Source organism: Impatiens glandulifera, unplaced genomic scaffold (genome assembly GCF_907164915.1).
Source record: "Impatiens glandulifera unplaced genomic scaffold, dImpGla2.1, whole genome shotgun sequence".
NCBI classification, from domain to species: Eukaryota; Viridiplantae; Streptophyta; class Magnoliopsida; order Ericales; family Balsaminaceae; genus Impatiens; species Impatiens glandulifera.
Window position 1 is genome coordinate 573 of NW_025919459.1, and position 60,948 is coordinate 61,520.

Sequence of the window (60,948 nt, forward strand, 5' to 3'; positions counted from 1 at the left end):
CCCACAAGCTAATGTTGTTTCGATTCAAAACATGTTTTCATTAATAGTTGTATCAATTTGAATTTATAACAGATTGTTCGGATTATTCGTTTGGTTTCGAATTTTGTAATGATAATGATCAATTAATGTGATCGTTTAATGTATGTGGCATTTCTTTTATCATTGATATATTGGTTTGGCTGAACAGGTTTTAGTTGCGAGCAAAATAATCCGCACATTTTTAAAAATTTACGGGAAAAAACCGAAAGTAATATTGAAATCTCTCGGTTTTTCTTCAAATGGAAAAACCGAGAGATATTAGAAAACTCTCAGTTTTTACCCAAAGAGAAAACCGAGAGTTATATGACAAACCCTCGGTTTTTACCCAAAAACGAAAACCGAGAGTTATTAGAAAACTCTCGGTTTTTCCACAAAGAGGAAAACCGGAAAATTTATAATAACTCTCGGTTTTCTTCAAATGGAGAAAACCGAGAGTTTTCATATAACCCTCGGTTTTCTCCATTAGAAGAAAACCGAGAGTTTTCTAATAACTATCGGTTTTCTTCAAATGGAGAAAAGCGAGAGTTATATGAAAACTCTCGGTTTTCTTCTAATGGAGAAAACCGAGAGTAATATTGAAAACTCTCGGTTTTCTCCGTTTGAAGAAAACCGAGAGTTATTTGTAAAACCCTCGGTTTTTCCACAAAGAGAAAAACCGAAAGTTTTTCAATTACCTTTTGGTTTTACTCTAGGGTATCTAAACCGAAAACTCTACAATATCTCTCGGTAAATGCCCAATTGTTTTTAACGAGAGAGTCAATACCGAGGGATGGCGAGAGTTACCAAAACCTTCGGTATGTGTCTATACCGAAAGTTATAGGGTCAAAACCGAGAGTTTTGACCCTTTTTTCACCAGTGTGCTTTGGTTAAGATCTGTCCTAATTAGAACCAAAATTACATACATTTTGTTTTATTGAGCAAGTAAGATGAGTTAAATTAATATATTTTTTTCTTCAAATTTTATATTTACTCGTGTAGCATTTTTTATTATTTATATTCGGAAATTTTGGATAATTCTTTATAATAGATTTTTGAGAATCTCATTTCTTTTTATGGTTAGAAGTACATTTTTAAATATTTAAGATCTAACTTGTATCCTCGTTACTAAATGGAAACTCAATAAGAAATTTTGATATAGAATTCAAAATTATAATTGTGTTAAAACTATATTAAACTAGTTAACTTAATTTTTTAACTTAGGTGAATTATCTTAAATTAATTAATTATCCATCTTTTAATCGAGTTAAATTATGTTAATTAAACAAACATTATATTAAACTGGTCCAAAATATTTTAAACTTGTTGAAATTATGTTATCAACAGGTCAAAGTCACTTTATTTTGTCAAAAATATGTTAGACATTTAAGACCACTCTTTTTAATTACATTTCTAGAAAATGATATAAATAATTAAATAAAATTAATTTGAATTTTATTTCAAATTTGAATTTTTAATTGACAAACAAATAAAAAAATTGAAATTTTACTTGATTCTAATAAATTTCGTGTTAGCTTAATTTTGTTCCTAATAAATAAGTGTTTGTTTAGTTAGGGTTTATTTGAATAAATTTTAAATTATTTACAAATACTTGATTAATAGTAATTTTGAAAAATAATTTATTTCATAAAAGATTTTAAAGTGTATATTAATATATAATAATAAATATATTTATAAAATAAAAGATATTTTAATTAATTAATTAATTAATTAATTAATTAATTAAGTTATATAATTGATAAAATATATGATTATATAAGATTTTAAAAAATAATTATTAAAAAAAAGTCTAAAATAATTGTTTTGAAAAAAAATAAATAAACTAAATCAAAATTTGCAAAATTCAAACAAAAATATGTTAGGGTTTCCCTCTCCTATTCTCAGAAAGACAAAGATTTGATTATGTCTAAATAAACAGCACGTTGCAGCAGTCTCTCTCAAGAGAGAGGATTCAGTTCAGTTTTCAGCCTATAGTTTTCCCTTTTCATACCTTCAACCTTCAAGAGAGATTGTTAGGAACATCAATCTTTCATCGGCATTCCTATTCCGCGAATTATGGATTCAAAGCCATTTATAATCGATATAAGTTCGGACGATGATGATGATTGCAGAGATATGGGAGGAGAAGAAATGGATGATGATTGCGTGATTTTAAATGGCGATCCAGATATGCCAGTTACTGTTGACAACCATTCAACTATTAGTGATTCAGACGATTTGCTTCTTGTTGGAGTAAAGGGCCAGGTATTTTACTGTTGTCATTGTTTTGAGAAAGAAAATCTTCATTTAAGAGTAGAATTCTTTTGTTTAACTTTTCTTAAATTTTTTATTATGATTGTTAATAAACGTTTATTGCAATATTGTTTTTATATGATTTTGTATATTCATATAATCTAGTTAGGGATGACACTATTGGTTGTTCATCAAAAGACCTAATCTATTCTCCCCGTTATCCATTCAAATACATTTTACCTTCTTTGTGGTTGGAAGTAGCGGGTGTGTTCTTGAGTTTTTTTCTTCTTCTCCTTTTTCAATTTAAAACAAATTTTCTTAACATGATTCTTTAGACACAATGATGACACTTAACATTTTTTCACTTATTAGAAGTCCCACGAGATTTGCTACGATTACTTATAACTCTCCATTTACTTCTCCCCTATATTCTATAACCAAGACCCTTGATTGTAAAAAACAGTCTTGTGTCTTTCGTCTAATCTCTTCATTCAACATACTATTTTTTTTTACCAAATCCATTAAGAGAACACAATCTAGAGCTAAATTGGACAAAATTGTTCAAAAAGTCTCTCTTTAGGTAAGTAGAGTACCAAGTAAACATAAGCCTTGTATCTCGTCATTAAAACTGAGTTTCATTGCTTACAATTGATTAATAATTCCCACAAAAGTGTTCAAGTTGTTAGTTATTAGATAACCAACTTGATACCTTAAAGACATCAATTGTTTATCAAAAATAACTTATTATTACTTGTTTTTCTCTCATACAATTTTCAAATTTAGTCCGAAGAGTACGAGAATCGGTAATAGAAATCACATAATTCAAAATATTGTCATCAACCCATTGACGATATAACCACATATTAGTCTTTGCAAAAAAAAATTCAATCATTCATATTTTTTTTTTCTAAAGGATTAGTTTGAAAGAACATTAATGAAAAATATTTTTTTTCACATACAATAAATATTTTATTTTAACCTTACAGATATTATAATTAGAGTCATTCAAACTAACCATTCTAGAGTTGTTAGTCTCCATCCTTATACTCAAATAAACCACACTCTAATATCAATTTAATGGGAAAATGTATTCTTCAAAACATAATATTTTCCCAACTAATTGACTATAAGAGATTAGCAAAATAGAATGAAATCAAAACGACAATGCAAAACATGTTTTAATGTGGAAAAACTTCTCTTCAAATCGAGAGTAAAAGACCACAGGGACCTGACCATGCTGCTTAACAATCCACTATCATCAACAATATTACAAGTAAGAGTTAATTATAAATATAACCAAACTAGAGATCAATCGTATCAAGATCACACAACAATTTTGACAAATAACAACATTGAATAGAAAGAGAAAAATCAACCAACATTATCAATTCTACAATTCTAGTTTCTCTTTTATTAACTTAGAAACTTCATAAAACATATCTTCATCGTTCAGAACGTAACCCTAAAAATAACAAATAAGTTGTCAACATTTGAAGTAGATCGGACGGTGTAAACTATGACAAAAGAAAATATTCTTCAGCTGCTATCTCAAACTCATAAATTTGTTTTTGCTCTACTCTCTCTCTTGCTATTCTATAAAACCTACTAAAAATTTATATGAAAATATTGTATCTTCATATTATATACTTTGGGCCTAATTAAATCGCACACCAAGTTGGGTTGTCCAACTACGAGGACAAAACCCAACTATACTAGTAGAGTTTGTGTTTGAAAAATATTAAGTCTGAAATGTGCATACATACACAAATATGTTTAGTTGAAATGTGCAAGTTTCTTGATAAGATGTCATCAATTGAGTTATATTTTAAAACTTTATTTCATCTAGATTCCAAAGTGGGGACATTGGAGTAGCATTAGTAGTTTAGTTTTTAATGAGCTATAGTGGATGCCCAATTGGGTTAAATTTGTTTGGACATCTATATGCAGCTATATTCATTCGCATCTTTTATATCAAATTTATATGTAAATGCATCTAAAAATTCATTGATACAAAACTTTGTTTCAAAGTATTTTATATAAATTAATATTTACAATCAGTTAATTTGAAATCAATCTTAAAAGGCTCATTCATCATCTTACTTTTTAAAATAATTTTTATGCAGATTGCTTGTAGAGATTTTCCTCATCCTCGCCACCTCTGTGCCAACTATAATTTTGCCAGCACTCCACATTCTAAACATTGTAGCCAGGTATAATCGAGCACTTTCTGTCTTGGTTTTGATCTGTGTCTTGAAGATAGATTCGGGTCCAGCCCAAGATCCAGTTTTTTTCCAAAACATTTACCAAATAACATAATCTAGTGTTTGATGATATATGTTTATCATAAATTTTCAGTGTCACTGTTATGTTTGTGAGGCAACAGCACCATGTCTCCACTGGGGCAATGGCACCAACTTGATTGATGACCATTGCAATGCCACTGATAGGGCTTATTGGAGGTTTCAAAGACACCAGCAGCGAATTAAAGCTTTACATCAAGATCCTAAAGTAATAAACTTCTTTTCCAAGCTGAAGACAAACAAAGCTTGACCCCCTTTACTTTGAAAAATGCACCATTTTGTTCTTCTAATATGATTTTTAATAACATTCAAACAAAGTAATCAGTGATACATTTATTATTATTATTATCTCATGACAAACCATAACATGAGTTTGACTTGGATGTGGATGTCTCCATAGACTTTGATGTATAACAATGAATAAGTTGTTAATTGTTAACATATAATTATATTATATTAGATAATTTGAATAATATTTTATAATATAATAGACAAAAAAAAAAAACAGATTTAAATTATTCTTATAATTATATTATGATTTGATTATTCCCTTTTTTTGAAATCAAATTGGTGTATATTCGATATATTCTAGAGAAGCCATTCTCATTTGAGTAATGATCTTGTTTTTTATTTAGCTTATATCTTTAGGTTTGTAATTTATTTGGTCTAGTTATTTTCGGTGTTATTTACTTAGAATCATTTTCTTTTTAGTAGGTTCAGGTTTTATCTTTTTTCTTATAGGTTTTTAACAAGTCAAATTAGGTTTATGTTTCTTTACATAAATCTGAGCTATAGAAGCGTTATCATCACATGTTTTATATCTCTTTCGCTCTCCTTTTTCAAACTTTTTCAAATCGCATTAAATTACTTTGTTATTACGATATCATTGTAGATTTGGAAAAATCATTACATATTTGCTTATTTACTCTAATATCTTCAATTGGTTTTTAAAAATTTACATGCAACTTTATTTATTTAAAATCATTACAATTTTTTTTTTATAACTATTCTTATTCTCTTCAACCACCACTCTTTATTTAATTTTTAATCATGAAAGAATGTGAAATGATCATGTGTTTTGAACAAATTTAAATAATCAATGTTTTTTCACATTAAAAATCTTACCTAAACCGCCTGATTTATAAATCAATTAAAACCGCTAAAATCCACAAAGCATAAAATGAAACCTAGAAACAATGTCTCTATGCTCAAATCCCGCTTTTGAATAATCACAAAAATGGTGGAAAATCTAGTCCTTACTAAATATTCAAATCAATATCATTACCGAAAAAATATTCTGGATTTCTTTACCAAACAGCGAAACCAAAGAATTCTTGATGGTCGTCCGTGGTTCTTACAGTCTGCCATTTTTTGTCGAATCCTTAAAGCACGACACACATATCTTCTAATATGACATTACAATTACTCCGATCTGAATAAATTTTAATAATTCATCACTTATCTATCATAATATTCATAAATTTCTTGAGCTAAACTAATCGACCTTGTTTGTGTGATGTTAACTAGTTTAACCCACATCAAAAATAACCAGCTATAGCCTATATCGCATCAGAAGGCTTCTCTAGTTTGATGTGTGTCTTGCTTGGTCTAATTCTATTAAACTAAAAATAATTTAACTGGACCAAAATATTATAAACACTAACATTTGAAACATTGACTCTTTCTAATGAAATTTTAATAGATTTTATGCACCTTATTTAGAAAATAAAAACTTAATCTTTTGATAAATCCTTCTTAAACTCGGTAATTCAGCTCTTGACCACTAAACTTTTTTCTATGTAATTTTAATTGTTTACTACTCTAAACCAAAAAAAAAGTTGGAATCTTTAAATTTAAATCACAATCAAAGTTACTGTTAAAAGTAGAATGGGCTCCTCTTGTATGGTGAATGAAGATTATCCCTAGACACCAGTTCATCCTATGGTTCGCCTTCTGAGAAAGACTCAACACTTGTGATCGTATCAACAAGTATATGAGCATCCCAGACACAAATTGTCTTCTATATAGAGAAAATGAAGAAACCATAGATCACCTATTCGGGAGCTGCTGTATTGCTTCAGAGCTTTGGAACAGATTCTATAAAAACCTGAAGCTAATCAGTTTCTCGAGCGAATGGAATGAAATCAAAGATGCAGCACTACTCAAAACAAGGGAAATAGATTTGCAACAAGCGTGTTCAAGTGCGGATTTGGAGCAGTGGTGTATAACATTTGACAAGAACGGAATGCAATGGTATATGACAGAACCTGCAGGAGCGTTGAAGAGTTATGGAAAGATATTGTATCGGATTGCAGCGCCCTCGCAGAAACGTGGACAAGAATTCCAAGCACGGAGCAGAACTGGAAATCTGTAAAACTAGAATTTATCGTTTTTTAAACTCACTAGAATTGAAAGCATTATAATTAGATAATTCATTTACGTTTTTAGCTTTTTAACTTTTATTCAGAATGTTACGACTTCAAAATCATTCTAGGCCTGTCTAGAATGATCATTCTAGGTTAGAAGTATATTTTTAAATATTTAGGATCTAACTTCTATCATCGTTACTAAATGGAAACTCAATAAGAAATTTTGATATAGAATTCAAAATTAACATTGTGTTAAAACTATATTAAACTAGTTAACTTAATTTTTTAACTTAGGTGAATTATCTTAAATTAACTAATTATCCATCTTTTAATCAAGTTAAATTATGTTAATTAAACAAACATTATATTAAACTGGTCCAAAATATTTTAAACTTGTTGAAATTATGTTATCAACAAGTCAAAGTCACTTTATTTTGTCAAAAATATATGTTAGACATTTAAGACCACTCTTTATAATTACATTTCTAGAAAATGATATAAATAATTAAATAAAATTAATTTGAATTTTATTTCAAATTTGAATATTTAATTGACAAACAAATAAAAATAAAAATTGAAATTGTACTCGATTCTAATAAATTTCGTGTTTGCTTAATTTTGTTCATAATAAATAAGTGTTTGTTTAGTTAGGGTTTATTTGAATAAATTTTAAATTATTTACAAATACTTGATTAATAGTAATTTTGAAAAATAATTTATTTCATAAAATATTTTAAAGTGTATATTAATATATAATAATAAATATATTTTTAAAATAAAAAGTATTTTAATATTTCTTTTAATTATTTAAGTTATATAATTGATAAAATAATGAATAAATATAAATATATAAGATTTAAAAAAAAAAAATTATTATAAAAAAAATTCTGAAATAATTGTTTTGAAAAATAAATAAACTAAATCAAAAATTGCAAAATTCAAACAAAAATAGGTTAGGGTTTCCCTCTCTCCGAAAGACAATGATTTCATTATGTCTAAACAAACAGCACGTTGCAGCAGTCTCTCTCAAGAGAGAGGACTCAGTTCAGTTTCCAGCCTATAGTTTTCCCTTTTCATACCTTCAACCTCTCTTTCATCAATCTTTCATCGGCTTTCCTATTCTGCGAATTATGGATTCAGAGCCATTTGTAATCGATATAAGTTCGGACGATGATGATGGAAAAGATATGGGAGGAGAAGAAATGGATGATGATTGCGTGATTTTAAATGGCGATCCAGATATGCCAGTTACTGTTGACAACCATTCAACTATTAGTGATTCAGACGATTTGCTTCTTGTTGGAGTAAAGGGCCAGGTATTTTACTGTTGTCATTGTTTTGAGAAAGAAAATCTTCATTTAAGAGTATAATTCTTTTGTTTAACTTTTCTTTAATTCTTATTATGATTTTTAATAAACATTTATTGCAATATTGTTTTCATATGATTTTGTATATGATCTGGTTAGGGATGACAATGGATGTCAAAAAAATATTACCTATATTCTCTAGTTGGGTCGGGATGAGTAATTCAAATTGGGTTCGGGTCATGAATATGAGGGAAAGATGAAATATGATGAAAAAAAAGTTATTCTTCAAAATAGAACACTTTCCTAAATAATTGAGTATACGAAATGAACAAAACATAATGAAATCAAAACGTTAATGCAAAATAAATTTTAACGTTGAAAACCTCTCTTCAAATCGAGAATAAACCACGGGACCTAAACATGTCTCTTAACAATTCACTATCATCAACAAGGTTACAAATAAGAGTTTACTCTAGATATAACCAAACTATAAATCAATTGCATCAAGATCACACAACAATCTTGGCAAATAATAATGAAGACAAAAATAGCAAAATCAATCAACCTTATCAATTCTACAATTCTTGTTTCTCTTAGATTGACTTAGAAACTTCAAAAAACAGATATTCACCGTCAGAATGTAGCCCCATAAATAACGAACAAGCTATTAATGTTTAAAGTACATCAAACAGTGCAAACTCTGACAAACAAAAATCTTCTCTAGCTATTACCTCAAACTCCTGAATCTGTTTTTGATCTACTATATATCTTGTTGTTTTATAAATCACACTAAAATCTAAATAAAAAATAATGTCCCTTCATATTGTATACTGTGGGCCTAAATAAAGACTACAATAAGTTAGGTCCTTACAACTAGGGGACAAAACTCAACAAACTCCCCCGACCGACTAGTTGGAGGAAAATGTCAACCTGGAAACCGAGTAACAAAACTCGAATTTGTTTCGTGACAACACATTTATCAAAAACTTTTTACAACCAATCGAGCCTCATATCTAGTTTTTGAATTATGTTCATCTTGCTTCAACAGATAAAACCATCAATTTTTCTAAATATGCTTGCCCTAGATAACTTTATTAACTCGAAAGTGTTATTCAAATGAAGATATTGCATCTCATCCTCCATGGAATACATCCGTTAATTTTTATTCCCACTTTCCAATGTTTCTTAAAACCTCTCACGTTCTCCAACATTAGTGAAAAATACATACTAATTTGATGGGTATCTAACTGAAAGACGTCTCTCTTGAGTAGACCGTATTGGTTTATTAGAAGAATTGACTCATCAACATTTTCATTTCCTTACTGATTCTTGCCAACATCAACAAAATTATTAATATTTAAAGGATTACAATCATTTAATCCATGCCTTGATTTTAAGTTTCGTTATGGTACTTATTGAGTTAAGAGCAACTAGAATTGAATTCATTTCAAACATCTCTTCATTTACTTGAGTGGGAACAACCTCATCTACATTTTCAATATCTTCAATGGTATAATTCTCCATATATATAACATCACGACTACGAATAAACTTCTTATTAACCGAATCAAAAAAACCGATATCCAAACTCATCTAGTCCATAACTGAAAACACACACTTCTAAGTCTTGTTTTCCAACTTTGACCTCTCATCTTTGGGAACATATACATAAGTAATACACTCAAATACTCTAAGATGATCATAAGAGACATTTACCACTCCAAACCTGATTCGAAACATCAAAGTTCAAATGAACACATTGAGTTGTACAATTGAACTCAATGCTTCACCCTTAAAGTATTTCGGTAACTTTGTTTGTGAAATTACACCTCCCTGAATCTGTTTTTACTATGTTCTCTCTTGTTGGTCTGTAAAACTCACTAAAAATTTAAACTAAAAATAATCTATCTTCACATTAAAATTGTGGGCCTAAATAAATCGCACACCAAGTTAGGTCTTTTCAATTAGAAGGACAAAACCCATCAATACTAGTAGGGTTTGTGTTTGGAAATTAAGTTAGAAATGTGCATACATATACAAATATATTTAGTTTGAAATGTGCAAGTTTCTCTATAAGATGTCTTAAATTGAGTTTTAATAAGAAAATACTAAGAAATTAATGAATTTATGTCTAAATAAGTTATATTTTAAAACTTTATCTTATTTAGATTCCAAAGTGGGCACATTGGAGTAAGATTAGTATTCTTAGTGCTTAACTGAGTTATAGTGGATGCCCAATTGGGTTAAATATGTCTTGGAAATCTATAAACTAGTACTATTTTCCCTGTATACAGATATATTCATTCACATCTTTCGTATCAAATTTATATGAACATTTATCTAAAAATCCATTGATACAAAACTTTGTTTCAAAGTATTTTATATAAATTAATATTTACAATCAGTTAATTTGATCTTAAAAGGCTCATTCATCATCTTACTTTCTTACATAATTTTTATGCAGATTGCTTGCAGAGATTTTCCTCATCCTCGCCACCTCTGTGCCAACTATAATTTTGCCAGCACTCCACGTTCTAAACATTGTAGCCAGGTATAATCAAGCACTTTCTGTATTGGTTTGGATCTGTACGTGTCTTGAAGATAGATTCGGGTCCAGACCAAGATCCAGTTTTTTCTAAAACATTTACCTAATAACATTATCTAGTGTTTGATGATATGTTTATCATAAAATTTCAGTGTCACTGTTATGTTTGTGATACAATTGCACCATGTCTCCATTGGGGCGATGGCACCAACTTGGTTGATGACCATTGTAATGCCACTGATGGGCCTTATTGGAGGTTTCTAAGAGACGAGCGAGTTCAAGCTTCACATCAAGATCCTAAAATAGTAAACTTCTTTTCCATGTTAGCTGGAGACAAGTAAAGCCTCACTCACCCCTTTACTTTGAAAGATGCACCATTTTGTGCTTCTAACATGATATTTAATAACAATCAAACCAAGTAATCAGTGATCATTTATTATTATTATTTCATGACAAACCATAACATGAGTTTGACTTGGATGTGGATGTCTCCATAGTACTTTGATGTATAACAATGAACAAGTTGTTAATTGTTAACATATATATTATATTAGAGGATTTGAATAATATTTTATGATATAATTGACAAAAAAAACAAAAGATTTAAATTATTCATATGATTATATTATTATTTTATTTGGTTACAAATTTGATTATTCCCTTTATTTGAAATACCAATTCGATATATTCTAGAGAAGCCATTCTCGTTCTATTAATGATCTTGTTCTTTTTTTTAGCTTATATCTTTTAAGTTTTCATTTATTTGGGCTAGTTATTACTTACAATCATTTTTTTCTATAGGTTTTTAACGGGTCAAATTAGGTTTATGTTTCTTTCTTAAATCTGAGCTATAGAAGCGTTTATCTTCACATATTTTATCACCTCCATCACTCTCTCCTTCCTCACACTTTTTCAAATCGCATTAAATTACTTAATTATTTCGATCTCCTTGTAATCATTGCATATTTGCTAACCGATTCTTAATCTATAATATTTAATCGGTTATTAAAAATTTACATACAACTTTATTCATTTAAAATCTTTACATATTTTCTTTTTTTATAACTATTCTTATTCTCTTCAACCACCCCTCTTCATTTAATTTTTAATCCCGACGAATGGGAAATGTTCACGCATTTTTAAATAAATGTTTTTCACATTACAATCTTACCTAAACCGCTCGATTTAAATCCTAATATAAATCAATTAACACTGCTATTAAATCCACAAAGCATAAAATCAAACCTAGAAACAATGTCTCTATGCTCAAATCTTGCTTTTGAATCATCCAAAAAAATGGTAGAAAATCTAGTCCTTAGTAAATATTCAAATCAATATTATTGACGAAAAAGTATTCTGGATTTCTCTATCAAATAGAGAAAACAAAGAATTCTTAATGGTCGTCTGTGCTCCATAAAATCTAGTCCAAACTTTTTGCAGAATCCTTAAACCACGACACATAAATCTTTTAATTAATATGACTGTACAACTACTCTAATATTCATAAATTATCCAATCATCTACCATAATATTCATAAATTCCTTGCTAAACTCAATTTTCTTCAACTTTGTTTGTGGTGAGCGTAAACTAGTTTAACACACAACAAAAAGAACCAGCATTATCCAATGAGATATGTCTTGCTTGGTCTAATTCTATTAAAGTAAAAGTAATTTACCAGGATAAACACAAACATTTAAAACCTTTCTTTTAATGAATTTTTACTAGAGTTTACACCATTTAGAAAATAAAAACTCAAATTTTGGGAAAACCTCCTTGAACTCGGTCATTCAGCTCTTGACCACTGGCTTTTTTACTAAATAATTTTAATAGTTTTACTTGTCTAAATTTCTAAATTTAAACCACAATCAAAGTGACTACGACTTTTCATAAATACTTCCAAACTCGTTAATGTTAAAACTCACAGTTATAAATTTACATGACGCAATAGGCAAAAAGGAAATATATTTATTATAACAGACTCGACCGGTCTCCTCACTTTGCAAACAAAATTTTCTAGAACATTTGTTCAAGTCCCACCCTAAAAATCATCTAGCTATTCTAAAATTCCATCACTATCTCGACCACCCAAATTCAAAGCTTTTTCTTTCAAACAAATTGTTAAAACCATTGGGAATGTAAATCTCACGGCTCATCAGCTTTCACACTGCATCAAAAAATCACAAACTCTCTTAAACCTAGAGTGAATTTTAAATGGTCATCTTGAAACAAATATCCTTAGAGAAAAAAAAAACTTGAATCTCTCTCCAAAAAAAAAAAAATTTAAGGTGATCTATTCTAAGAAGAAAAATAATGTAAGAAAAAAATTAGCCGTACGAAATGATCTCAATAAAATGGTGGCAAAAATCATGAATTAATTGGATCAATCGTTTGAGTAATGATCTTGTTCTTTGTTTAGCTTATATCTTTAAGTTTGATATTTATTTGGGCTAGGTATTTTTGTTGTTATTTTACTTACAATCATTTTCTTTTATATTGGTTCAGGTTCTTGCTTTGTGATTTTGGTGGTTGGTTATTGCTTGTGTTCTTTTTTATATAGGTTTTTAACGGGTAAAATTATGTTTATGTTTCCTTACCTAAATCTGAGCTATAAAAGCGTTATCATCACATGTTTTATCATCTACATCGCTCTCTTATTTCTCATACTTTTTGAAATCGCATTAAATTACTTTGCCATTTCGATCACCTTGTAGATTTGGAAAAATCATTACATATTTGCTCTTATTATCGATTCTTATCTTTAATCAGTTTTTAAAATTTACATGCAACTTTATCAATTTAAAATCATTACATATTTCTTTTTTTTATAATTATTCTTATCCTCTTCAACCACCACTTTTCATTTAATTTTTAATCATGACTTAAACCGCCTGATTTAAATTATAATATAAATCAATTAACACCACTATTAAATCCACCATGCATAAAATCAAACCTAGAAACAATGTCTCTATATATGCTCAAATCCATCTTTTGAACCATCCAAAAAAATGGTTTAAAACCTAGTCCTTACTAAATATTCAAATCAATATCATTGACGAAAAATATTTTGGATTCTTTACCAAACAGCGAAACCAAAGAATTCTTGATGGTCGTCAGTGGTTCTTACAATCTATGCTATTGTCGAATCCTTAAACCACGACAGCCAGATATTCTAATATGACTTTATAACTACTCCAATCTGAATAGATTTTAATAATTCAGCCCGCATCTATCATAATATTCATAAATATTCATCTGGTCTGGAAAGAATCACAATCAACGATCATGGATTCTATTTTCTATCATTCCAGAATGGAAGCGAAATAAAGTTGATTATTGAAAGTGAGTATACCTTTATAAGAAGTAGAAGATTCAAGTTGTACAAGTGTAGCGAGAAACTTAATACCAATCATACACCGTCTGAACTAGAACAAATTTGGGTGTATCTGAAGAATGTTCCACCACACCTATGCAACGTCCCAATGGGTTTGGCTTATATATCAAGTATAATAGGTAAACCACTTATGTTTGACCCGGCAATGGAAGGCTAAAAGAGAGATATTGTGGCCAGAGTTAGTGTTGAAATACATCCAAGCAGTTCTCTCCCGATCAAGCTTGAACTAAAGGATAGACTGGGGAATCTGTTTGATATTAGAGTTCAATATGAATGGAAGCTCAATTGATGTACGTGGTGTATCACTTTCACACACTCAACGAGAAATTGACATGTCAATAATAATCTTAAATCGAAGACCAATAACAAAGTCCAGGAAGGTGGTCTGAATGAATCTAACCAAGCTGCTAGAAATGTGAACAGATCTGAAGTTAACATTAATGAGCGCACGAATGCTGATAGGATGGGTTATTAAGGTTTAATTGATATAATCTCTTTCGATAGAAAACTTAGAAATCATCTAGGGAATGATTTCAACTAAAGAAAATACGAAATTGAACCATAAATATGATCAACCCGATCGAACTTGGAAAAATCCAATTTTGAATCATAATTCAAATTATAGTGAGTCTGGAATCTTACTAATGATTAGAGAACACTGCAATGATATGTAGGAAACTTTCTCAAGTCCTTGATCGAAGCTTAGATCGCCAAAGAAGTTTCTTCAAAAACCAGTCATCAAAGTTTCTTGGTAGATCTTCAATCAGGCTGTAATTGTTGATGTTTATTTGATGGATTAGAAGAAGGATACATAGAGACTATTTATACTAAGTTAGGTCGGTTATTGAGATCGAATTCAACTTCGATTTTGTTTTCAAAGTCCTTCTTCCCCATTTCTATTTTGTCTTCAGCAGCCTAGGTTTAGCGTAGGATTTGAATTTTAATCCTAGGAGAAATGATGGTGAGGAGGAGACGTACACATGGGTGAAAGAATGGAGAGATAATGTTGAGAATGGAGGAATAAGGTTGAGAAACGGAGGAGATAAGGTTTATGGAAGGATCGTCGGCGTCGATCGCGAGCCTCCGGCGTCCGCCCAGTTGATCGAGAAAGACGAACAAAATGACTTTGCTTCGTTTAAAATGAAATGCGTCGTTGCGTTTTCGTTAACCATCCGTCAACGTTTGGGCGATTGAGCTAACAGGACGTTCCATTATTTGATTTGGTGTGGACCATTCGGCGTTGATCCATTGGCTATGAATCTTGCTACAACATTTAAACATAATTTTTGTCATACATGATTATCAGTTTATATTTCTAATAAAAGATTTATTTGAAATCAAATTTTTAATAATTTCTTGCATTCTTCTTCACCAAATTTGTACACAAAAATATTTTTTACAACATAATAAAAATTATGTTCATTTATTTTATATTTGAGTATTTTGGGGTATTTATTTAATTGTTTTAATCCATAAATTATACATAATTTATGTTTGAAATCATAATTAAATAATTTCAACCCCTTTTTGAGTTTAATTTGGGTAAAATAAATACAATATTTTAACCACAAATTATTTTTGATTTTATTTAATTTTTTTAATTATAGTTTAATTATTACAATAATTAGCCCTAATTTGATTATTTTGAATAAAACATTTAAAATAATATTTTAGTATTATTGTTAATTAATAATATTATTATAAATTAAGGTATGTTAAATTTTCATGCTTGCAATACCGATATACTGACATTTTCATGGTTATACCTTTACCGTACAAATAATTTCGGTATCGATATCATATTTAAAATTTTTTCCAAGATATCGAGAAAAACAATATTTTCTATATTTTGTGATACGTAATTTTCGATATCGGTAATTTTTTACCCCTAATTCTTTCCAATAAAATTACATTTAATGGAAATAACCATTTTATTAGTCCACATATTTGCAGGAATATTAAATTTATGATGAAAATTCCAACAAAAATATATTAAAATACAAGGACATAAAATTTTCCAAAAGTATTTACTAAGTTTGTTTTATTTGATTTAAGAATAATTATTTGTAGAAATTTGAGATAGAAAATATGTTGAGAATTGTATTGCTTGTTTCTTGCTTGTTATTGCTTACATAAGAAGTCTAGTGCTTAAATAGTAAAAATTACATTTGCAGGAAAGGAAATAATTTAAATAGTGAATCAAATAAATTCATATGAATTATAATTGATTTATAAATCAGCAGCAGATCTTCAATCAATTAGAAAATCAATTAGTCTAATTGATTTCCTATTGATTAATATTTCATTCTCGGTTAATTAGCAAATCAATTAGACTAATTGATTTGCTAATAACTTTTGGTATTTCCCTCTAAGGAAGATTGAGAGATAATTATACACTCCTCTCAAGTTGGGTAATAGATGTTGAGATTATCCAACTTGTCACATACTTCCTCAAATCGACTTGGGAAGAGCTTTGATGGGATTGTTAGCAGCCTAAGAGGAAGACCCTTGGACAGCTATTAGAACAAAGAGGATGTTTCCAAGGGGATGAGATGTTGATGAGAGCGAGTGACGTCTGAATCGCCGGAGTATCGCTGGATGTTGATGACAGCAAGTGACGGTTTGAATTGCCGGAGTAACACTAGATGCTGATGACAACGAGTGATAGTTTGAATCGTTGAAGTGTCGCTGGATGTTGATGACAATGAGTGACAGTTTGAATCATCGAAGTATCGTTGGATGTTGATAATAGCGAGTGACAGTTTGAATCGCCGGAGTGTCGCTAAATGCTGATGACAGCGAGTGACGTTTGAATCACTAGAGTGTCGTTGGATGTTGATGGTAGTGAGTGACGATTTGAATCACCGGAATGTCGCTAGATGTTGATGACAACGAGTGACGTTTGAATCGCCCAAGTGTCGCTGAATGTTGATGATAGCGAGTGATTGTTTGAATCGTCGGAGTGTCACTGGATGTTGATGACAGCGAGTGAGGTTTGAATTATCGGAGTGTCGATGGATGTTGGTGACAGCGAGTGACCGTTTGAATCGTCGGAGTGTCGCTGGATGTTGATGACAACGAGTGATGGTTTGAATCGCCATAGTGTCGCTGGATGTTGATGACAACGAGTAACAGTTTGAATCGCTGAAGTGTCGTTGGATGTTGATAATAGCGAGTGACAGTTTAAATCGCCGAAGTGTCGCTGAATGTTGATGACAGCGAGTGACGTTTGAATCGTTGGAGTGTCATTGGATGTTGATGATAGTGAGTGACGATTTGAATCATTGAAGTGTCGCTGGATGTTGATGACAACGAGTGACGTTTGAATCGCCGGAGTGTCTCTGGATGCTGATGACAACGAGTGACCGTTTGAATCGCCGAAGTGTCACTAGATGTTGATGACAATTAGTGAGGTTTGAATCGTTGGAATGGCGTTGGATGTTGGTGACAGTGAGTGATCGTTTGAATCACCGGAATGTTGTTGAATGTTGATGACAACGAGTGACGGTTTGAATCGCCATAGTGTCGCTGGGTGTTGCTGGATGTTGATGAAAAATTATAACAAATTTTGGACAAAAATCTATCGAGATGCGAATACAAACAGATTAAGACGAGATATAAAGTGCAATTTTGAAATGATGTTCCACTTGTTTAACATAGTGGGTGATAAAACAGAGATAAAAAATACTTAGGAAGTATGAGATAATATAATCATTTGAGTTCTCCTCCGATGGCTATTTCCATCATTTCTGGAAACAGATGTGTACTAATATTTATAAATAATATAAATATTTATAAATACTCTGGCATTGACTAATGCATCTGGGCCATCTATAGCATTGACTAATGCATATGGGTCATTTTTGGCATTGACTAATGCATATGGGCCACATCTGACATTGATTAATGTATTTGAGCCATCTCTGGCATTGACTAATGCATATGGGCCACATCTGACATTGATTAATGTATTTGGGTCATCTCTGACATTGACTAATGCATCTGGGCCATTTATAGGATTGACTAATGCATTTGGGCCATCTCTGGGATTGACTAATATATTTGGGCGACATCTGATATTGACTAATGTATTTGAGCCATCTTTTACATTGACTAATGCATCTAAGCCACATCTGACATTGCCTAATGTATTTGGGCCATCTCTGGTATTGATAAATATATTTGGGTCATCTCTGGTATTGACAAATATATTTGGGTCACATCTAGCATTGATTAATGTGTTTGTGTTATTATAGTTTGCAACAATGAGAGTATTCAATTCAAGGTGGAGATTTGCTGAGTAGACTTGAATATTTGGGTTACCTAAGAAGATGTTAAACTATCTTGGAGACAACTCTAGATCTAGAAAAGAGAGACAAGTGCATCTGAGTCATCCAGCACCGACGAGTGCATCTGGGCCATCCGACACCGGCGAGTGCTTCTGGGCCATCCGGCACCGGCGAGTGCATTTGGGTCATCCGACACCGGTGAGTGCATCTGAGCCATCCAGCATCGGCGAGTGCATCTGGGTCATTTAGCATTGACGAATGCATCTGTTAAGTTGTATTATGACAACTCTAGATCAGAGAGATGAGATATAATATTTGAGCATTGATTAATGCATTTGGGGCATTTGAATAAATTGAAGTCAAGGTGGAGATTTGTTGAGATGTCTTGAATTGATGATGTAAGGAAAGAGAATATTGAACAAAAGAAAAGTATATCTTTTTGGTGTGTAATCTTGATTTAAGGAAATAAGATTAACATAAAAGGAAATATGATCTTTTGTTATGATAATATAACTAGGAAAGTATTGTGATAATATTTTGGAGATTAATTGCCAAAATATTGTGTTGACCTAGTTGAAGACTATTTAAATGTGCAGTCGGGCACTTTAGAAAGTCGAAGTCTTTGCCTTGAGAGCATCATTTCCAGTCCCAATATATAACTGTTAGGGTTTCGGGGGATCGAGTGTTATATAAACTCGTGTCATAACTCTAGTCTATCTTGCTGTAATCTTTGTTCTGATCTCCTAATAAGATTCTCTATTTTTGTGGACGTAACCAAGCTTTATATTGGTGAACCATCTTTTTTATTGTTTACGTCATTCTCACGCGTTCCGTTCTAACAGTTAACTTGGTATGCTTGTGTTTTGAATATATATATAATATATAATAACGCTTAAGAAAAATTGGAGTTAAATTATATGCGATCCCCACATTTAATTAAGTTTTATTTCTCCTATAATCTATATTAATTCTATTTTCTAATCGATTATATAAATATAATAAATTAGTTATTTCGATAATGTGCACTATACTATATGCGTTCTCCATAAACAAATTAAGTTTTATCTTTCTCCTATAATCTATATTAATGTTTATTTTGAAAATATTGACAACAATGACTTTAGATAATATAAATTATTAGATATCTAGATAATTATTTAATTTGATATTAAAATTTTAAAAATACTCTGTCTATTTTTATTTAATAATTATCATTTAATAATAATAATAAGATGAGAAATCAAAATAAGAATGTTTATATTATAACATTACAAAATTTAACAATTAAGCCACTTCTTAACATATTACAACATTTAGCCATGAATTGATTTGGGTTAGTGATTAAGACATTGCAACTCTCCTAATTACATGGGCTACCGTGAGATTTGGAATCTCTTAAAAGTTGAAAATTTTCACTTGCCATATATTAGGCAATAAACAAATTTATCCTAGAAGTCCCCAAGCAAATTCAAGTTATAGTTTAGTTTCATTTTATTTTATAACACTTGTTATGAATTTATTTATTATAATGAACATTGATTGAATTGTGTACTAGGTATAATACTTACATTAAATTAACTAAATTTTAAAAAGTTCAGATCTTCTGCTACCGATTGCCGTGTTCCCCCGTGGCGGACCAATCAGATTGCAGCATTATTATTTTAATAATAAATCAATCTGGGCAGGAGACGGAGGGAGTGAGAATCCGGAATCCGGGTTTAGGCCCGGGTTCACACAAGACGCCGTTAACGGAAGCGCCTGTTAACGCCAGGAAATAATATAATAGTCAGATGATAAACAGATAAGATATCTTCGCTCCGGGACCGTGTCAGAGGGAAGGGTGAGATGCGATGTGAGCGAAGATCTACACGCCCGTTGCCATGACCCTCATGTAAATCCCCCATACCCACCCATGAGAAGACCGCCTGCCTTCCATGAAAATACACTTACACGTCCATGTAAAGACCGAATTGACAGGGATATTATATTTACGTTTATTAAATATTCATTTAATTTATTAAAAAGCACATGCAGCGATATAATATTCGCTTCAATTAATTCATTCATTCATTTTCTTTCTAGGAATTTTATTTAATTTTTTATTTCATTTTTTTTGCTTGGAGACCCTCAGGAGCGAAGATATATTTGCTTCAATTAATTCTAATAAAAACCTCATGTAAAACCCCCCTACCCACCCATGAGAAGACCGCTTGCCTACCATGTAAAGACACTTACCCGTCTATGTGAAGACCAAAATGACATGGATTTTATATTTCCGTTTATTAAATATTAATTCAATTAATTGAAGATGACATGACATGCAGCAACCGAACAATTCTTCGCCTCAATTACTTTGCTATTTTTAATTTTATTTTTTATTTAATTTTTTTGGCTGGAGACCCTCAGGAGCGAAGATATATTTGCTTCAATTAATTTTAATAAAAACCTCATGTAAAACCCCCCTACCCACCCATGAGAAGACCGCTTGCCTACCATGTAAAGACACTTACCCGTGTATGTGAAGACCAAAATGACATGGATTTTATATTTCCGTTTATTAAATATTAATTCAATTAATTGAAGATGACATGACATGCAGCAACCGAACAATTCTTCGCCTCAATCACCGGCTAGATTTTTTTTCCTTTTTTTTTTCCGTTTATTAATAAATGTTAATTTAATTAATTTAAAATGACAATCAGTAAACGACCAAATATTCGCTTCAATTTTGTTTTTCGAGTAGACGATTGAAAGCGAAGATTTCTTCTTTTCAAATATTTTTAGCCTGACCTTCATGTAAAACCACCTCCCCTCCCATGAGAAGCCAACTTGCCTGTCATGTAAATTCACTTACCCGTGCATTTACATTCCGCGAATAAATCTTCGCTTCTATGAATAGTATTTATGTTCAATTTTATTTTATTATTTTTTTTTGAATTTACGATATCGAACGAATATTTATTCGCTTCCATGACTAGTTGATATAACTTCAATTTCCCGCTACAAGCCGACTCTCCCTCAATTTCATTTTCATAAGCAACTGTTCATATTCTTCTCTCTCTATCTCCCGGCGATAATCCAAACACTGAACGTCGAAACCCTAGATATTTCGTTTATACTACAAGGATTTCTTCTGAACATGACGGGTAACCAAGGCAACAACATGGAAGTGGATCATCCCATCGACTCCCGAGAGGTCGTCTTGCAAGTTTGTAGGAGCATAAACGAAACCGAAACTGCACCCACTCCGGCATCCAACGTCAATCCCAGCAATAAATCAGAGAGGTATGTTAATCTTATTGTGTTTATACTAATTTCACACATGTTTATTCAATTTATTTCCTATAATACTGATTTATGCTATCCCACCAAAATTAATGACTTCGAGGACATATGAAAGGAAGAGGAAGAGAAATCCGAAGACGAATACTAAGTCGTCATCGACTGCTGAATCAGTTTCCACAGTTGCTGTCGAAGCTACTGATGTTGCTGTAGGTACTGATGAGATTTTACCACCACCTGTTCCCTCTAAAAAAAAAACCAAAGTTATTCCTACATCCACTCCAACAGTCGTTGAAGAGTTACCAGAACCACCCCCAGAAACCACAAATATTTCTCCGTCTACTACCCCATTCGATGAAGAGTTTCCACCATCTCCCCAAAAAACCCAAACCATCAAGAAACGTAAACTGACATTTCTAACCAGATCATCACCTCATGACCTCGCTCAACTCATTCCTAAATTGAGCGTAGAACAGAGGGAAGCCGTGAAGGAAATCGGTTTTGGTTCTCTTCTTACAATGGGCGTCTCCAAGTGCCTGGCTCATTTTTCCAGACACGTAGTCCAATGTTTTGACCCGGATAAGAGTTCTCTGGTATTGTCCAACGGTGATGAGATCCGTATCGATGAAGATCTCGTACAGCTCGTGATGAACCTCCCTAGAGGGGCAACGAACGTAGTCGAGTCTGTTGGGTTGGACAAGACCAAGGACCCTAATTATTTTAATTTCTTGAGGGATTGGAAGACCAGATGGACCGGGGATGACTCAAAACCTCCCGAAACACTTTCTATGATCCCCAAGATGTTAAGTAACACAAGTGCAGACAACGATTTCAAAATCGACTTTGTTGTCTTTGTTGTCTCAAGTTTTTTATGTTCAGTTCAAAATTCACGAGCAAGGTAAACATGTATTCAAACCTATTATATATGTAATTGTATTTGTGAATACTAACACATGTATTTTTTTCATTTCAGGTTCAAAATTCTCAAATCCTTAATGAATGTTGATAACATAAAGGAACTAAACTGGTGCCACTTCACACTACAACGATTGCTTGACAGTGTAAGAAGTTGGAAAGAAAAAGCAAGTAAAGATAAAAATCCATATTTCGATGGACCTATAACCCTTTTATCGGTAAGTATTGTTGCCTCTCTTTTATATGATTTTTAGATATGTAATATTTTCTAACATGTTTCCCACTCCTTTACTCCAGATTTGCTACCTAGATGGTATTTTTGTGGAAGGTGAACGTATCCCCTACGAAAGAAAATTTCCAATTATCTCCTGTTGGGATGACGTCAGTGTGTTAGAGTTTACCAACTTAGAAGTTCGTGCCGGTGGTTTTGGGCTGGGCAGGGCTAGGGCGTGCCTAGCAGTTAAACAACCCGAGAATCCAGTTGACTCGGTTGAACTAAAAGAAGACGATAATGAGGTATGTGGAAACTATAAATTGACTCCCATTGTTCTTTATTAACCTGTTTTCAAGATTAATGATCTCTGTTTTTCTTAATGTACAGATGTTGACATCCAAAATCCTGCAAACTTTTAAAGATACAGCCCAACAGCTGAATTACCTATCAGGGGAGTTGGAGAAACGCAACATCGATCCGAAGCCCTTTTTTGAGGCCGGTTTCCTGAACCTCAGAGAGTCTGAAGGGTTCATGAAACACTTGAAGGTGGTGATCGATGGTCCGGTTCATGTAGGTGTGGAAGATCCTACAAGGGAGGCACTTGGGGACACTTTACAGTGTGCGGGCTTGAAAGTCAATAGTCCCCGGGTTGATTACACATGTGAGACTGCATTGGAGGACCATGCAGACAATCCAACAACACGGGTTGAACAGAATGATTTAGAGGATGCAGTTATGCCCCATCAAGAAAATCGTTCAGATCACGTGGAACCGTATGATCTCGATGATGCAGTTCTGCACAATGAAGATCAGTCACTCCCTGTTCAAACGAAAGATGTTGAGGATGTAGGTCATGACATTGACGATGAATCACTCCTTGTTGAACAGGATGTTGTACAGGCTGCATTTCAGCCCATTCAAGCCAAGTCACCCCCTTTTCAACCGGACGAACCTGAGGATGCAGTTATGCCACATCAAGAAAATCGTTCGGATCACGTGGAACCGAATGATCTCGATGATGCAGTTCTGCACAATGAAGATCAGTCACTCCCTGTTCAACCGAAAGATGTTGAGGATGTAGGTCATGACATTGACGATGAATCACTCCTTGTTGAACAGGAAGATGTACAGGCTGCATTTCAGCCCATTCAAGCCAAGTCACCCCCTTTTCAACCGGACGAACCTGAGGATGCGGTTCTTCCCAACAAAGATGCCTCACCCCGTGTTGAACCAACTGATCATGAGGGCGAAGTCAAGGAACCGGATGAGGTACCCCCAGTGCAGACACCCACTCTTGAAGACGATGATCATGGTGAAGGGAAGGAACCGGTTGAGGAACCCAAAGCGCAGCATGTTGAACCAAATGATCAGGGTGAAGGGAAGGAACATGTTGCGGAACCCATAGCTCAGTCTGTTGCACCAAATGATCAGGTTAAAGGCAAGGAAAAGGTTGAGGCTTCTAATGCCGTGGAATCTTCTGAAGATGAAGATGAAGGTGATGGGGGGGGATGCATCAACATTAGAGAATATCCTAAGAGGAAGATCACGAAAATTCCTGTGCACCTTCGATCCCCCTACATGCAACAGGTTGCAGATATGTTGGACCACAACATAACCAAGAAGGAACAGAGATTAGCCGATTTTGTGTTCGATGAAGACCTGCCTCCAATGTAAGTTACCTCTCATGCTTTTCGGAATTTCAAATATGAAATTAGTTAGTTATGGTCTTGTAAATGAATGTATTTTGCAGGGACGTTCTGTACGAAGGTGCACCGGGTAATATCACCCGTAAGCTATTTCAAACAGTGAAAATGGGTCGCGAAATTGCGAGCGAAGTTGTGGACGCTTGGTCCATAATTGTGCACTTCAAATGCCGTAGGTTGCCAAGGCATGAACCACGAATAATATGTTTTTCAACAATTTCACATGTAAGTGCTTCTCTTTTTTTGTGCTATGTATCCTTCAATGTTCATGACTTTGAGTCTCCACCCTTATTTTGCAGGTTAATCTGCAGTATGATAGGACCTTATTTTGTCAATCCCTTGAAGAAGACATGAGAAACTACCATGTCACAAAAGAAGACATCATCTTCGCTGACCTGGTATGTACATATCCCTCAATTCCAAGTAACGAGACTGCCATAAAATAACAAATGTTTATGTTCTTTTTGCAGATATTCCTACCTGTCGTCACTTCTGGACATTTCTTTCTTGTATGTGTGAATATTAAAGACTCCCAAATAAATGTCCTAGACAACTCCGGTCGTCCGCATAGAATGAAAATTTTGGACAAGTATGTCCAGTTGAGGAATCAAATCGACAGTTTTTCGACTTTCTTGGAAGGGCAAGGCATACAAAGATTTGCAGAGAAGGTTAAGATGTACAAGATAACGGCCCCAAAGCTGCCTTGGCAAGACCAAACAAACAAGACCGACTGCGGTGTATATTTAATGAGACATATGGAAACATATAGAGGAAAGATGAAGGGTTGGTCATGTGACATCAACGAAAATAATGTGAGTGTTTTTTATATGTAATTCTATGACATTTAACAATTTTAAATGTTCTTATAGTTTCTCTTGTTCTTTTGAAGGCCGACGAAGCTTTGAGTACATTGAGGATAAAATATTTATACAGAATTCTTATGTCTGAGCACAATGTCAATAGGTTCAAGTTAAAGACTGCAATTAGATCAAGATATTAGGGTTTTGTATGTGTGATACGGAATTATACTTGTACAGTAATTCTTATGTTCACACAGGTCAATTGACCTATTTTTAATGTATGGATGTTTGATATTGATTTATAACTTATAATGCAATTCAGATCTTAATGTATGTAAGGCAGTTCAGATCTTAATGTATGGAGTTATAATGAATTGCTTATAATGTATTGATGTTTGATATGTCTTCTTGTACACATATTTGTGAAATCCTAAACGATGTTATTTTCTTAACTGTATCTTTTAATATTCTTAAACGAAGATATATTCTTAACATGATGAAACTGATAAACTTGCAACCGTAAGATTGACATGACCACCTCTTGAAACGGAATTATCTTGTTATGTCTTCTTGTGGCCCTCTTCTTAACTATCAATTTTCAAATTCCTAAACGAAGATATCTTCTTATGTTCCTTTGTGCAATCCTTATTTTGAAAATCAGAGACGAAGATATCTTCTTCAATATATGTTTGCAAATTACTAAACGAAGATATCTTCTTCACTATATATTTTGAAATTCCTAAACGAATATATCTTCTTAATTTATTTTGGGGTACAGTCGACATTTCGAAACTAGGAGACGAAGATATCTTCTTCAATATATACTTTCAAATTCCTAAACGAAGATATCTTCTTCACTATATATTTTGAAATTCCTAAACGAATATATCTTCTTAATTTATTTTGGGGTACAGTCGATATTTCGAAACTAGGAGACGAAGATATCTTCTTCAATATATGTTTTCAAATTCCTAGACGAATATATATTCGTATTGACAAGAAATAAAAAATATAAGACGAAGATATATTCACAACATGTAATGCACCTACCGGAGTTATGTATTGATGTGAATTCAAGAACGAAAACTCATTTATTACTTCAACTACTGATGTATCAACTTCATCACTCTCATACCCTCACTCTCACCTCTCTCTCTGTTTTGACTCTTTCCTTCCCAAATCTCTATCTACCGGTGTCTTTCCTTCATTCCTTTAGCGTAAAACTCGTAAGATGGATGTAGAGATTGACCCAGACATGCTTGTTTTATCGCAGCAACAGCTGGAGCGATACTTAAGTCTGATCAACGATGACCCTGTACCTTTTAGTGTCTATCATGTAGATGAGATTCTTCCTCTATTACGAATAAACGTTAACGACGGACTGATGGCCCACATGCAAAGCAGATGGAATACGGACTCTCGTTCTTTTGTTATTGGGGAAATGCACATATGCCCGACGCTAGAGGACTTTGCTTCAATCCTTAGGTGTGGTACAAATGCACTCATGATCTTGCCTGTCCATCAAGATCCTCATATGGCCGTCCACATTTGCGACAGCTTCTATGGATGTACAATGTTTGATGCTCTCTTGTTTACCCTCCAACATGGATTTCTGAATATGACAAACATAGACGAGTACCTTTGTCGTGTCCAGGGAGCTGAGAGGACCATCAACCACACACAAAGCAAACTGATCATGCTTGTGGTTCTGGCTCATTTTTTTTATGTCCGGCTGCAGGACGCCGGCCTTCGGAAAGGATCCTGCGGGTAGTTCCTGCACTGATGGGAAACGCCCCAAACCTGGCTAGCCTGGTACTTGCTGAGACATTACTTGGTCTTAACGAATTTGTTCCCGAGGAAAACAACTATTCTCGCCGTGGATCACCTTTGGTTCTATACCTCTGGTTGTTAGACAAGTTGCATTGGTTGCCCCGTCCTTCAATTCCCTACACTTCCTTTGCCAATCTACAAGTGCAAAGGGTCAATGGACTCGTGCCTCCGAATTTTATTTCGGATATTCACCCAATTAGGTTCATTGTTCCGTGGTATCTGTTTACCGAAATGATGTACGAGATGAGGGGTTCTCCATTCATCATTTTGTTAGGCCTTCAGGGAACTACCTCCTACTGCACAAGTGTCATATACAGGCAATTTGGCCTACGGAATCCCCTACCTTCAAATGGACACAATCCTCCGGAGGACTTCCTGTTTACTCCTCAACATCTTTACTTAGAGTACGCATCAATAATTGAAAATTCTTTGACGGTTTTCATCCCCAACCGATGGATCAATGCTGTGAACGAAGCCATTCAGCTATACATTCCACCCGTCATCGAACATGAGGTCGTGTCGCTGACAGGACCGATAGACGAGTCATCCTCTCATGAATCAGACTAGAGCTTCATTTGTGTTGTTGAACAGCTATATTTTTGGTTAATCTGTGCAATACTTATGTAAACTGATTATGGAATGGTTTTGTGTATTCAACAATATTATGAAGTTATGTTTGATTATAGTCTGAAGTTATATTTTACATTATGTAGTTATTTAATTCAGGAGTGATATAAATCGACTCATTGTCGTTATGTTTGATTCTTTGATTGCAATTTGGATGTCATGATCAATTCAAAGTATAATGTAAAACAACTGATCTGTTCATGTAAACCCCTTAGATTGATCAATCGATTGGTTATTCGCTTCCTTACACAATATCTAATCAGTAAATCGAACGGGCATTTCTTCGCCTGTAAAACCCTTGAAAACGAAGATGATGTCGCATCCAATCTTTGAAGTTACATATTATTATTGACACTTTCATGTCATACTGTGATGAATTTGAAAACGAAGAATTATTCGCCAGTAAGTTTCTATATTAAACACAACATTGTTACGAAACGAAATAATATTCGCTTGATCTTCATATTTGAGGTCGACCACATTGAACGGAAATGTATTGAAAATATATTTCATCATTGAAAAAAGCAATCATTTCATATCTATGGATTACTGTATGCAGCCTGTAATGACATATCAAATCGGAACAGTGTGCAGTATTGTTGTCACGTCACAAAAAATAATAAAAATTATATTTTAATAAAGTTGCAAATTATGATTTTTTTTCAATTTTTAAACACACGAATTCATCTAATTATATATGAAAAGAAGCGAACATATATTCTTGTTCAGTGAAAATTGCAAATTATGAGGAATTCATTTGAAGCGAATAAATCTTCGCTTGAATGAATTTGAAGTTGAAGTACATGTGAAACAGACAAGCCTTACATGAGAAGACCCTATACACCTGATGTAAGTACACCAACGCTTGTATGTGAAGACGAAAATGATGAATGAATGTGGGAGGAAAATACACGCCGCGAATAAATCTTCGCTACAAACCATTTTTCAATTTCTATCCGTTAATCACATTTTATTTTTATTTATAATCATTACACATCGAATCGGACCAAAACTTACATTTAAAATCATGGCAATGATATGACTTATGGGCAACGTATACTTAGCCAGAAGAGTAGATATGATAATACTTTATTATTTCTAACAAATTCGTTATTTTATTAATGTTTAATGACATGTGCATGAAAATATAAATAACAAAAAATTATTATAATTCGACGTACAAATTTTCATTACAAGTTTCATAAACATTTCCCCGTTTCATAAACATTTGTACATTTTAGCAATATTCATCTGCATCTCCAGCTTCAAGGCATCTCCATTGAAGCAACCACAGCGGATCTCCAGCTTCAAGGCATCTCCATTGAAGCAACCACAGCGGATCTCTCACGCATAACTGGGGTCATACACCTGTTGAGTTATCTCTTGAGATGTTTTCCATCCCAGGGAATCTCCCAAATCTGGCTCTTCCCGCCAGCAGTGTACACGAATGATCTTCATTTGATCGGTAGTTACCAAGCATTCGTGTACACTGAAGATGTTTTCCACCAGTTCATCTTCATTGTACAAGTTTTCCATCACAGAGAATCTCCCAAATGATACATCCAAACAAACTATATGAAAAAAACACACAATCTCAACAACAACGCTCAATAGATATTTCATGCTGCCGACGAAGATTGTTCATGTAATCCCTACATTTATAGCAAACAGAAAATCTTTTTTCATCATAAATTATTGAGATCTATTGATTCAGAAAAAGTAAATTTCCCGTGATGAAATATCAAATCGGAACAGTGTGTAGTCGCTTTGTCACATCATTAAAAAGCAATTTCATTCACGAAAAAGTAATAACACTTAATAATATTAAATAAAAGAAATAATTCAATATTGTCATTCACATTATATTAGATAATTAATTATTTGAACATTAATAAAAATATTTTCATGAATAATTATAAAATTATATTCAATATTATACTATAATAGTATTGCTATATGAACAGGGAATAGATCTGAGCTAAAATAACTCCATAAGCGAAGAAATCTTCGCCACAATTGTTTTCGACCCGTCCCCCGTGTACACCCCCCATATACAACAATGAGAAGCCCGCTTGTCTGTCATGGAAAGACACTATAACGTGTATGTGTAGACCAAAATTAAATGTACTTAAAATTTCCCTTTAAATACAGTAGGCAGTCCTTTGTTTTGTCACATCATGCAGAAATTATATGTCATCATTGAAAAAGAATTGTGTTTTTGTATAAAACCCTATAAAGAAATCATTTCATATCTATGGATTCAGTAAAAGTATTAAGCCTGTCATGACATGTCAAATCGGAACAGTGTGTATTATTTTTGTCACATCACAAAAATTAAAAAATAGTATATTTTAATAAAGTTGCAAATTATTTTTTTTCCAATTTTTACACACATGAATTCATCTAATTATAGATGAGAAAAAGCGAACATATATCCGTGTTCAGTGAAAATTGCAAATTGTGAGGAACACATTCAAGCGAATAAATCTGCGTTTGAAAGAATTATAATTTGACTTACATGTGAAACACACAACCCTTACATGAGAAGACCCTGTACACCTGATGTAAGTACACCAACGCTTGTATGTGAAGACCAAAATTATCAATGAATGTGGGAGGAAAATACACGCCGCGAATAAATCTTCGCTACAAACCATTTTTCAATTTCTATCCGTTAATCACATTTGATTTTTATTTATAATTCATTATCGAAATAGTTTTGTACGGTACATCATATCTTAAAGTAATCATTACACATCGAATCGGACCAGTCTTCATTATTTTAGATAGGAAACATCATTCATAATTTATATATTGTTAATTAAAAAGTTTAGGTGATGTTTGATCTTCTCTTGTTACACTTATTATCGAAACCAAATATTTATATTATTAAATGCTGAATACTACTGTCTTAAATTAAAAAATTTCATTTACTATAATTAACCTTATATGAAATATTAAATTATTCATACATAACAAACATTATATTTATTGCATCAGTGTCAAAGTAAAATTTATATATTGTCATTTATATTTGCAAACAAAATTAATTAAATTAAATTCACAGCTCAATGAAAAATGAAATTAATACAATGAAGCGCCAAAAAATTTATAAACCTGTCAAGTCAACTGTCACAAAGTCTCAGGCTTTATGATGACGGCCAGTCAATCGCTACCAGCGAATCAAATGTCATTCGTTTAGATTGGATACGATCTCTGAGATTTGCAGAGCGAAGATTTGTTCGTTTATTCAGCATTGAGAAGCAAATAGTTGTTCATTTTGTGTGAATTTGTTTTCAAATAATGTGAAATAAGAAAGACATGTACAAAGCGAAGATATATTCGTACATTGCGGAGTTCTGCACGAATACATCCTCGACTATTGTAATATGTTACTTTTCATAATGCATAATTACCTTTCACACTTCAGGAGCGAATATCGCTTCGACTCGTACTAAGTTCATGAGAAACTCCTTATACATGTTTGTGAAAACCGATACGGCCTCATGAAAATACATTCACACTAACAGTGCACTTTGCCAAGTGAAACTGTAAAACATCGGAAGCCCGAATCCGGCCGTCATACACCCAGGTTATTCTACCATCTGACCTAGCGCTGTCGTCTCCGGCATTTCGACTACCAATCCATTTGTCTTCCGGTTAGTATCTTCGGCTCCAGCCAAAATGGTAAGAAGTGTTTACGGTTGCATGCTTGTGTCTATTTCGTTTTCTTAGTTTAGGTCATTCGAATCTAAATGTGAATTTAACATCTCAGAATCAGGATTCCGATATGCAAATAGTTCCATATACTGAATCCACGACTGAAGTGAACACACTAAGGTAATTACGCGAATGTTACAATTGTACAAATTTGACTATATTTGGATTAGGTAAGTAAGCCAATTTGCTAATGATAATCTAGTGTTCAACAAAGGAAACGAAAACCCGATGCATCAGGCACGCCCACGACACCACTGGATATTCTGGCCAACGCGGCGAATGAAGCACTCAGTGAGAACCAGGTTCAGAAGAAAAGAAGAAGGACTCGTGACCCTGATGTCGATTTCAAGAGCAGAACCTCTCCATCGGGCCTTCATCACCTGATTAACAGGTTATCTGAAGAACAGAAGCAGGCTGTGAGGGACATAGGATTTGGTTCCCTTCTGTCACTTGGCATATCAAAATGCCCAATTCAATTCTCACGCTGCATTGTGAGTCTATTAAATCCCAGAAGGAGGAGCATCGTCCTACACAGTGGAGAGGAGTTGCAGATTGATGAAGAGGATGTTCAATGTGTATTGAACATACCCAGAGGTGAATTAGTAGTGGCAGAGTGTTTAGGAAATCAGACGGACGACAAGGTGTACAAGGACCATCTCACGGCTTGGAGAAGGAGATGGGGATTCGAGAACAGTGGAGGTCCTTCAACCTACCAAATGCCTGACAAAATTCTACAGAACACAGAAGGAGACAGTAACTTCAAGATGGACTTCGTGGTGTTTGTTGTATCCAGTTTTTTGTGGACCTCCCAAAATCCACAGTGCAGGTATACCCAAAGAACCTAGCATTAATTCTGTGATCTCATTTAGAACTTCAATATCATTTTAAATGGCTTGAGTCACTACTTTTTTATTTTCAGATTCAAAGTACTGAAATCCCTCATGGATGTATCTAAAATCAAAGACTACAACTGGTGCAAGTTCACGTTAGACGGGCTAGTCGACAGTGTTTATAAGTGGCAAGCAAAGAAGACATCCTATTTCCATGGACCATTAACCTTTCTTTTGGTGAGTTTAGAAATCTATTTGCTGGAGGTTGTACATTCCTAATTTTTTGATGACTTTGAACGTAACATATATTTGTTCATGCTAATGTATCAGTTGTGCTACTTGGACCGTGTGGTTGAGTTCAAGGTAAACAGTCAGATCTCAAGGAGTTTTCCTATTTTAGGATGCTGGGACGAGAAGAAGATGTACGAAAGGGTTGAGTATGAGGCTGCACAGGGGGGGTTTGGACATGGTAGGGTGGTTGCTCGCATAGCCATTCCGAATGAGCAACCACCGATGCAACAAAATGTGCAGCCAACACCACCACAATCTGGAGATGACCATCCAACTGAGCATGCTCCAATTACCCAAAACCTGGCGTCATGTTTGAGGAAGGTTGCGGCCGCTGCCGAAGAATTGGCACAAGGGGCTAAATATCTGAATGAGATGCACCAGATAAACGCCATGGAACTTGTACAGTCTGCATTTGAGCCATTGGCCACGGTGCTAAACTCCAATGCAATCCTGAGGGAAGGCTTACAGCGGAGTCTGGACCAAAAAAAAAAGCAGCAGCCCAGAGGAAGTGGCATTAACCCCAACACAGTAGCCACCACCCAAGCGGAAGGCAACACCCTTCCTACCCACAACCCTGCCAACACCAATCCAACTGCCCCATCGAACAAGAACACATTCACCCCCACCACCGAAACGAAGACAAAAGCCAACCACCCACCAACGGCCCCATCCAACAAGAGCACCCTTTCTCCCAACATCCCAAAAAATATCAACGCAGACAACCAAGCCAAATCCAACCCCCATCCTCTAAACACCCTAGACCACACACAAACCACCCTCACACCAACACCCCAATCCCACAAGAACCCCATTCCACTCAAAACAGATACCAAAACCCCAGCCCCACCCCCTCCAATGGCACAAGCCAAAGCCAACCCCCTTCCTCCAATCAAAACCACACCCCCTCCATTGGCCCAAGCCAAATCCAACCCCCTTCCTCCTCTCAAAACCACACCCCCTACAATGGCACAAGCCAAAGCCAACCCCCGTCCTCCAATCAAAACCACACCCCCTCCAATGGCCCAAGCCAAATCCAACCCCCTTCCTCCTCTCAAAACCACACCCCCTCCAATGGCACAAGCCAAAGCCAACCCCCGTCCTCCAATCAAAACCACACCCCCTCCAATGGCCCAAGCCAAATCCAACCCCCTTCCTCCTCTCAAAACCACACCCCCTCCAATGGCACAAGCCAAAGCCAACCCCCTTCCTCCTCTCAAAACCACACCCCCTCCAATGGCAGAAGCCAAAGCAGACCACATTCCTCCACTCAAAACCACACCGCCTCGAATGGCACAAGACCAACCCAAAGCCAACCCAATTACTCGCAAAACAGAAACCAACACGAACACCAGCACTCCAACCACCCCAGCCCTGCCTCCTACCCTAATTATCCCAAAAAAAGAGGAAGCAGGACCTTCAAAGGCCTTAGACGTCCAAAGAAAAGCCCCACGAAATTTGAAAACTGATTGGTTAACCGATGTCATCAAAACCGAAACCAACCAAAACTCCCCTTCTTTGGCTTTGGTTAAAAAGGAACCTGAAGAATGCATCTCCAGTCTACCACCGCCACTTCAAACCGCCTCTTCTTTGGAGATAGTAAAGAATGAACCTGAAGAAGGCATCTCCAGTCTACTACCGCCACTTCAAACTGGCTCTTCTCGTCCAAACATGCAAACGAAAGAATGGCTTAAAGCCTTGGAATTGCCTCCAGCTTTGAAAACCCCACATTTCAATAAAATGTTTAGGGATGAAAAGAAACTAACAAACTTTCAGAAGATTTTTGTGGGTTTCGTATTTGCTGGAGGACTTGATCCAAGGTAATGTTTCCTGCAAATGCTTAATTATTCCTAAAAAATAGGAATTGTACACCATTTTGAAACATGTTTTGTTGTTTTCATGCAGTGAAATGTTATTTATTGCGGAAAACCTATGTCTACACGTGACGCGCGGGGACATGCTTACAATGGCTGATCAAACATGGGTAGACAGTATGATTATTGACGTTTGGTCATACATTTTGCACGACCTGTCTAGGAAAAATGTAAAACGTCGTTACAAGAAGATTTTCTACACAACCGTGCTCACAGTAAGTTGTACTAGCACTGTTATTTATGAATTATGTTATTCTTGTGAGACTAAAGACTGCTGCAAACAGATTTTTCGTGAAGGTGGGATAACTACCCGAAACAAATTCAATGACAGGTTCTGTCTAGAAGCTCGGGCTTTCCAAATTTCGAAAATGGACCTCTTGGAAGTGGACCTCGTAAGTACATCTCTGGGTGTGATACCTTATACTATCATTTACCACTCAGTTCAAATCTAATCTTTTTTAATTCTATCCACAGTTGTTTTTCCCAATCATTGATGACAGACATTTCTACTTGGTTTGCTATAACTTCATACAAAGGCAATTTCAAGTAATTGATAACAAGCGACTACCTATGCAATCGCCCTTCGAAAGAAGATATAAGAATGCACAAATCTTGGTATGACACTACAATTAAAATTTATAATAGTTCAATCTTGGAATTCTAGTAGCAATAAAATACATTACATAATGTTGTTTGTAATGATGTATCAGGATGACTACATTCAACAATATATGAACGACGTAGACCCCGTTCTTGCTAAAAAATATGGCGGTTTGGAAAAGATTTGTTTGAAATTGCCATGGCAAGATTCAAAGAATTACACTGACTGCGGCATTTTTTGCATGAGACACATGGAGACGTATGAAGGTGAGGTGAAGGGGTGGAAAACTGGCTTTGGAGTTAAAAGAAATGTGAGGAACCAAATAAAGACATTAAGGATGGAATACTGTTGGCGTGTCATTGGCTCGGAGCTCAACAAGGCCAGGAGCAAGGTCTACAATTCCTGCCGTAAATGGATAAGTCAATGAATTAGGAACTGTATACATATTGTGTAATTTAATTTTACAAAAATTTTAGTTCGCATGAGTACAATAATGTACTCATAGACAGATGGGGTAATTAAACTATTCCTATAATTGTAATGATTTATTGTTACCATAAAGAATATGTTGTGTAATTTCAATTCTCAAAAATTGTTACTTCACATCCTCACACTAATGAACGTGTATACATGAAGTGTGTTTTTTATGAAATTTGATTTTCAAACACTTGTTCAATTATGTGTTAAATGAATAAATTAAGTGAAATAAACATGAGACGCATAAATATTCGCTTCAAAGACCTTCTCTTCATAAAATATGTATGTGAAGCCTCGAATTTCATGAAAGAAATATGAAGAGAATAAATATTCGCCTCTAATACATATTTTCGATGAAGCGAATACATATTCGCCTCAAATTATTGATAATGTAAAGCGACCATCTCATCCATGAGATGGGGGATGACTTGTCATGTCACTGCACTTACCCCGACATGTAAATACCAGTTTCAACATAAAGATCAATTTCATCAGACAAATATGAGGAGAGTAAATATTCGCCCGAGATACATGGTGAGGTACAAGCGAACACATATACGCCTCAGTTTTATGTTTCATTTTGTCAATAAAAAACTAAAAGGATAATTAATATTAGTTCACTGGGGGCGAATAAATATTCGATTGATTTAGGTGTTTGTAATTTTTTAGAAATGAATTAGTGTGGTCATTCATTTGGTATTTCATAAAACTTCGCATGCATACATTCGACCTTATTCTTTGTTTCAAATCCACCGTACATACAATACTATATACATATCAGATTTCACATGAAACTGGAATTCGATAGTTGAGATGACAAAAGAACAGTGAACGGAGTATTGGCGTCCATGCTCAAACTTTCGTCCCATTGTTGAGGAGTTGAGAACTGATGAGTTGTCGTTGGCATTGCACTTGATGGCTGGAAAGGAATATCAAATTTATTTAAAAGTATGTTATTATATGACTATTAATAACACAATTATTAGTAAAGAAGGTAAGTCAGCAATTTCATACCGGAATATGTGATTCACTAGTTATTCCTGTTGATTTTCGTTTTCTTGAGTTCTTCTCCAGTCCACCTTTCCTTCTCTTACCCGACTTTGTTGGCTTCTTAGTTTTCATTCCTTTTGCTTGAACAGGGGCACCCTCGGCAGAACGTGATAAAGCGGTTGGTGGAGTTTGCATATTTATACTCTCCTGCAATTTTTTATCCACAAATGTGCACTGGCTCAGCATGATTTCTTTGACATGATTGTAAGTGTCATCTCTTTCGGCTGCCTTGGTAAATAAATGCATGGACAACCCACACAAATCTCTGTATCTTATGTTATGAAGCTCACTCGGATCAACATTAGTACTGTCCACGATTGGATCAGTTCCAAATATTCCATCTTTGGCTGTTCTTGTCCACCTCTTCAATATCAACGCCGGAGGAATCTTCAACACGTCAATCGTTGTGAAAATCTTTAGGATGTGAGCACACAAAATCCCTCCAAATTCAAATTTACAGCAGCTACACTCGATATTCCTATCGTCATTCTTATGAACTATAACTGTATGAGAGCATCTCCTAGTGTGGGGTGTTACCTTGTATTTTCTGTGTGTGTCGACATCCTCTAACATTTCTACACCACAATCATGCGACATAAACCATTGTTGTTCAAAGCACTTGAAGACCTCTGGGGTGTAAACTTTGCAGGCATCCTTTAAGATCAAAACTGGATAGTTAAGACTTGGTTGGCTGGTAATTGATTTGAAATCAGCCTTCAACACATCATATCTTCTTTCATCGAGTAGTCTTTCAAAGTGTTTGAAAAATTCTAAATACTTGTGTTTGTAGGAGCAGTACCGTTTCAACATACTGTTCATACTCTCACTTCTCTGTGTTGTCGTCATATCAGCACAAAACATTTGTCGTCCATACACTAATGCCCACTTTCGCCTGATGCTAAACATGCGTTTCAACCAATCGTTGTTTTCAAGCCCGTAGTTTGTCAACATTTGATTCCAAGCTTCAACAAACTCTATCTCTTCTTCAAAATCATATATACACGAAGAAAAATCTTTAGAAAAATCTCGGAAATTATGGAACACCGAGCTAAGATGTATTGCTGCATTTTGAAATATGTGCCAAATACAGAGACGATGATTTGTTTCGGGCCATTGAGACGCCAAGGCCTTAGCCATGGCCGCGTCTTGATCTGTAAGAATGGTTTTTGGTTTTTTCCCATGCATAGCTTTGGTGAAAGTCTCAAACAACCAATCAAAAGTCATCGCAGTTTCATCGTATAATAGAGCTGCTCCAAAAAGAATTGATTGTTTGTGATGATTGACACCTACAAAAAGCGCAACTGGACGACCTTCATTATTCTTCTTGTATGTGGTGTCAAAACTGACCACGTCTCCGAAGTATGAATAATCGGACCGCATGTTGGAATCACACCAAAAAATATTCGTTATCAAATCGTCCGCATCAAGTTGAAAAGCATTATAAAAACCAGGATCATTGGATTGTTTTTTCTGCAAATACTCTAATACACCCCCTGTTTCCCCAAAATTACACTCTCTGGTTCTTTTCGTGCGCAGGTAATTTTTGTAATCCTCAGGAAGAAAACCTAGATTCTCCCTTCCACCGATTTGTTTAGACATTAGAGCATGTGATGACTTAGGAGGAATTCCCACGTTAGTGGCCATCTCGATATGTAAGCCTGCAACTGCAGAAATATTCCTATGGCATCTATACAGGTGAGTTTTCTTTGGACTTGCAAGAGGATGACTATGATCACTAATAAAATTTACCACTTGGAACTTTCCATTGTCTGCCCTCTTTATCCTCAATTTCGCTTCACAACAGAACCGAGTCACAGAACGTCTACGTTTCACATAGACATCACGTTTGTCCTTTCCCCGTTCACCCTATGCACTACAACAAAAAACTCTATCCAGTATTTTACCCTCCTTGTCTACATGTTTTGAACTGCGCCTTATACCAAATCCTATTAGTTTAGCGTATGCTAAGTAGAATACGTAGCCTTCTTCTTCACTCTCAAATTCTCTACCTAAAAGTGGAATTAAGTTGGATTCGATGTCCTCCAAAAGTTGGCCGTTTCCATCGAAATTCAATTGACGACGACAAGTAGCAGATTCGCTGTTCAGTTTGAACACGTGGAAATTTAGGTTCAACTAACCAGAACTTGTAGATTATTGGAAAATGAAAACAATATAAGCGAAGAAAGCTTCACTTCAACAGTATGAAGATTGTAATATTAGGCGAATATAGTTTCGCTTCATAACATGTTATCTAATAATATATTAGTGAAGAGATCTTCGCTTACATGTGCACTACAAAAATGGGAGAAGTTAAACAATGTTACCTTAAATCAATAATATCATTCTCGTCCATATCATTCTCGCTGATACGTATTCCTTCCTGATAATCAAACAGAACAGAACATTTCATGTCGAGTATTCAAAAAACATAGAAAAGGTTGGGACGAAAAGTAAAGAAGGTGTAGATGACATTCAAAAACATACCATTTTATAATTTAGGAAGATGGATTGATATTATAATGAAGTCTCCGGCGAAGGAGAGGTCGATGGTAGACAATGTAGTATAGCTCCGGCGAAGAAATGGTCGTACAGTAGAGAGAGAGAAGAGTACAAAGTTGTCTAGCTTAGCAGCATGGCTTGCTGCATGCAGCATTTAATGAAAAGGTGGCAGGTGTTAGGTGGCGGTGAGGTGACTTGTTAAAAAAATTATTTCATTTTAATAATTAAATGACAAAAATTATTATGAAATTAAATTAATAAATCAATCAATCAATCAGTAAGCGAAGATTTCTTCACATTATTATTTTGACAATTGTTTTACAAATATTATTTTGACAGTAGTTTTAAAAAATATTAATTATTTATCAAATTTATACTTCAAGTTATACAGTATTTCTTAATGTTTCAAGATTTAGTTAAATATAAGGCTCATCTTTTAAAAAAATACAATTGGAAGAACAAAAAAGATAATTCTGAAATCAAATATGACATTGAATTTTCAAGAATGCAAAATATTCAAATAATTTGTAAGTAACAAATTAAACCAACACATGTCTATTACAAAAACAAAGGCTGCAAATCACAAGCAGCAATGGATTCTAGCAAGCTTGTGTGAGGAACACCAAAAACATCCAAATATGTCTTCAGAGGATTCTCTGCCTCAAATACCCAAACAAGTTCATTAACATCGTGCCGAGACTTGTCGTATACAACTATAGTTTTGTCGTCCTCGGGCTCGATAAATGGATTCTCCATTTCTTTAGTTGTACCTCCTCCAGCAATTACAAACCCCATAAGATCAAGTTTGTAAGCCGGGATGAATTCCCCTGCAAATATGAAGGTGTAACTGTCGAAGAGTTTGGGCAGCTGAAAGAAAATACAAAACATTATTAGTAATCATGGACAATTGAATATCATATGGAGGAGTAGGAATAAGACAAAACTTACATTGTTCAAATACCGCATTCTGCCAGCTCTTGGACCGCCCACAGTCCCATGATTATCTCGCTGCACCTCGTATGGTTCCTCGTCCACGTAACAGTTAGATCTGATTGATGATTTTATCCCTGTATAAAAGCAATAGGTGTTTTTAGTTTCATATATGTTAAAATGAATATTGAGTTAACAGTAAAGGGTTAACAATAACAGAGTCTCACAATCAATGGTAAGGACCCAACTCCCGTTCAATATGCCCTTCAATACTTTGATAGTGCGACCGCATCCACCATTAGAATCGGTGGATGCTATGACGTGGGTCACATCGTCTCTCCACCTCATTGACACCGTGGCACCACATGTGTTAGCATATTGTTGCATCAAGTGCTGTTTAAGAACAAACATAAATATTTCAGTTAAACAGGATGAAAACTTAAACAATAAGGAAAAAAAAGGGAGAAATGTCACGAAGAGTACTATCTCTTCACTTGTTAATTGATTTGGGCATAAAATCCAGTCTTTGCCAAAGTTTTGGACGGATGCTGAGGCAGTTGCCTGCACGAGCATTAAAAAAAAACGGTCTTTGTTACACTAGGGTTTCATGGAAATAATATCCCAAAACATAACAATAGGTAACTTATCCTAAATAACATTGATTTACAGTGAAGGTGACATTTTGACAGTAGGGTTTCCTAAAGATGAAAGAGACAACAACATCACATAACAGAATCTAGTGTAGTAGTTCCATAATCCTAAATATGAAAAGTTACTATTCAGGAATACGTACCATTGTGGAGTCGTGAAGAAGTGGATTCAGGTTCGGTCGACGGGGAGCCGGTTACGAATCGCCGTGAAAAGGAGGCAAGAAGAGAGAGATGAATCGGGCGGAAATGATTATAAAATAATCATATTAGGGGGTATATATATTCATGTAACCGGGGCGAACATGTCTTCTTTCGAAAAGCGACTATTCATTCCATGTAACATGACACAGGGACCAGGGGCGAATAAGTGTTCTCTCGAGAAGCGACTATTCAATCCATTTTACATGGAACATGGTCTAGGCGAACAAATATTCTTTTCCAGAAAAAAAATTTTAATAAATAAAAAAAGTAATGAATTAATTGAAGCGAATATTATATCGCTGCATGTCATTTTAAATTAATTAAATTAACATTTATAAATAAACGAAAAAAAAATATATTAAAAAAAATCTAGCCGGTAATTGAGGCGAAGATTTGTTCGGTTGCTGCATGTCATCTTCAATTAATTGAATTAATATTTACTAAACGGAAATATAAAATCCATGTCATTTTGGTCTTCACATAGACGGGTAAGTGTCTTCACATGGTAGGCAAGCGGTCTTCTCATGGGTGGGTAGGGGGGTTTTACATGAGGTTTTTATTAGAATGAATTGAAGCAAATATATCTTCGCTCATGAAGGTCTCCAGCCAAAAAAATTAAATAAAAAATAAAATTAAAAATAGCAAAGTAATTGAGGCGAAGAATTGTTCGGTTGCTGCATGTCATGTCATCTTCAATTAATTGAATTAATATTTAATAAACGGAAATATAAAATCCATGTCATTTTGGTCTTCACATACACGGGTAAGTGTCTTTACATGGTAGGCAAGCGGTCTTCTCATGGGTGGGTATGGGGGTTTTACATGAGGTTTTTATTAAAATTAATTGAAGCAAATATATCTTCGCTCCTGAGGGTCTCCAGCCAAAAAAATTAAATAAAAAATAAAATTAAAAATAGCAAAGTAATTGAGGCGAAGAATTGTTCGGTTGCTGCATGTCATGTCATCTTCAATTAATTGAATTAATATTTAATAAACGGAAATATAAAATCCATGTCATTTTGGTCTTCACATAGACGGGTAAGTGTCTTTACATGGTAGGCAAGCGGTCTTCTCATGGGTGGGTAGGGGGGTTTTACATGAGGTTTTTATTAGAATTAATTGAAGCAAATATATCTTCGCTCCTGAGGGTCTCCAAGCAAAAAAAATGAAATAAAAAATTAAATAAAATTCCTAGAAAGAAAATGAATGAATGAATTAATTGAAGCGAATATTATATCGTTGCATGTGCTTTTTAATAAATTAAATGAATATTTAATAAACGTAAATATAATATCCCTGTCAATTCGGTCTTTACATGGACGTGTAAGTGTATTTTCATGGAAGGCAGGCGGTCTTCTCATGGGTGGGTATGGGGGATTTACATGAGGGTCATGGCAACGGGCGTGTAGATCTTCGCTCACATCGCATCTCACCCTTCCCTCTGACACGGTCCCGGAGCGAAGATATCTTATCTGTTTATCATCTGACTATTATATTATTTCCTGGCGTTAACAGGCGCTTCCGTTAACGGCGTCTTGTGTGAACCCGGGCCTAAACCCGGATTCCGGATTCTCACTCCCTCCGTCTCCTGCCCAGATTGATTTATTATTAAAATAATAATGCTGCAATCTGATTGGTCCGCCACAGGGGAACACGGCAATCGGTAGCAGAAGATCTGAACTCATTTTAAATATCTCTTATACATGTTTTTGTTTAAAACAATTAGACTATTTCAAACACTACAAAATGAATAACTTAATTCAAAATATGAACAATGTTTATATAGCCTAAATTCTAACATTTGATAACTAATTTAAAACAATTTATCGCTTAAGGTTTTAAATAGTTGTGTTTCATTGATTTTGATTGAAAGTTATTTTGACTAATAAATTTATTTCGTCTTTAAATTATATTCATTCTTACTAAAAGACTATAGTTGTCTTTTTAGTGTAAGTCAATTGACTGATTCAAATATATACTACTGATTTAATTACGAAATCATATTTTATATTTCGTACTCTCTATTATATTCTTTACATTTTAATTTTATGATTATCAAATAAGTTATTATTCTTCAACATCAATATTCTTTATTTCTTAATTAAAGATAATTTTGATGGCACAACACAAATACAAAAAATTTAAATATAGAGAAGACGAATGAGTAACAATTTCGTCATTGCTTTAATATGCAATATCTTTATTTGGGAACGAAGTTTAAAAGTCGTCTCAAAACAAAAGTGATTATTTTTTTCTCTTAGTAGAACTTAGAAAAAAAATTGAATATACAATATATACGATAATTTTGTTCATATTTTTAACACAAATTAATTATTGTATAACATTACAAATATATAAATAGGAATTTTAAATAAAAATAAATGTAAAAAAAAATCAAACAAGATTATGCATATAAACATATTTTAAATTTAATTAAATGCAATAAAATATATTATAAAAGGCATTATATTTAATATTTCATTGAAATAAGTTGTATATGAAATATGATATATTAATTAATATAAAGTTTTGATCCCACATCGGAAGAAAGAACGAAGGGAAGAAGGGAATGCATGTATAAATTAAACGTACTGGGCCAACTTGAAAATTACTTACCTGGACGGAGTCCATAGGTGATCAAGTAGACCTATGGCTTAGGTTAGCGGGCTTCATTGCACTTTGATGTTGCGCTCGCCTAAGGTCAGCCCATTGTGGATGATCCTACGTCATAATTTGTGGCAGTGGGGGCCTGCGTTCGCGCGGCTCCTTTTCAATTCAAGTTTAAATAATTTTTAGTTATAAAATATTATATAATAGTAGTTATATTTAATTCATTATTATCTTAGTAATAAAATGTGAAATATTATTTTATTGTGTTCATGAAAATTATGTACAAAAATATTGTTATCAAATTAATCTTATTGAATAAATATTAGTTTATAAATATAAAAAAAAATATGTTAATTAACTTAAGCTACATTGATCCTTTATTTATAGCTTAATAAATATAATATTTATTTTCATAATAAAAAATGAAACAATTTGAATATTAACACTAATAACTTAAGATACTATAAATGATTAATTATCTGAATTATTATTTAATGTTACTAAAATTGTAAAAATATTTTGTATAATTATTTTAGTAAGGGTTATTTTATAAATATAATAAGATGAAAAAATCAAAATAAGAATATATATTTTAACAACTAATTCACATTTAACCTATCACAACATTTAATTTGGCTAGGCTAATTACTTAGCTTACCACAGATTTTAATTATATAGAAGTTTAATTTTTTATGTATTATATTTACACTTTAACAAAAAAAATTGGATGTATATACGTCATCTCCACATTCAATCAAATTTTCTCTCCTTTATAATCTATAATAATTCTCTATTCTAACTAATCTATATAAATATAAAAAATGAGTTATATCACACAAAAAAATATAGAGAGACATGAATAAAATTTTATATAATTTGATTCCTAATTTGATTTAAAGTTTAATTTTTAATGTGAAATTAAATTTATGACTTACAAGTGCATTTTATTAAGGGATATTTCTAATTATATATTAAAGCTAAATAAGAATATTTAAAACAAAATAATTAATATTTTAGTTATTTTGTAACCATAATAACCCCAAATTGAGATACAAACATTTTTCTCTTAGAGTCCTATAAAGACATAATTGTGTACTCATCAATTTGAAGAACCCTTATATGTAAGGAAAAATTTAGAAAATAAAATATCAGAGATCCTTTTTATTATAATGAAAAATAAAATTCAAAAGATTATGAATTAAAGTATGCTTTCACATCCTGTTTTAACTTCTCACAATTTAAACTAAGATATAATTAAAATAATTCTAACATATTTCGTCATTAACGCCGGAGAAATTAAAAGCTTGATGATCGAGTTTTAGGAACTCTATTCTAAACCAATAAGAACTCATCTCGAGTCCTTATGAACTTTCTCCAGCATTTTTCCTAAGAGAAAAAGAATGTGCCAACTCATCTGGATTGAATACAAGAGGTTATGGGATGAATTAATTAAGCATTCAAGTCGAGTAAGTTGATGATGAAAATGTAAGACAAAAATTATTCATTTCCTCCAGTTATCCTCTTGCTTAGGATTGATTTGGCTGAATTAATAAGAGAAAGAAAGGTTTAGTATTGGTGTCTTTAACATTATATATGTATATATACATATAGATATAGATGATGTTACAAATAAATTTAATAAATTATAATATATAAAGAAACGAAATCACCGAAATCAAAGGTTAATTCGAGGCTTGTGTTGAACACATTTCTCTTAAAACAGATTCATCGTCTCTTTTTTGTGCTAAAACTTATCAGATGCAGTACAACGAATCTAGTAGTGATTCAGCACCAAAATCTCTACGTAACGAGCTTGAACTATCATTAGAATCAAAGAAGATTTGTGTGAAACCATAATTAAAATAATTAATGAAAGATTTTTTTTGAAAAATTAAGAAGCAACTAGCTTTTCATGATATTGAAAGTGAGAAATAATTTTGTTCATCGAGGATGATTAAAATATAAGACCATGTAGTTCAGTAGTTCTGCTATTGTTATTGTATTGAATAATATGTGATCAATTGAAAAGTTATATAAAAAAAATTAGTTAATCATCATAATGATTAATTTCCTCAACGCATTAATACAATTATTTAATGCAATTAATTGCATTTTTCATCAATTGTATTTGAAAGATTTGTATTCGTTAGATTTTAACGAATACATTTAACATTGCATTTGATTGAAAATTTTGAAAGATTTTAACGAATACATTTAACATTGCATTTGATTGAAAATTTCTCATTTACATATTGATACGGATACCTAATTTAACTATTTAACTGACTCATTCAATTAAAAGTTTAATTAAATATATTAATTTATTTTTATACAATAAAATGTATTTTGCAAATAAGTTAAGCCCACTTAGATTAATAACAAAACTAATAGAAAATTAAATTATTTTTTATCTTAATGTTTTTAACTTTACAATTTTAATTTAAGTCATCTACTTTAAATAACAAGACTATCACAATATCATATTATATATGTTTTATTTATGTCGCATAAAAATGCTACATTTGGCTATTTTTTCAATGTGGACAAACCCACTAACTCGGTTTTATTTTTGAGACTCACCTATTCATTTTTATTCTTGAATTTTCATTTCAATCCATATAATGGAAACCATCTAATAGTCAAAATTCCAATAGAAAGTAGGTCGTAGTTTCGATCAAAGGATCATCGAGGTGAACCGATGATGATGCCGATGATTGCACATCTACATAAAGTTGATTCGTGCCTTGAACGGTAGAGTTTAAAGCCGAATTAAAGGTGTTCAATAATAAGATCAAATATGTGTGTGTGATTTTAGAATCATTCTTTGATAATAAACTGAATTGATATTTAGCTTACACTTTAGTTTATCTAAGTTATAATTCAGATCCTAGCCTATTATCCTCAATATTCTGGTCCGCATTGCTTGCTATTGATTTCGTTTTGGCTTAATTGCTTGCTATTGATTTTGTTTAAACTACCTACACCAAATTTTTTTTGAAAAAATATAAAATGATTAAGAATAATTGTCTGCATTTTATGGAACAAAATATTTTTGATTAGGGCTATTTGAATATTTTCTATCATTCTGTCTATCATGTTGTGTGCATAATTTTCATTTTGCAACTTCAAAAATTAAAATTAAAGTGATCTAACGATCTTCACATTAAATGATATTTTTCGATATGCTAACCTGAATTATTTTGAATGATTTTAGTTTGTCATTTTCGACCCCTCTCATTAACATGTATGTTTATACAAATTTTTAGTTTACTTCATAGTCATTTATTATAAAATGTAGAAGCAAGATTTAGGAATGAAATTAAACATCTCTTAGAAAAAGAATAGGAATGTATTTTATTTTGAAGTATATTTGATATAGGATTTTTCAAATAAAGCGGTGTAAAAAGTTGTTATATCTAAAATTAGCAGCTTCGTAATAGAGACACAATCGATGCCCTTCCCGCATGTAACTAAGTATAATAAAAAAAAAAATAAAAAATAAAGTATATTGTGATGAACTAATAATATGTCAACACTCTTTGATGGACTAATATGTCAAAAAAAAAATCTTTTCATTGTAGTGTGATGGACAAATAATGACATTTTTTTTATCTCGTTTATACTTAGGTATCCACTATCCATCATGATGAATGATGGGAATATTTAGGTTACGTTTGGTGGTTTGAATATAAATTTTTTTTTCAGAATCATTTAAATTGTCAACTAAAATATAAAATAATTTTATTTAAAAATAACTTTATTTGATTATTTGTAATATTATAAATATCAAATGCTAAAGATAATTTATGTCATAACCTAAATAACTCAAATAATCAACTTTGTTTAATATATATTTTTTTTTTATTAAAAACAAGATCAAACAAACCCAAAGTTTCCTTTTAATATAAAAAGACCTTATGAATTCAATTGTTTAATATGTTTCGTGTGCAGTTTAAGGTATGCCAAAATATTCGCTCTCCGTTCAGACGAAGGAGCAGACCCAAAATAACAAGAAAAAAAAATAATATATAATCACCTGACCTTTCGAACCAGAAATTTTCGGTTCTGTTTTTCGGTAGAACCGTCCGGTCGGACCGAATTTTGACCAATTCGTAAGGTTAACGTATTGGAGTTAAAAACCAAACTGTCCACTAAACCATTTTGCGTCGGACTGGTCGGAACGGCCGGTCGGAACCGCCGGTCGGAACGCTTATTTTAAAACATTGATAAGAAGAATACACAAAAATAGGTGAACTGCATTAATTAATTAATTAAGAACGACTCCTTAAATGTGTGAGATTACTTCACATAAACATAAAGGGGCAAGATTACAAACGAGAATAAACTCAATTAGTATGAGAAAATTATGAAAAATCACACTCTAAATAAGAAAAAAAAACATTGTTAAATTTAAGCTTGAGAATGAGACAAAATAAGATTTATAGTTTGATCAACTGCAATGGCTGAAAGGGAGGGAGCCTTGGCCTTGGGGTTTGAAGAAGAGTTATGATCCACCTTGATCTTTGTTTTTTTAATCAAGAGCAATGAGTCATCTTTATATACTTTTGAATGATTTTATTTTATTTTATATAATTTATAATTGATGTAATAACTTATTTTATCATATTTTTGGTACTTTCATGATATCGCAATCTTTTTGATAGGACTTTTAATAAAAAAATTATAACTTTAAAATAAAAGAATAAGCACACCCTATGGATGAGTTGGTACGATATACCTTAATGTTTTATCCATACCTTACACCTTATCAAAATTTCGGTATGCAAAAAATGTATACTTTTACTTTACCCTGATTTCGGTATACCTTGATTTTGATATCCCTTAATTTCGATATACAAAAAAATCATACATTTACCCTACCTTAATTTCGGTACGGTATCAATATTATACATTTGATACTTAAAAAACATATTAACTAAAAAAAACAATTTTATCGGTAATGTAGAGATTGCATATATTGAATAATATTTTAGTATAATTATATTTTGATATTATTCAAAAAATTATATTTCTATAATTAAATTAATATCAAATATATTTAAGTATTTTCTTATACATTATATTTTAACTTATAAATACTATTTCGGTCCATAATTTTAAAAATCTCATACATCTTTACCATACCAATAATTTCAGTATCGGTATCATATCTAACTTTTTTCGATATACCTTAAAAATCGATATTTTCGATATATTGCGGTACAATATTTTCGATATACCTTTAATATCGGTCATTTTTCCACCCCTAAGCACATTCTTGTTATTATGAGTTTAACCTAAGTATTTTGATAATTGTTAATATTTATAAATTTTTAATAAATATATATTTTTCTTCAATAAATTAATGTTTTTCATATAAAATGAATCTTCCTGAATTCAAATATAAATTTACCTTGCTTTCTTCCATAAATACAAATATGACGTCCCTAAGTTGCAAAAATGGCAATTGAATTACAAATTTACAAGTAATGACAAAAAAAAAATTACAAGTAGAATAACTTATTATTTTTTATCCATTGAGGTCAAATAGCAACACTATCCATTTTATTTTCAATTTTATAACTTTGATATCCACGTTTATTCCAATTAATCATACATAAGATACATCAAATCATAAATTGCATAAAATAATTATCAAACAGGCTTGCAATTGATTTTAAAATGTCAATCAAGTATATGTCGTGCTAGCTATAATGTTAAGAGCTAATCTTTCTTCCTTCCAAGCTAAACTAAGCCAAAATACATTTCACAAGATGCTGACAAAAAGAAATTCAATTGTTCCAATTGTTCTTGGATTATCTATTTTCTTTGCCATTCTTCTTCCCTATACTCATGGGAAAGATCGAAACGTATGCATTTCTACTCTTTACTCCATTTTAATATTTTCGATAAATTTTCTTAGGCCTTGTTTGAAGGGGTTCTATGAAAGAATCATTTTTAATTATACTAGAGTTATTTTAATCAATTAATTTATAATATAAACCAGTTTAATATATCAAAACTTTATACTAAAGAAACAAAAACATTAAACTTAAAAGTTAGAAGTGTTAAATTTATTATTATAACAAACTAGTATATAGATAGCTAGTAGAATTAACAAAGATGTTAAAAATATATTGGTTAGAATATAAACATAGTGTTCAAAAGAATTGAAATTGTCATTCATAATTTATTTTTAATTATTGTCATATTTATATAATAACTTCTTATTATGCCTATGTAGGAGTATATAGTGCTCTCGGTAGATTTCGAGAAAATTCTTCCATCTCTTATAATTATGGAAGGTCTAGTTGATGCTACTCCTATCGGGTAATGTAACTAATAGGGCTTCACTTTATTTGTTTATAGTTTAATATAAATTCATCCTATTTAAGTTTCATTTTTGTTTGTGAGCAGCAAATCTCAGGCATCAAGCAAATCTCAGGCATCAAGCACATCTAAGGCATCAATTGTTCATACTTATAATAGAAGTTTTAATGGTTTTGTCGCTCGATTAACAAGTGACGAAGCTCAACTACTTTCATGTAAGCTTGTTGATTACTTATAAATACATCTATGTTTATGGATCTAATTATATAATTATTAGCCCCTAATAAAATTAATCAACTACACACGACAAGATCATGGGATTTCATGGGATTCTCTCAAACAGTTAAAAGAGCTATTACCGTTGAAAGTGACACTATTATTGGAGTAATTGATACCGGAATATGGCCAGAGTCGGATAGCTTTAATGATATAGGATTCGGATCCCCGCCAACTAAGTGGAAGGGTTCATGTGGAGTATTTACGAATTTCACTTGTAACAAGTAAGTTATTATTTGATAGGTTAACTATATTCCTATAGTTAATACATTTTCATAATTTTTGTAACTATTAAGTTTATTTTGAACATTTGATCAAAATAACTAAAATAATTCATTTTTCATCAAATGGTTTTATAATATGAATGCAGCAAAATTATTGGAGCAAAGTATTACAAAACCAATGGAGTCTTCGGCCAAAATGATATCCAATCTCCAAGAGACTCTGAGGGTCATGGATCTCATACAGCTTCAACGGTCGCCGGCGATCTTGTTAGTTCGGCAAGCTTTTCTGGTCTCGCCGGCGGCACAGCTCGAGGAGGAGTCCCGTCTGCGCGGATCGCTGTATATAAAGCCTGTTGGTCCGACGGTTGCTCAGACGCCGACATCCTCGCAGCATTTGATGATGCCATCGCAGATGGCGTCGACATAATATCAATTTCTATCGGATCCTCCGTTGCTAGACCCTATCTCAGCGATTCCATAGCTATTGGGAGTTTTCACGCCATGAGAAGAGGAATTCTTACGTCAATGTCTGCCGGAAACTAAGGCCCGTCATCTGGAACTATCTCGAATGTTGCTCCATGGGCACTTTCAGTCGCAGCAAGCACTATTGATCGTAAATTCCTTACCGGTTTGCAACTGGGTAACGCTGCGAATTTTCAGGTGAAGCCTTTCACTATCATTTCTTCTCGTTTCAGCAATGCATGGATACAATGCTTTTATTGATATGATTGTTCATTCTGTCTCTTTAACGCAGGGAGTTACAGTCAACACGTTTGTTCCAAATGGTTTCTCCCCTATAGTGTATGCTGGTAATGTGCCAAATAAAACAGGGAATGTTCCTGGTACTGTATCTAGGTATTGCAAAAGGATTCTAAATCTGTATACAAATTGTATTACACTAGGATGAAAAGATCACGAATTTTGAATCTTCACACTTGTAACATGAATGGTTGTGTGAAGTAATACTATTTGAACTACACTGCAGGCTGTGCCAAAAGGACTCCCTAGATCCGACATTGGTAAAAGGTAAGATTATCGTTTGTGACCAATTAAATTTAGGGGAAGCAGCTCTTTTGGCTGGTGCAGCTGGTATGGTGATACGAGGAGATGGACCCAAAGATATCGCCAGGGTGTTTGCCCTCCCTACAACTTATGTTAGCAGTATCGAAGGAAACATCATCCTGACCTATACTAGCACAACAAGGTATACATATAGTACTATAGATGAATTCTAAAATATTGCAATTATAAATTTGTTCTATGATTTTTGTTTTTATGAAACAGCAATCCAACTGCAAGTATTTTGAAGAGTAATGAAGCTGTTGATGGATTTGCGCCATATACTGCATCCTTCTCATCCAGGGGACCGAATCCATTATCATCTAACATCCTCAAGGTTTTATATGTTTTCCTCTTTGTCTTTAACTTTTGTAATTTTTAACATAATGTTAAAGAGGAGGAAGCTTGATCTTTGTGAAAATGGTTTTTTGTTGTAGCCGGATTTGTCTGCGCCGGGTGTTGATATCTTGGCAGCATGGACACTTGGAAATTCTCCTACGGAAATACAAGCAGATACTAGAAGACTTCCATTTAACATCATATCGGGCACATCAATGGCCTGCCCGCATGCTACTGGTGCAGCCGCTTATGTCAAAACCTTCAATCCATTATGGTCTGCTGCTGCAATAAAATCCGCTCTTATGACCACTGGTATATATATATATAAATTTTTTGAGAAAGTTAATTAAATATATAGAAACCTTAAATTTCAAATAATTCTCTTACAGCCTTTGAAATGAGCCCAAAGACAACTCCTCTAGCAGAGTTTGGTTATGGATCAGGTCAAATAAACCCTGTAGCGGCCATTAATCCTGGTCTTGTGTATGATGCTAATCAAGCGGACTATGTGCAGTTCTTGTGTGGGCAAGGCTACACCGACAGACAGTTGCAAATTGTTACGGGTGACACTAGTACTTGCTCCAGTTCTGGGAGTGATACTTCTTTGAATCTGAACCTGCCTTCATTTTCTGCCCGCGTGTTATCTACAACTCCTTTTAACGTCACATTCAATAGGAGAGTTACCAACGTGGGATTGGCATCATCTACTTACAGTGTCGCGATTCTTGCTCCAGCAACATTGAAAATACAAGTTGTGCCCAGCACACTGTCTTTTTCTAGTGTTGGACAAACTCAGTCATTCACGGTGACTGTTGAGGGAATAGTTTCCATAAACTCCTTTGTCTCTGCTTCTTTGTCATGGGTAGACGCAACACATAAAGTGAGGAGCCCTATTGTTATTTGGGAAGAATGCCAATTTTACACATCAAGTTGTAAGAAGGTGTCAAATTTACTTATTAAGTATCAAAATTCTATTTATACCTATTAACTTGTAAAAAAGTGTCAAATTTATTTGAAATAACGGAAATATTAAACACTGTCAAAATTTTTGCCACATGTAATATCCACATATTTTTTATTTATTTTTATATTATCATTACTTTGATTATTTTTTCATTTAAACAAAACATTAAAAATTTAAAAATTGTTCTTATCCATTCTTTCTCTCTCTTATCCCACAATTATCCATTTTTTTTCTTAATTTCCCTCTTCATCTCCTCTCTAATATGCATAGGGAGTGCATAAATAAGTCCTTCCTAAAATGAAATTGAGGCCATATCTTTGTAATAAGATAGTTCAACCTCTATTCCTAATTTAATTCAAATGGAGATATAAACATAATCTCTTTATATTATAAATCAAAAATAATTTATATTAAATTGAGTCTTTATAACTATCTAAAAAAACTGTAAAATTAATAATTGAACTAGTTCAACTAAAATGACATTACATGATTCAAAATGAATTATGTGTGACAAAAATTTACTGTGAATTTAATATAATCTATTAATTTTGAATCATGTAATTTCCTTTTAGTTGAATCTGTTGTAGTTCAATTCTTAATTTTATATATTTTTTGGTTTGGTTAGATATATATAAAGACTCAACTTAATATAATTTATTTTTGGTTTATAATATAAAGAGATTGTTTATCTCTTTCCATTTGAATTAAAAGTCGATAAAATAATATACGATAATATGATGTGTAGAGAGATAGAGGTCAATAAACCTCAATTTCATTAATTAGTTTCATTTTAGGAAAAATAATAATAATCGATGGAGATGGAGATGGAGATGGAGATGGAGATGGAGATGGAGATGGAAATGGAAATGGAAAGAGAAAAGTTCAAAAGAGAAAAGTTCAAAGAAAATGAATAATTGTGAGATAAAGAGAGAGAAAAAATGAATAAAGAAAGATTTAATGTTTTATTTAAATTGAAAAATAATTAAAGTAATGTAAATTTAAAAAAAAATGGATATTACATGTGGCAAAAAAATTGACGGTGTTTAACATTTCCGTTATTTTAAATAAAATTGACACTTTTTAACAAGTTAGTATATATAAATAGAATTTTGATACTTAATAAGTAAATTTGACACCTTCTTACAAGTTGGTATGTAAAATTGACATTCTTCCCATTGTTATTTTTTCTACAATATAAACAAGTATGACTTAAAGTGATGGAAAAGAAGGAATGAGGAGACTTGGAAAGATGTGATTTTATGGTAATGATGGATTCTCGAAGAATAATTGTTTCAGGACAATGTACATCGAGAAGCTATGTTTGTGTGGTGTATATCTTTGTGAATGTTTTAACGTAAATTTCAATACATTTTATTAACATTTGAATTGTAAGATCTTTGTGAATTAGGATGGTTCCTCCTTTACAACACAACCCAACTCTAAAAAAAATGAAATACACACGTTCTAAAGATGTCAAACCGAACCGACTATAATGAATATAATTTCAATCTAAATACCAAAATAATTTCCACATATCTGTTGGTTATTCACTTATTCATGATGACCAAAGGACACTCACTAAGTCACTATCCATTGTCCCGATATGAAATAAACCATGTCTTTTTTTTTTCTCCTTGCTTTCTCTATTTCTTCCCTTTTTATTTCAATGACATCTTCTCATTTTATCTTGTTTCCTTCTCTTTTATTTTCTTATTTTTTTTCTTCCTTGCAACAGCGGTTGAATCAACCGTGACCAGCATGGGCCTATGCATCAGGTAACTCCTGTACTGATGATGCTAAATCCTGATTAGTAGTGAGATAAAAGAATAGGATATGTTTTAAATATATAGAATTGTTAGAGATATAATTATATTATATTATATAATATAATAATTAGATACTATTTGGCTATTTTTAAATGTAAATTATAAAATATAATTAATATAATTGGTAAAGTAACCGTAGTAGGAGAGTGAGAAGAAAGATCGGAATGAAGAGGCGAAGGATCGTATCTCGTATTCGTGATCCCGTTCATTGCACGCCTGTACTTGCATTAGAGTTTTCAATTTCTGAGGGGTGAAGATGAGAACTGAAGTCCAATTCCGACACCCCGAGTTGCAAAATGTAAGAGTTGTCGGCCGTCGCGGAAGAAGACAAACTCATGTTCATTGTTCGACTGTCCCCAAAAGAAAACGAAAAGTTTCTTTTAACTGAAGGGATTTTCCGATTTTAAGATTTAATTTTCATAAATTGGGCTCCACATTCATGATTCAGGTTTCTATATAAGATTTGTGAAGAAGTATTTTTATTTTATTCCAGCTCCCTGTTACAGACTCCCGCCCCAACATCCGTTTCTTTATCATAAAAGCCTAAAATGTATTTTCGATACATATTACCTCTAATTTTTAATTCAAGTCTTTAGAATATGTGTTTAATTCATAAATTCTAGTGATATTCTTGTTACATAAAGTCTAAAGCGTATCTGGACACGAAACATCAATGAAAAATGACATAATCATTGAAGAAGATCATAAAAATAAGAAAAGATGTCTTTTAAATGGTGTAAACCATAATTGAAAATGTAAGAGGGGTACTATTCTAAAATGATCCTTGGCGCTAGATAATATTCTCATTATATTCAAAGAAGAAATGAAGGAAGCAAAGTTAGAAGAGAATGCATCAAATACTTATTTAGAGACGTTTATGAAGATAAATGTGATTCAGCGTATTCTAAAATGTGATAGAATCCTAAACCTAATGAGGCAGAAACAACTCAATGAAAGAAATGATGAAATATAGTGGAAAACAGAAAGCAACGAGATTGACATAATGTGGTATGTTCTCCAAAGATTATTCCTCGTCACAAATTTATTCTCTAGCTGGTATACAGGAAAATGTTGACAACAAAAGACAAAATTCGAAAATACATAAACATTCCTGATATCAACTGTGTCATATGTTCAAGAGTTGAGGAAATCATAAACCATTTATTTGGGAAATGCTCTTTTGTAATACAAATTTGGAAGAGATATGCTGCAAACGTGAACATCATCAACTTTCTAGGAACATGGGAAGAAATCCAAGAATAGATGAAGAATAAAGTAAAATGAAAATCCTTCTATATGTAAGTATGCTGAAATGCTACTTTGAAGCAATAATCTACAATATTTGGAAAGAAAGAAATTCAAAAGCTCGTAGTGGAAGAAGTAGAATTGCTGAAGATATTTGGAGAGATATAACTTCAGATGAAAATGCACTCATTCAATCCTAGAGAGAAATCAAAAGGAATGAAGAGACTAGAAAACTCTGCCATATCTGAGATATTTCGTTTGACAAAGTCACAAGTAAAATCAAAGTGAAAATGTTATAGGCGCTAATTGATTTTTTTTTATGTCCGTAATTCAATTCTTGTTTCATTGTCAAATCTAGAATTTGTCTAAATCTGATCTTAAACTTTTATATTTTTTTCCCTTATTTGAATATTTTTAATGAAATAACACTAAGTTGTTTTCCTAAAAAAAGAAAAAAAAGAAAGTGGTATGATTCTGATAAAACTGTCTTTTTATTTAATTATTGTGTTTATTTTACTGTAATATACTAATATAGGTTATGGAGAAGTATTTTAAACAAAGTGTTGACTCTTGTAAAAGTGTTAATGAAGAATCAGTAAGAAAAAACATTATTGCATTGAATTCAACCCGGATGATGTTATTAGTGATCCAGGGCTACGCAAACCAATTAATGAATTTGATATTTTTATTATAGATCAAGTTCGACTATTTGATTAGAGGCTCTTGTCAACCATTTGGTCATAACTATCCTCGAAAACAGTTTGGTAAAGTGTGTAGGAGTTTTCAAGATGTTTTGTTTAAAATGTTTTCATGGTTAGAGTATAACATATCAAAAGATGCTGCTTTTTGTTTTTAGTGTTATCTCTTTACAAAATCTCACAGAGAATGTCGAGTTATAGATGATGCATTTACTATTTCAGTAATAAGAAATTGGATAAAAGCGATTGAAGTATTTAATACACATGGTGGTATAGCTAGTGTTCATAATGACGCAAGAACACAACTTGAGGCTCTTAAAAATCAATGAAAAAATGTTTCACATTTCTACAAGCACATGGAAACGTAATGGAGGTTGCGTATTGTACTCGATTAACGTCATCTTTAAATGGTACATGCTTTCTTTTGATGCAAGGTTTTCCTTTTCGTGGACAAGACGAGTCACTAAACTCTTTAAATAAAGGTAACTTTCTTAAATTGATTATGTAGTATACTTAAAGATGACGAGATTTCCAAGACAATGAGTGATAATTCCCCTAGAAACAATCAAATGAAGTCTTCAAAAAATCAAAAGAGTTAACACGGGCTTGTGCTACTAAAGTCACAAATGTCATTCTTAATGATATATGAGACAATGTATTTTCTCTTATGGTTGATGAGTGTCGAGATAATTCAGTCAAAAAGAAAATGAGAGTTGTTTTAAGATATGTGAACAAATATGGATGTGTCATTGAATGATTTCTTACTGTTGTGCATGTGTCTGACACTTCTGCTATTTCCTTGAAAAAGGCATTTGACGAATTATTTGCAAACATAAATTATCATTATCAAGATTGAGGGGTGAAGGATATGATGGAGCCTCAAATATGCAAGGTGAGTATAATTGATTGAAGGTTCTCATATTGAAGGAAAATTCATCTACAAGGTATGTCCATTGTTTTTCTCATTAACTTCAACTTGTTGTTGTAGCAGTTGCTAAAAATAATCGGATTTTGAGCGATTTTTCAAGTATGATATTGTAATTGTGAAGATTTCTGGTGCTTCGTGTAAATAGAAAAGATAAATTTAGACAAGTTAAACATGATAGACTTTTAGAAGGTTTGGATAAAGGGGATATTGTTAGTAGTAAAGGAAAGAATTAGGATATTAGTTTAAAATGATCCGGAAATACTCATTTGGGTTCACATTATATGACTATTATCCAATTAATGTTTTCATAAAATTATGTTTTAAAAGTGCTTGAAAATGTCCATGACGATTGTATTAATGATGATAGTAGTGGTATGGCTGTCATTTTAATTCATAAGACGGAGAGTTGTGAATTTGTGTTTGTGATGCATTTCATGAAATATTTATTGGGGATCACAATATGGTACTGACAGTCAGTTTGATCAAGACGATAAAAATTATATTACAAGAATTTAGAGAGGTGTGATCGATATTTAAAAACGTTTTGATTGATGAGTTTAAAAAAATCTAGAACGCTCTTTTAAAGTTGATTTTGAAAATGTGAAGGGAAATAATTTTAAGGTTTGAAAATTTTAAGTTTATAAAACGAGGCTTTGTAGACAACTTCATAACTTATCATCCCGTCGAATATGGAAGAGATTGAGAGTTTTTTAATGGGAAGTGTGTCATAAGCCTACTTTAAAATTTTCAATATTAATTAACCTCACAGTTAGAGAGTCGCCACCTAATTTTAAAAAAATTAGGAAATTAAGAGAGTGAGTTCGACGTTTGGTTACGTGTGGGAAACAATTTTTAGACGCTATGTTCCACAACACCCCTAAGGTCTCTACTAGTTAATTTTGGCCAAAAAAGTACCTTTGCAAACATACTTTATATAAGGGGTTCATTTTTTGGTTACGCTCGGGAAAAGGTTTCGCGCTATGCAAGGGCGAATCCAGGATTTATTTTTTGACTGGGCTGATTTTAATTTTTTAGTAATTAAAATTATCAATAAATACCCCATAATAAAATAAAATAAATATAAAAGATCTAAGAAATAAACGAAATACCCGATTTAATAACAAATTTATATATATAAAAATTATCTCGTATTATTGAAAATGTAAAAATAAGACAAGAAAATATATAAAATTTAACAAACTTTTACATATTATTTAAGTTGCAACCTTCTATTTTTTATAGAATAAAATTCATCTATTATAGAATCTGAATCAATATCTTCAACAAGCTCTCGTTCAATATAAATTATCATAGTATCGGCTAAAAACTCTTCTTCCATCTTATTCCGTTGAATAGTTTTCACATGTTTCATTGCTGAAAATGATATTTCTGTAGTGGCAGTAAAAACTGGTAAAGTCAAAAACAAGTCGAATCAATCTATCAATCAAATTATAATTTGATGACTTATTTGTTTCAACTAATCTGCGACACAATTCAATGATGGAAGACATATTTTGAAAATTCTCATTACGAGAAACATCAATTTTATAATGCTGAAGTTGGGATCTCAAATAATGCATTTCTTGTTCACTGAAGTCTCCTGGATAATACTTTTCAGCCAATTTGCAAATATCTTCACCTTTAAATGATTTAAAATTATCTTTAGGGTCCAAAGCAGAACTAAGTTTAAGGAGCTCTATGATGGAAATGCACCACAACAGTAAACAACAAATGCGGAAGTTATCCTACGTTTGGCAATACTTTCCCAAACCGTTTAAACCTGTGAGGAAGCTAACAAATAGGTATGCAAAATGCAATCAACACAGCCCCTAAAACAGTGAGTAATACACCAAGCAAGCACACACAAACAACACAGAATTTTAGCGTGGAAAACCCCTCAATGAGTAAAAACCACGGGACACCTAGTGCCGCTTAAAATCCACTATCACCAGTAAGAGAGCAATACAAAAGTCTTCTCTAGACAATACTAGAGGCATACAAATTCATAATACCCTTGGAAACATGCACATCAAGGATATAGAAATAATCAAAGAACAAGAAAAGAAGAATATCACCAAAAACAATTGCTACTGTTCCGGCAACGAAACCTCGACCTCCAGACCTCAGAATCCGATCTCTACCGTCCAGAATGTTGGCCCAGAAGATGTGAAGCTTCTGTCCAAAAATTAGAACGATCCAACGGTGCAAACTCCGGAAATCATCAAAATACTAAGGCTGTTGAAATTGAAGTTTTTCCCCTCTTTTCTTTCTTGATTTTCTCTCTCTTTCTTTTGCTCTTATTTCTTGCAAAAGAAGATTTCTCCCCTTTTATATTACTCCCAAATAAGTGAATCAAGTGGGGGCCCAAATGAACCTATTTGCTGGGCTTTTCCACATTGACCAAGGAAAACAAAACCCAACAAATCTCCCCCTCTTCCTGACTATGAGGAAGATTTTGCCATCCCGGCGATCGAACAACACACCTTCAACTTTTCCCTTGCCAATGCTTTTGTCAACATATCGGAACCATTATCATCAGTGTGAACTTTATCAAGTTCAAACAATCCATCTTCAAGAGATTCTCTAATCCAATGATATCGCACATCAATATGTTTCGTTCTCTTATGAAACATGGAATTCTTAGCAAGGTGTATTGCACTTTGATTATCACAAAGAACTACGTAGCGCTGTTGCTTGAAGCCAAGCTCCTGCAGAAATCTTTTCAACCACAATAGATCTTTGCAAGCTTCTGTTGCTGCCATATACTCAGCCTCTGTTGTCGATAAGGCCACACACTTTTGCAATCTTGATTGCCATGAAACAGCTCCCCCTGTAAATGTCATCAAATATCCAGAAGTGGATTTCATGTTATCCTTATTTCCAGCCATATCAGAATCTGTGTATCCCATAAGCACCGACTTTTCATTTCCAAATGTGATACCCAATTTGGAAGTACCGCGCAGATATCTGAGAATCCATTTAACTGCTTCCCAATGCTTCCTACCAGGATTTGACAGAAACCGACTAACAACACCAATTGCATGAGCTATATCCGGCCTTGTACATACCATAACATACATCAAACTACCGACCGCTGAGGCATATGGAACCTTATCCATATCTTCAATGTCCTCCTTTGAAGTAGGACAATCTTTATCTGTTAGCTTAAAGTTGGTAGTAAGAGGAGAACTAACCACTTTAGCTTTGTCCATGTTAAACCTACAAAGCACCTTCTCAATGTATCGCTCTTGTGACATATGCAACTTCTTGGCAGCTCTATCTCGAGTGATCCGTACCCCAAGAATCTGTTTAACCGACCCCAAGTCTTTCATTGCAAAAGACTTGCTCAACTGTTGTTTCAACTTAGCAATTCTTCCTGCATTCTTGCCAACGATAAGCATGTCATCAACATAAAGCAATAAAATGATGAAATCATCATCACCAAACCTCTGAAAGAAAACACAATGATCTGAAGTAGTCTTTCG

The 60,948-nt window shown here is 33.1% G+C and overlaps 1 non-coding gene and 1 pseudogene across 1 annotated transcript; both read left to right on the plus strand.

Moving 5' to 3' along the window:
• The first annotated feature begins 17,612 nt into the window (after positions 1-17,612).
• On the plus strand, positions 17,613-56,864 carry LOC124918009 (annotated as a pseudogene).
• On the plus strand, positions 43,573-43,734 carry LOC124918022. Its single transcript, XR_007097291.1, has one exon. It is a non-coding gene; the product is annotated as a U1 spliceosomal RNA (small nuclear RNA).
• Positions 56,865-60,948: the final 4,084 nt, after the last annotated feature.